Raw genomic sequence first — 72,089 nt, 5'->3', positions numbered from 1 at the left:
CAGTGATATATAAATTTAATTTAAAAAGTAAATTATATGGATAAATCTATATTTACTATTGCATTTTTACATTCTATATCGTATTAAAACTTATATTTTGTATTATTTAATGTTAAAAGTTATCTTGCCGCTATGAGCATTAATATTTTGAAAGATGTTTTTGAAGACCTGAGGAAAAATTCAAAAAAGATCCCTTCAAAAATCAAGTAAAAGGATATTAAAAACGATTATAATTCTGCTATTACATATACACAGTTCTACCCCATATTATATGTAACTTTATGTTTTTTTTTATTTTTAAAATTTCAAATTAAAAATGAAATTATCATATTTTAGCATAACATGGCTATCTCCTTCTAGAGGTTCTGGACATAAAAATGCCTAAATAAGTGCTAAAAGCCGCTTATAGCCCATATTTAGTTTTAAAATGCTCATCATGTTTTTGATTCAATCTTAAAGGAATAAAAATAAAGCATATTTTCTATATGATAAATGAATCACTTGAAAAATTATTATACTTATTGCAACTTATACATTGATTCTTTCTTAAAAAAATCGCATGTGATTCTGCTGATATTCTTTAAAAAAAAATTTACAGAATGATATAGTATGCATGATCTAATATGCAGCTTTACTTGTAAAAATATTTTTTAAAGCCAATATATTTTCAATAATATGCTAATTCAATAGATTTTAGATTTTGTTGCTGTAAAAATTAACACGTGTTGTTTAATGTTCCATAAATATGATCGATAAGATAAAATATGGTTTATTTGATGTAAAAGCTGTTTTGTATAAACATAATATTTTTTATAATTTAGTTTTATGCTAAATTGTAATCTAATCTTAATGATAAAATTAAAAAAAAAAAAATTTTAAATTCCACCCATTTTATCTCAAAATTTATTTCATTTTATTTTTACGTTTCAAAAAAGCCAAATATCTAGTTATATTGAATTATTTAGCAGCTGAATTTTTAAGGGCTGCATTATCATGAAATCATTTTTTTATTATAACATGATCAATAATTATACCCATGAAATAGAAGAAAATGTATATAATCCTCGTATATGTTCATAAAACACATATTTTTTTTGAAAAAAAAATTTCTGCACCAGTCTTATAGCTATTTATAATGCCTTATAAATTCATAAATTATAGTAATAAAAATTATATAGACGGATTAGCTTAGTAAACAAATCTAGTGTAAAACATTTTATGTGAATATATATTTGATTTTTATCATTTGAAAATACATATAGTATTAAAAATGTCATTTGGTTATTACCAATAACCTTAATTATATTTTTTTAATTTCTTCACATCCGATTATCCAACTTAATTCAACTGGTTTTTTTTGGAAATAATCATAATATATTTTTGTCAATTATGCAAAATAAAACAACTTCTTTGACGTAATTAAGGTTCAGTTCTAATATTTTTAATATTTATTTTTGCTATATTTTTTGTATTTTTGATCAATTTATTTTACCTCGCCTGGGGTATACATGAAATCGCAAATCTATGCCTTAAAAAAATTGTAATCAACAGTTTTAGTCAGAAATTTTTCAAGGCATGTTTATTTGCTTGATGAACCACAAAAATCTAGTTGTGAGTGAAAATTATCAATTATCATCATAAAAATGTAATTTTTTTCCCCGTGTAAATACATTTATTTTTTATTAGATCGTAATATTAAAAAATTTTTGCTTATATATAACAATTAATTTTAAGAAAAGAAAACTTTAAAATTATCTAAAGCTTATATTCGATGGTTTAAAATAATTATTATGTAAAAAACAAGTTACCATACTATTTTTTTTGGAAAATACGATGACAAAACATAGTTTTTTTTAATTTATCAGATGACAAAATTTTGATTATAATATTTTTTTTTAAATCATATATCTACAAACAAGTTGTTAATTATAACTATAAAATCAGATTTCACCGTATGTTTTAAAATTGAATACACACTATTTCGGATTTTATTTCGCAAGATTTTATGTTAATATCGCCTTTTTTGCATAATTTTGTGTAAGCTTCTCTGTGCTAAAATATTTATTTTTTTTATACATTTTGAGTTCTTATAAAAAAATAATTAATGATTATACGATGATTTGAGAGAAAAATTTCAAAAAAATGTGGATTTGTATTTTAAATTATATATATCACGTTTTTATTCTTTTTTCCTTGTTTTTATTGGTGTCACGACATGTTATTCCAAGTTTAGTTTTGTAGCTAAATGAACAGATTTAAGCCATATAATAATATAGATGCAAGTTTAATTAACAATTTCATTTCCGTTTTTTATGATTTTTTTAGAGATCGTTGTTTTTGCTTTACTATATTCTTAAAAATATATAGTTTTAGGCCTAGAAGTGGATATATTATACATATATATTGAGATGAGTTTATAAGATCATAAATATAATCATGTAAAAAAGATTAAATTGTGGCATAGTGTTTTTATTTTAACCATTTTTTAAATAATAAATAATAAGTGGCTTCAAGAATTTCTATAAAATGTAAATAATTATTTCATTATTAGTATTTCGAACACAATTTTATGCTATTTTTATGTGTAATCTGCTTTTTTATAACTTTAGATATAACATGCAGTCACATTAGGGTAACCTTAACCTTTGAGATCATAATTTTCTAGGGTTTTTTAAATGTTTTAAAGTATTACAGAGGAAATTTTTGATCTGTTCAACTTGAAATTGCATAATATTTTAATTCTAACATCATTTTCATGGGTATGATGGATAATTTTAACATATTTAAATGGCTCGAATGTATATAATATGTCTCTGAATACTTAGTTTTCAAACTTAATAATGTCCCTATATTATCAAAAAAAAATTGTTTGGTATTACCTATCTTAGACGATGCTACCATTAATTTTCAAATATAATTCAAGTATGACACTAATCATGGGGAAAAAAATGTTGATCGAATAGAAAAATTTGAACATGTATTAATGTTAGATAAAATGATCTAAATATTTTCTATTTCAAAGTGTAAGTTATTCAAAAAATAATATTAGATGCAAATTATTTAAATGATGGTATTTATAGACAGTTCTTAGGCTATAAACATCGATGGTTGCTATTATTATTAAACTTGTCAGAAATCAATAAATTGTATTTTATCAGTTCTTACTTCTAGTGCAATATTTTAAAGAAACTCATCGTCTTTTTATCTATTTTGATTTTTTAATTTATAAAAACTATATGCAGGTATTTTTTGCAAAAGAAAGCAATATACACAAATTCCTCCTTGTTGTTTATTCATGATGACCTCAAAAATAATGCTACCATAATACTTATTTTGACCTTTTTATAATTTGGCTTATCATGTTCATTTCTTAGCAATGGAAAGATTTAATCATTTACAGAACGATCTAATCAGGTTTGAATTTAAATTTTAGTTACATTAATGTAATGGCATCATTTAATGTGGCTTTCAGTGCATATCAAGTCTCAATACTTAAAAAATATCTAAATTATTTCCAAAATGCAGTAAAAATCATATTTTCATTTATGACATTAGTAGCTCTAATGGTTTGTAGATGCCTTAAAAGAATCAAAAAAAAATTCTAATAATATACGGAATTTCTCATGTATGAATATATTAAAATTATCGAGAAAAAAGATTGTGTTTTTTTTCTTGAGAAGGGGCATTGTTATATGGTTAGACTATGGCCTAAAATCTTCAATTTATATAAAAAAGGGTTTAATTTACATACAATCAATGGTATTTTTACATATAAAGCAAGTAATTTATTGTGTGTTACTTCAATTATTACAGAAAAAAATAGTTAGATTGACTCGGCGGATAAAATAAAGCTTTAATTTTTAACATACATTTATTTTATCCGCCGAATGTATTGATTTGATTTCAGAATTAGAATGAGAGTAATAAAATCATTATTGGCATCATATTCATTTTCCCCAGAACGACTAATCGATTCGCAGGGCCAAATTAACAACCGCATATCCTTTTTTTTGTTTCCAATAAATTTATCGTATAAAATTTTGGATTTTTTTACCATATGCCTTTCTTTTTTAAGAAGCTATGCAATTATTTTTGTTTTATTTTTGTCAGTATGTTATAAAGATTTTGTGATGATATTTGTAGCTTAAATAAAGGCATTATTATATATTACTTTTGTAAAACAACGTTTTTTTGGTATTTCTTATACTATAGTATTTTTATTGTTTATTCTTTAAATGTATTTGTATCGGATATTTGAACAGAAGAAAACTTTTGTATTATAATTGAAAATCTCGATGTATGCATTCACTGCCAAAAAAATATATATAATATAGTCTAACAATCTATATTATGAAAATTTTAAACTTATCTATATTATTTACTGTGTATTTTACGATGAGGTTAGAAGAACTCTTGTCGCTGTTGAACGTGCTAACGTAACCCATAGCAAAAACGTTAAATTTCATTCATATATTGATTTGAATATTATGATACGTATATAAATCCCAGAGAATCAGATTACAGCTCTGTTTTATTTTCTTTAAGTGTCTATTTTATTTCAAAATTTTTTTGCATCAAAATGAATGTATAACGTATGTTTCAATGATAAAGCCGTTTTTTAATCTTTTCTTTTAACTTTTATACGTTTATATTTTTATTTAAGTGTCTTTTTTTATCAAGCCTAATGTCTATGGGGATGTATTAATATAGAAAATATGAACAAAAAAAATATATAATTTATTATAAAAAGCAAATTTAAGTACATTTATTGTGAAGCTCTAACAATTTTCGTAGTTTAAGGGTTTACGCATGCAACTGACGCATAAGTAATCGCGCAAAAAAAATATGTTTGAGTAAAACACTGGAAAGGCAAAAAACATATGAAAGGTTTCTAAGATGAGTATAGATTGAAAGAGGTGATGTCTAAATCAGCCCTATATAATGAACTAAACTTTTGCATTAAGATAAAATCTAAAATCGTACTACCGAAATTAAGCATGAATTTATATACACTAAATTATAAAGTTCTAGAAATAATTATAGGAAGAAGTAAACTTATATAGTATTTTAATAATACAAATTTCTCTTACAAGATTTTTTAGAACCATGGTTGCCAAAGTGGGTTCATTTCACATAAATGCTCAGGATCTGTACTTTCATTTATGATATCGTTAAATCCAGTCATCATTCTTTCGAGTCTTTCGAATACAAGCGAAAAATTCTGGTCGGCAAGGGATCGTTCTTTAGTGAGACCGATTTCTTCACTTAGACATTCATAGAAAAGGTCTTTGAAATAATCGCATTCTTTTAAAGTTTCACATATCCTGTAGCTGGTTGAGCTGAAAACACCGTCGATGCCTTCCTGCCCTATAAATTTTTGTATATTAGGGGTGAGTCTTATTGAAACGTGTTCTTTTGATTTGTATCTGAATCTGTCATCGAGGTAGGGGAAAACATCATAATTGTATAGTGTTCCAGTATCTCTTCCGAATGCGAGTCTGCTTGGGCTGCGTGAGCTCACGGAGAATAGGTAGAGGAAAACTGATCTTGCAGCAAATGATTTTGTTGCCATTCTTCTGTAAAGATGGTATGTGTCGTTATCATTGTATATTGCTCTTAGATGTTCAGAAAGAAGGTTGTCCCCTATATTTTTTCGCATTTTGTTGAAGACCTCGAGTTTTATTTTTTTTGTGAAAGAGTAGTTGCTAGATTTTATTGAAATTTTTCTTCCCTGAAGATTTTTGATGCATTCCACTTCCCGGGCACTTTGATTCTTGTACCCTTTAAGATTTATTCTCATGAGCTCTCCGCCTAACTTATTGATAAAGAAATCAACTGGTTCGTTTTTATCAACAAGAACAATATCATCGACCCCTTCAGTTTTTACTTCTTCAACTTTCTGGTTATTTTTATCAAAATTTATTTTCTGTTGATCCTCGGTATTTTTTATTTCTTCGACATTAGTTTGAATGATCTTTTCTTCATGCACTTTCCCGGTTTTATAACTTTTCGAGTTTTTTTCGGATTTTGCATCTTCGCAGTATTTTAGATATTTAAATACAAGATCGCAGTAGCCTGAGCCCTTAGAAATTTCTTTTTCGTCTAATATTTCGTCGAGAAAAGTATAAATTTCACAAATTTCGATCAATCTGGAATTTCCACTGAGATTAACATATCCTTTAAGCCTAAAATCGAAATCAGATTCACTGTGTATAAATTCTGAAATCTGTATACACCTATCTTCTCTTCTATATACATTAGAGACAGGTTCACAGAAAGAGAACACATATTTTCTGCCGTCATTTCCGCGAATTTCGACTCTTTTAAAGCTATTTCCATTTTTCCACGTATTGAAAGCAGCAGGTTCGAATCCTTCGATTGTTACGAATCCCGAATGCCAACTTTTAATCTGTGTGTATTGTCCAAAAACATGTGCTTCGCCTGAATTATACGATCCGTAATCATTTACAGTGCGAATCATTCCTAGATTTATTACTACAGGTACACTTTTCAAGATATTCTCAAGAATCATTTTCCATTTCATTGCTTTTCTTGCGACTTCGAGGATTGAAAGACATGATTTAGTGTAGAAATCTTTTTTGAATTCTATTTTATATTTAGCACCTATTCTGATTGAATTGAGGCCGTTATTCATTCTGTCGATGAGGGAGGCGAGATCTTCTTCAGAGTATGGGGTTTCGTTAAAAATTTTGTTGATTGATTCTGTAAACATGGCTTCACTCATTTTATAGCAGTCTTCTTCAGCTGAAAAGCACATTCTGGTGATTAAATCCATTACTATCTTCTCGAGGTTGAAAAGTGTGCTGACGAGTGGTAGGGGGCATGGGCCGAAAAGGTCTGATATTCTTTGGTTTTCGTTTGAAAATATACTTTGGTGGTCTTTTGAAGGGATTTTCTGATTATTCTTACCCTTACGCTCTATTGCAGTTCTTAAGTTAAGAAAGACACTTTGAGGGTGTTTTTCAATCATTTTAAAAAGAATCATTTGTGCACATTTATAACTTTCGGTTTCTAGAAGGTCAATTAGTTTTGGGATGAAGAAGAAGTATTGTGACATGTCGAGATTTCCAAGATTTTCACTTAGTATTTTTTTGAGGTCTTGTGTTTCGTATTTAAAGTATTTGACGAGTTTTAAAAAACTTTTTCTTGATATTGATCCGTCTTTAGTTGCTGTAGCCTGTAAAAAAGCGGAAAAGGCATTCTTGAGGGTTGTATGATAATCTTCCATTATTTTTTTCGAACTGCCTGAACTAAAATTATTTACACTACCAATACCATTATTTTGATTATTGGTGATATCATTCACATGTGAAGCATAGTTTTTGTTTAAATTTATGTTGTGATCATTGGGAATATTATTAACTCCGCTAAGATTGATATTTTCGTTATTATTATGGCCCAAATCGACAGCGTTTCCTATCCTATCATCATTAGTAGTATTTCTATTGAAATTATTGTTATAATCCCTGCCATTCCCAAGAATCTCGATGCCAGTATTTAGGCTATTGTTAATGATATCTCGATTATTTCTTGCACTTTGATTATTTTCAAATACATTTTGGTCATTATTAATAATATTTTGGTTGCTATCGAATAAGTTTCGATTAGTATTATCAAAAACATTTTGACTCACATTAAAATTTTGGTTTTGATTTCGTATAGATTCAATTTCTTCCAAACACTTTTCAAATTTTTTATCAAGAAAAATTCCCCATGCGTACCAATTTGCGTAATTGTTTGGTTCGATCTGTAGTGAATTCAAGAAATACGTATTAGCAGATTCCCATTCGCCTTTTCTGTCATATACACGAGCCTTCCATGCGAACAAATCAGCCTTTCTATCATTTTCGAAGAAATTTAGATTAGCAGAGCAGGATATTTCAAGGGCATTATCGTATAATTCCATATCGTAATAAGTTTTTATTTCTGTGATTATTTTTTTATAGGCGTCTTCGATTTCAATGCTAGGAAGAATGAAAATTTTTTGGGTAGTGTACAGGGCTAGATTAAACAATTTTTCTTTTCGAAGTTTTTCTGCAAATTTATTGTACATTTTAGCCTTTTCATGGTAGTATTTTTTTACGCTATCGTTTTTTGAGAGGATGTCGAAGATATTGCATCTGAATGCGCAGAAAATATCCCATGTTTGGATGTTTTCGATCGACGGTATGGATTCGAATTCTCGTGGTGTTTTGAGCATTTCGTTTATCATTTTAAGGTATGTAATGTTTTCGTCTGTTTTTGCTATTGAGTAGGGAAATGAGTGGAGGTTGTTAATAAAATCTTTTTTAACTGATTTGATCTTGTCGAAAATATCAGTGGAAAATAGTTTCTTCATGTTATTCATCCCAAAACTGCCCGCTACACTATTGTAGTTATTTATATTAGAATTGATACTGCTTAAGGTGTTCATCTGATTTGTATTATTTAAAACATTAGGGTTAGTGTTAAGCAGTGGAGTGTTGTGTGGTACGGAAGAATTAACATTCGTTAAGTTGGATAATCCAGCATTGGGGTTAGGTGTATTCATGTATTGATTATTGTTGAGAAAAGGTGTATTAGGGTTAGTCGAATTATACTCACCCGAGTTAATATTGTTTGAAGGGTTTGGTGTATAAAAAGAATTGGCTTCATTAACTCTACTTCTCTTTACTCTGTTGTCGCCAGAATTTCCTCTATCATCATCTTTAGACTTGACATTATAATCGATATACTCAACAAAAACTTCCATAAATTTTCTATCAAGGGTGTTATTTCTTAGTTTCAACATTGACGCCACACTATTTCTTTCATTATCATTCAAAAAGCAGGTATTTCTCATTGCTGCTTCTGTTGTCAATGCAAGATCACCTGTCATATTTCCCAGGTCATATAAAATATCCCATTGCTGGAGAGCTTTAGCACATTCAATCCATTCCTTTTCGAGAATATGATATTCCGATGTTTCAATATAAATTTCTTCTTCTTGGGCCATAACCTGTAAATTTTCAAAGATATTTTGTGCTTCTTTGTATTTCCTTCTTTCTTTTAAAGTGAGGGCGTGCAAAGTTTCTGGATGTTTTGCTGATCCTTTTATTAGACCATGGTACAATTCGGATTCCTTTAGTTCATGATATATCTTCTTTTTCCCCTCTTTGTTGACTAGATCAAGAAGATTTAAATAGGAGTTCGATTTTCGTGCAATGTTCATAAAGTTGCATTCTGAAAAGACTGAAATTACAGTTTCCACTATTTCCTCATTTCTATCGGTGCTTGTTGTTAGTCTTGAAAATCCTTCAACAATACATTTTATGCCGTATTTATCGTTTATGTTTTGGATAAGTTTAAAGGTGTCTTTTATTATTAGAATAATTTCATTTTTTGTTAGTGTTTTGAGAATTTCGCAGAGGATATAAGGAAATAGTTCTAATAGAGTGTCATAGTCGTTAAATAGGAGATTCCCGAGTACGTTAGTAACATCTTTTCCTTTATACTTTTTGGTTTTTTCAATGAATGGGTATATATCGCTATGAAGAAATCCACGGAGTATCTGTTTTTTTGAACTATTTATGGTGATACCATCAACCATATCGTTATCATCAATACCGTTTTCTTTGGTGATATTTTGCATATTTTCTTTTTTCGTATTTTTGTTAATAATGTGTATGTCATCTTCTTCTGCAGGAACATTGATAAGATTACCTTTTAAAGACACCGAATTGTCTTTATCTTCAAAATCTTTTAATGTGTCGTTATTTTCATTCTTAGGATCATTATAAATGTTTTCAAAAAAAGAATCATCACCGAATACATAAATCTTAAAAGAGGATAAAAGCAGATCATCAAACATATACATGCACATTTTAAAAAATGGAAAGACCCACTTTTCGCCGTACATACTCCAATTGAAATTCATGAGATATTTAAGCCTTGAGAAGGTGTTTTTCGATATGCTAGAATCAAAGCATGCATATAATTCATCGCGAACGTTTAAATTTTCGGTGTGTAAAGCCATCAGGAAAGGTTTTTGGAGGCATGTTCTAAGCTTGTTATTTTCTTTTATAAATGGAATGATAAAGGAGAGATCTGGCTTTAGATGTTCTGTGTTTTTGAATGCATGGATGTACTTTATTTTATCAGAAATCGGTATCGTTAACTCTTCAAGAAGAACAGAACTATTTTTTAAAATTGTTTTTTTGTGAATAAAGGTGTTACTTTTTAAAGCTTCTTCACATAATTTTATAAGCTGTGGATAGTTATTTGTTATTTTTGCTGTTTTGAATAGAGTTTCGATGACATCAATTCCTTTTGAATCCAATATTAAGGCTGATTTGGAAACTATTTCGTAGAGAGTGTTATCGTTTATCATTGCTTTTGAAGGTTTTTTTGAAACAATACAGTAAAGATGATTGATCATCATTGAAGATGTTATTTGGTTTTCACCCGTTTCAATGAATTTTCGAATATAATCCATTATAAAGGGTATATCAAGATATTTTAGAAATACTTTCTTCATTGTAGCATCGTTTATACATGATTTTATATATGAGCCTAGAGTAGCAGCGACCCGATGATGGTACGGTGATTCTTGTGTTGTTTCTGTGATGAATGACTCGCTATAGACTACATGTATTTCATCATCGTGTGTCAAATTACCTTTTATAGTCTCTTGTGTTATTTGGTTAGTGTCCACAATGTTATTACCATGCATTATTAGACCCATATTCTTGATATTGGATGTGGTATTCGTGTTTAATATAACTTCATTTTTCGAATAGTATTTAAAAATATCTTCTTTTAAAAGTTCTCTTTCAAGACCATCTGAAATTATAGATAAATTTAAATTTTCATCTTTCAAGACCAGAAATTTAAAAATAAGCGGAAATTCAAAAAGATTGATTTTGCTTGCAAGTTTCTCATCTCTGGAGTGACAACAAGCATTAAACAGTAAAGTAAATCCCGTTGATATTCCTTCCCCAATACTTTTATATCTATTCGTACGATCTTGCCTTATGGCATCAATATATCTTTTTTGTACCTGTTCGAGAAGGCCTATGCCGTATTTTAGATGTTGGATGTGATGTGTTGAAAATAGGCGCCCAATAACGTCGATAAGTTCGTGGCATATTCTGTTAGTGATGAGAATGGGTCTTTTTATTATTAATGGGTATACGACGTAGAGATGGTTGCGATAAAATGATTGGTTCTTTAAGTTTTCTAGAATTATAGATTCAAAAATATGTGAATTTTCTTCCTTAATGGAGTAGTAACTACCATTGTTGGGAATGTTAACGTTATAGTTGTTTCCACTGAAATTGATACTGTAGTTGTTGAATGAATTTTCAGAGACAAAATGATCAACAACATGAGTTAATGAATTTATAATGACCTCGTGATACTCGTAATGGGCCGAAATGATATTTTCAAAATACTCTTTTTTCGGTTCATATAAACATGTGTACTGCATATTCCTGAATGTAGCAAAATCACAAAGAGGATCTGGTTTTCTAAGGGCCCTTAAAATTTTTTCTGATTTTATTTTTCGGGTGTAGAAAATATAGATTATATCTGATCTGAAGTCTCTGTCGATACCTGAGTCAAAAATGTTTTCTAGCTCTACTAGGAATATATCTCCGTTAATATTATTCTCAGCAACTACATAGTTTCTATTCATATTTTCAATTATATGTATACCTTGAACATTATTGGGCATGTTGTGAATATTATGATTTAACATGTTATTTCCCATACCTTGAGCAATATTGGGTAAATTTTGAATATTATGATTTAACATGTTATTTCCTATACTTTGTGCATTATTGGGTAAATTTTGAATATTATTATGGAAAATGTTGTTTCCACCATCTTGAGGATTTCGGATGCTTCCTATATTAAGAACATTGTTGTTACTCATATTGTTGATATTAACCGTCCCTTGAACATTCGCGGTATTGCTTTTATTTTGTGCATTTTTTTTAATATCCTCTAAATTAAGATTGTTAACATAATTTTCGACCAATTTTTTCTTGCTAGAATATGCGAGTCCCGGCAAAATAATCATTTCCTCCAAATTTTCATAAAATATAAACTCTTTATCAACCTCATAAATCATATTAACACATTCGGCGTTTAATTTGGATTTCCTAATATATGATTTGAGCATTCCAACTTCTCTTCCTCGTTGTAAATTTTCTCTATAAATAGATACGACGTGTTTCATCATACTTTTATCGATTTCAACACCTATTTTTTTGTGAAGCATAATAGCGTACATGGTATTTTCGATGTATATGTTTTCTTTGACGTAGTTCAAAATGATGTTGGAGTCTTTACATAGTTTCACAATGATTTTATATATACAGAAATCGTTTATTCTTCGCATGCACATTTTAACCATTTTATGATTTTTTTCTGCAATTTCTTTTATGATCATCTGTAGCTTTTTACTATTTTGGATTCTGTTTTTTTGTTCGAGAAAGTATATTACGTCAATAATTTCGTTGGTAAAGGTGTCACTGAATTGTGGAGGAAGGAGGGAAGTTATTTCCAATGCTTTTCCTAGAATTGATTCTTCGCGGGTTTTGAAAATTTCGCTGAGTCTATCGATAATTTCTTGCCTGTTAATGGAATTTATTACGTCGAGAATCATTATCATGGAGTTTAGGATGCTCATGTCGAGTTTTTCTTTTAAAAATACCCGCATTGTTGGGATAAAGTTTTTTATAATATATTCTTTGGCAAAGTCGCCGTGGACAAGAAGGGCATGTTTTAAACCTTTTGATGCAATTTCACCGATTTCGCCGCCTACAAAAATGCTTTTTATGAATAGTGCAAGGACAAGTTCGAGAAAATGTGGACGAGAAATAAGGCTCATGAAGGCAGAAAGGAAGCGAAGATAGCATGGAGCGTATTTAGTAAAGCTTGATATGTTTTTTTGTTCCTTTATAGTCTCGATTTTGTTGAGAACGAGTTCTGAAAGAGATATTAGATTTTTATCTAATGGTAATAATGGCGGGCGAAGAGATAGTAGATATGTTAGAGAGTCGATGTATGATGTCATTAGGAGTGAGTCGGATGCGTTGAGGGCGGCTTTAATGATTCGGGTGTATATTATTTCGCCGTACGGAGCAAGAAGTTCAGTTACGTCTGATGATTTCAGTTCTGCGAGATACTCAAGGCATGATTGCGATAGGGCCTTTGTTTTTTCGCATGTAGCAATGAGACCGAGGATGAGATGGTATATGATGTCGGGGTTAAGCGTGAAGAATCCCATTTTCATTTCTTTGAGGCTTTTGCTATCATATACGAAGTCATCTGGCATTAGATTTGCTATAGTTTCATTATTACCCGGGTTTCCTGTAATTTGCTTATAGTTAATAGTGTTTTCGTTGGTAAATTTATTACTGGTAGTATTTGTAAAATTATTATTGCAGTTAAAGTTATTATTGTTACTCGTATTATGATTGTTGCTGTTGATGTTACTCGCATTATTGCAATTAAAGTTATTATTGTTACCCGTATTATGATTGTTACTGTTAATGTTACTCGTATTTTGATTGTTGATTTCACTATTATACCCATTATTATTGATACTGCAGCCTTCATTGTTACTACTATAACTATTTATATTGTTATTGTTATAACTATCGATATTATTGTTGTTGTTCATATTGGAGTATCCGTTTAAATTGTTATTGCTGTTTATACTTTGAATGCTATTCTCAGCATAAGTATTTTTAAACTCGTAGTATTCATTAATGCTAACATCATTTTCCTGGTCATTACAAACATCATCATTCTTTTTCGCGGAATCAAAATCATTATTAGGCAAAGTAAATGTCTTTCTAAATATAAAGTAAAGTAGCTCTTTTACTTCGGAAACGTCTTTGGTTGCGCCGTTCCCTATATAAAAGAAAAGCGCTTTAATAATTTGGCATCTTTGCCTTGCAATAAACTCAGCACCAATATCAATATGTCTAATGATGTATGTTATTCCATTAATGCCCGCTTTTCTTTTCTTAACGTCTTTGAAGTAACAAAACAGTAAAAACTTCGATAAGATATCCTGAAAGAAGTATGTTTCCGCTAAAACCTTTTTTGAACCACACATATGTAGCATTTTTTCGTACATGTACTTTACGATTTCCTTTCCAGTATCAAGAACTTCGTTATCACAAAAAGATTCGAGGAGTGGGTCAACAAACGAGGAGTAATCGAAATGAACTTTTGTTTTTATACCCACTAACTTAAATCTCTCGATGACTTTGTATACTGATACTTCGAGAAATATTAGTTTCAGGACTTCGATGGCTTCTTCTCTGAACGGAAGGTTTGCACAGTAGAATAGAGCGAGAGCAGCGTCGTAGATATACTGTTTTGCTTGAATTACTTCGTTTATACTTACGTTTTTTATTCTGATAAAATGAGAAAACTTTACTGTGTCTGAAGTTGTTATCAGAATTGTGTTGCTGACAGTTGAAAATCCAGTTGTTTCTATATCGTAAAGATGTTGGCGAACTTTTCTAATTATTACATCTGTCTCGTACATTTCCCAACCGAGTGTTGTGTATATAAAATATGCAAGAAACCTAAACGCGCAGTATTCTACATCGTCGCACGATCCAGCATCTGTACTAGTCAATGGCAAAAAACCTTCTTCATTGTTATCTCTACTTTGACCCAAACCACGTTCTTCATTGATACTGTTGCCTAAATTTTTACGACCTCCCAAAATATTTTTATTTGAAGACTGTGAGTGAATGCTTGAAAAGCTTCCTTTCTTAGTGTTGTATACCTTTTTAAAATCCACGATGGATATGTTATTGGCAATCAGATCATAAAAATGCTCACTTATAAATTCACCTCGGATCATTTCAATGCACTTATATACAATTTTATTGACTGTGAATTTGACGTCCTTTCCTCCAATAATTACAGTATTTCTTATTGTCTGCTTCTTTATAGGAACCTTAAACTGGGTCAAAAAATTTTTACCACGAAATATATGCAAAATATGTAAAGCCTGATCACATAATTCTTCATCTTGAGTGCATCTAACAATCTCAACATTTATTTCGTGCCAAATATCTTCAAGATGTTCAATGATGACATCAGCTTTACAGTTCTTAATGAATACTTCTAAAAAGTCAAGGGCTATTTTTTTCAGCCTTTTGATTTTGAGTGCGCGTAACAAAGGATCGCCAAACACTTTAACACAGGCAAGAGCAAATTTGAAATTCAATGGCATAGTAAGAATCAGTTCGATAAAAATATCACGTTCGGGGTATTCCTTGTACAGTTTGCCAATGGTTTTGATCATTTGGTCTAGTTTTATTGTGATAAGAGAGTAAATTGACGTATAATTCATTTCGCAGTCTTTGAGGTATCCGAAAAGTATTTTCAATATATCATAAAAGAAAAACTTTTCGGTTTCTCCCATCAGCAACGTGTTAATAAGGGGCTCAAGACGCATGGCAAGGGCTTGGTCAAGTTCTTTTGGGAAAACAACAAGGGTCTTGAATATATGATCAAAGGCATTGATGTAGAACATCCCATCTTTAGATTCTGATGGTGTTAGACTGAAATATGTGATAAATAAATTTGAAAATGTGGGTGAAATTGCTTTGATTCCAAGGTAAAATCTCCATATAAGAAACATGTTTGGATTATTTTTTGATAGTTCAAAAAGAAGTGTAGAGTTTTTTGAAAGAATGTCGTGGAATGCTGATTCTTCAAGAAAAACAAAAATCGAGTATAGTTCGTCAAAAATGATTTTGTCTTCTTGGGTGAATATCGGTGAATTCAGAAGTCGGAGCGATACAGAAAAAAGATGGTCGAAACGGAAAATCTCTTCTTGAGAGAAGCATTTCAGGGAAAATGCAACCCCTGTTGTCGTTTCTTTCATTTGGGTAAAGTAGTGTACTATGTTTTTGAATACCCGCAGACACCCCTTCAGCAAATATTTAACTTCATTTGCTTTATTTAGATTACTATTGATCTTTATACCCTTATCTCTGTTTTCATTATTATTTCCATTGCTTAAATAATTTTTGACTGCTGTCATATTATTTTTGGCCCCTGAAACATTATTATTAGCGTTGGTATTATTGTTGCTACTACTAAACTTATTACCATCATCAGGGTTATTTTTATTCTTAATAAGGCTATCATTACTGCTAGAGTTTCTATTGCTGTTACTATTAAGGTTGTTACTATTAACTCCACCATTTACATTGCCCTCATTATTATCATTAGGATTGTTAAAGCTACTAGAATTATTATTACTACTATTAATATTACCATTAAGAGCATTATATTTACCTTCACTACTTACATTACCATCATTATTACTGTTAAGATTATTATTATTATTGCCTCCACCAATATTACTATCATCTTCATTATCGCAATTACTATTACAAGTATTCCCCTCGATATTATTACCACAACCATTTTCAACATAATTAGCGAGGCAAAGAAATACTTTTAATATCGAATTAAAACTTTTCATAAAAAAATGATGTTTCTCATTTAAAGGATACTTTTGTATGGAAAAAACATCATTTATCTTAATCATAGCTGTGACTAAAAACTTTAAGGAGTCATATACGCTCGCATTAAAGTCAAATCCATCTCTTTTGCCACCTTGTTCTCCAAAAACATTAGATACAGTATCATACAAGAAATCTGTATTCCCTAACTCCCGATCAATGAGCCCAACAACCTCTCCCATCATCACATGCAAAACATCTTTTGATACCACTCTATCCTTGTAGTGAATAACTACTTCACCACACAAATGTACCCCAAATACTCTAAGACTCCGTGTATTACGCACAAGAAGAAGATCTGGCGATAACATCACATCTATATTCGAATAGAAAATATCTTTATGTTGAATACAATATGTAGCAACACTCTGCATAACATCTCTCCGTAATATATCAGCTGTTATCGGACAGAAATTGAGAAGAAAGGCACATGTGTTGGGTATGCTGTTCCGTATCTCAACACTCTTGTTAGTTATCATGATATATTCTATAAAATACTTAAGTATTCTATGAACAACACTAACTACTTCAAGCCCAAGCGATTCTCGTAAACCCACTCTGTTCTGGATACCCGAATTCACCATCAAATGCGATGTAAAACTATGTAGTTCAACTGTTAACTTATCAAAAACATCAAGACTAGTTTTGTGTATCTTAACAAACTGTGTAAGATAAGTTATTATTTCGCCTAGCACAAACAACGAATATTGCACCAAATTATCACCCCCATGATAAAGAACCCTTCCCACATTTTCTAAAATCATGCTATAAGAAGATGCAAACTCTGATAACTGAAACTCATCAAGTCTATACTTGGAATTGTAAATTGTTATCACCTTAGCTGCAAGAACCACATTCGAAAAATGATCATGCTTCAATGTCTCTATCAACTTATTGAAAAGAAGTCGTATATTAGAACTCTCCTTATAAGAAAGCCTATAAAGTATCTTAAAAACTAAATGTCGACCACCACTAAGCACAAAATTATCAGGCTTAACCGTATCTAAAACTTCAATCGAAAAAAGTATAAAACGCTCCTGAAATAGTACATTCTTTGTTATATTGTAAAATGACTCTGAAGTCTTCAACCACGCATCAAGATTGCGAAGCCGCACATCTATTGTCTCGGAATTGTCAAAAAATGTATTCATCTGAGGGTTCATAATTTAATCTTTAAATATGAAAAAAAAATTAATTTAGTAGTTTAAAATTCGGAAATTTGACATCAAGAAGAAATTTTTAAATAAAAATTATAATTCTGAAAATTAATAAATGGTTCTTATATGGTGCTGATTTTCATGTTTACCATGAAAATCGTAGCTTTTATAATCTGAATTTGGTGGATGTTTCTTTTGAAGTTATGTATTTAAAAAATAATTGTATACCATGAAAATTTTATTATTATTTTATTATAAATAATGGGATTAACACCATATCCTATTTATATAAATCACAAATTTAAAATTATAACTAAAAAACAATTAGCTATTTCATTATTTGAATAGGTCATAGTTTATTTAATGCTTTAATCTGATCTACTTCATTTATTTTGAAAATTCATAATAAATTCCATTTGAAAAATTTGATGAACTTCAATTGTTTATTGTTGTTAATTAATAGACAATTATTAAAGAAGTCAAATACCAGAATTTGATGGCCAACACCTCTTCAGAAAAAAATATACTAATTAATGTTTGATATATTCATAATTTTATCTAAAGCGTAATTATAACTTCTTTTATATCGAGTATTACGTTAAAGAATTGTTATTTAATTTAAGTGCGCTCTACGGGTTTGAACTTAGATATAAAAACTATAAATCATAATTCACGCTATTGGGCTACAAAAATAAATTTAGGCATGAAAATAGAAAAATTATTTTTAGATTATATAAAACAAAATTATATAAAAAAGAATCAGGCCCCGATATTATATAAGGAAAGAATCCTTTGATCTCGAAAATCACTATTATAACTTCAATATAAATACTAAAATATAATAAAAAATGAACATCAATAATATAATATACAAAATATCCTCTTGAACACTGTTATTTATATTATAGCTTCAATCTAAATACTAAAATGTAATTAAAAAATAAACATCGATGATATAATATGCAAAATATCAACTTGAACATGGTTATTTATATTATAACTTCAATCTAAATGCTAAAATGTTATAAAAAATAGACATACACAATATAATATACAAAATATTCCTTGATTAATTAAAATTTCATTCTGGATTTTTAAAAATAGTTTTTGGATTTTTTAATATGTTGCATATTTTTAATGCGCGAAAATTACTTAGGATCTAAAATTATCCACAAACAATTCCATTGAAAATTAATCTTTATATAATTTACGTAAATTTTGATAAAAATGATTAAAAACTTTAAATATTAATTTATCTTTACATCTGTAAATATGTAAAATTCTATTTTGAGCCTAAATAAGAAGGTAAAAAACTAAAATTTCTTAAATTATACATTTTATATATTTTTATTTTATTTTTCCGGAAACCAATTTATAGCTATTTTTTGTATTGTTTATTTTCTAACAAAATAATAATGTACAAATTTTAGGTAAAAAATACTATGTGTTATTTTTTAATGCATTTCAAAATATTCGCCATAAATCTTCTTTATCAAGTTTTCAAAAATATTATATGTTGTAAAAATCCTTTTAAAATCTTCTTATTTCGATTTTGTACTAATATCCCCATTTTTAGCCCGTTATTTTAGTTTCTAATGTTTGTATTAACACCAATAGCTAAGACCATGAAATTTTACAATATTAAAAAAATTTATGTTAAAACTTAAACTTAATTCGTATTTTCATTATGGCTTCCAAAGATCAATATAAGTATTTGAACAATGTTTATATATAATAGAATATCATCGAGCGCAATACAAAAGCTTAAATAAGCTCTGTAGTTTTTAAACGAACATTATAGAGCATCTCCTTGGACTTCAGAAGGTATAATCTTGCAGGTAACGAAATCCGGATGGTAAGAGTTGATGAAACAATTGATAAAATATACAAAGAACGTGAAAAGGCTGAAGTTGTCGTCCTTAACGAAGAAAAACAATATAAAGTGTAGAAAAGAATCACCTTAATTAATTAATAAACATTGTAGAATATCATATTTATACTCTCGTTTTCTCTTTTCTAAACATCAATTGCTCATAATTTATTACCATCTGTCTTTCTATAACTAAAATCACATATATGCCTTCAACTCGATGTCCCCGATGTATTTTATTTCGCCCATTTTAGTTTCATCAACTTCAAGTAGCATGCATGCTGCCTAAATAACATTTTTCTCTCGTTTTGGTTTTCTAACGCACATTCTTCGCATTCTCTTAGTCTATTTAAAATAGTATATGAATTAAATTCAAACCAACTCATAATTCCTGTAACTGTCATCTTTAAAATATATGTTCAAATTATTAAAAGAAACCTATAATTTTTTAGCGCATCTTTCTATGATCATAAAACTTCTTATTACAGTGCATGGCCTGCTGTTAGCTATTTTACACCTAAATTGCTTGTTTTTTTTCATTTAATACAGGTTTAAACTGGAATTTAATATATTTATTAATTCTGAAATTATACAATTACTTTTTAGATATATAAATTGTTTTGTTGCATTCTTTCATGATTTCTTTAATATGATATGTCACATTTTATAGAGGTTTATTTAATTATTTCATATATTTTATCTAATTTATATAATGACCAAAAGATTTTACAGATATTTGGATTTTATTTATATATTTTAAGTAAAAATTCAACATAAATTTTGATTTGAGCTCGAATTAATAGTTTAAGCTGTAAATACTGTCTAATCACTAGAATCAGGGCCCTTGTTTTCATTAGAGCCCCGATTTAAAGACACCCCCATAATTAAGAGGTTCAATAAAATACCTTTACAAACATAAAATAAATAAAACGAAAATTCCTTATTTATTATAAGAATCGATAATTCTTTCTTGTGCAGATTTTTCGTCTTTTCCTCAGGTAGTACTGCAATCATTTTATTTATTCTAAGATATTTTTCTTAATTCGAAAGGCTGAGTTCAAACAATTCTATGAATTTTTTTTTATTGCGTTCTTATATATTCATGTATAAATTTATCGGAATATATCATAAGATTCTTCAGAAAAATCAGGTTAATTTTTCTTAAAATATTTTTCACAATAAAATCCTCAGATTTCCATTTTTATTGCAATTTTGCGCATATTTTTCTAATTTTTGATAAAAACTTTCAATTTCATCATGCCTTTTTCTTCGTGACTTTTTGATTCTATTTCCTAAAAAGAAAAATATATTCTGTGCTTTGTAGATACCATATTTGTATAACCAGTTAAAAAAAATATTTTTAATGCATAAATCTATTATTCCCTTTTTTAACTAACCACTAGGCAGACCTAATCCAAAATACTAATTGTGCTTAAATCTATTCTTTCACATTAATTATAAAAACCTACAATATCTTGCCTTGAACAGTCTACTTACTCGCATATCATATGTCTGTAAGACTCGTCTAGTTTTTTTAAAATAATGATTAATTCTATGTCAAAAAATTGATGTCTTATGATTTAAATATTTTGAATACCCAGCCGCTAGAAAATAAATATTCCTACTATTTTTATTCTTTTATATAAAAACTTAATTTCCTATAAATTTTCGTTTTAAATTATCATAAATTCTTAATTTTATTTTTAAGTATGGGAAACGTTCCCCAAATAACTACAAATTGAAACCATAATAATCTATCTTTCTAATATTTATAGTTCAAACCACTTCATTATTAATAAAAAGGTTTTTTCTGCAAAAGCTGTTTATATAATGCAATTTCATACATATTCAATTATATTTATTATCAAATACCGCTGATATTTATTTTTAGTTTCAAAAAAAAATATTAGTTGATCTAAAGTCCGCTAAAAGGTTAAACATTTAATTTTCCAAATAATATTCAATTCTTTGCTTCTAAAAGATTTAATTAGCCCCTGCTCGCTTATAAATCTTTTATATGAAGTCATACATAAAATATATGAGTTTTTATTTTTAATGCTGGGCCATAAATCATACTTCTTTTTATCCTTTTGATAGAAAAAAAAGAAAATAAATCACAATTTTAATCGGTACATGTATTTTAGGAATTATTTGGATTAACCCTAGATATCAAAATGGTAAATTTTTATTATATATCTGTGAATTTTTTCAAATTATTTAGTGTGTTCTTACTGAAACATAAGATATAATGCTTCTATACATTGGATCTTTCCCTATAAAGAATTTAAGACCTTAAAATTGTTACTTAAAATTTTTCTGTAAATGTGGTATTAAAAAATGAAGTGAAAAGTAGAAAGGCTTAAGATCTTAAAATAAGATCCTCTCAATTGACACATATGAAAATCGATTCAAAAAAATAAAATTACAATAATTTCATTGTAAAATCGCAAATTGCGCTTAAAAAATCTTAAAAAGTATCCTGTTGAATACAAACTATGATTTTTTTACGAAAACATATTTTTATAGATATTTCAAATTTAAAAAAGAATAAATGAACATTTCAAAGCCTCCATTCATAAATATTATCTATTTTATGAATTTTATAATATGCTGCATTTATATGTGTTTTTATTAATATTTCACATTAATTTTTATAATATTATGTGTTTTAAAACTATCTTTTATAATTAATAATGTTTTTAAATAAATTATCTTATACAATCAATTTTGTTGCTTACTTTAAACATTAATAGATTTTGTTGATTGGTTATACTATTCATATATTAATTTTAAGTAAATCTATTGTGAAATATTTGACGTGTTCTATAAGATTATTAGATATTTTTTCTATAATTTTTAAATCCAATTTTCAAATTAAGTTTTCATTTTCTTTATTTAATATTTTAAGCTAATTTAATTCAACGTTTTTCGTGTAAAAAATCCTATAAAGGGAAGCATTATTGCCTAATACCTTTATTTATTTATTTTTAATTGAAACAAAATCTTTTAGCTCATAATAAATATATGATAAAAATCTAAAAGGTAAAATTAAATCGTATAAATGCCTAATTAACTACAAACAGATGAGAAACTCGAGATATAAAATTACAGCTATCATAATTTATGCGATTTGTTGCGATGAAAATATTTTTTATTTATAGATTAACATTTCTTTTTATCAATTCCATCTATTGAGACGTAGTCAGCCCATTGGGAATATTTCACAACTCCTTGATACATATTTTAACACTTTCCCCTGATCTAATTTCATAAAATACTCTTCTTCTCTCAAATATGATGAGTTCAAGTGTCTTGTGAGATTTGTTGTAAAAATACTTTCTTTACAAAATATGCGTGGATTCAAAATATTCTAAGATGTTTATAAATAGCTATTCACAAAAATATTTTTTCAAATATCAAATAGCAGGAATAGGCATAGATCGTTGAAGTATGTCTAAAGTGACTTAATTCTTGTGCTACTTTTTTTAATACTTTTTAAAAATCTTTGTAAGAATACAAACCAGCGATGAAAAAATAATGAGGATATACGACGATATAGTAGAAAAGAATGCGCAGGATTTTTATCAAAAATTTTTGCTGCAAAAAAGGATTGGTAAAAAAGAAAAAGCAAATTTCTCTGCTCGAAATAAAGCGTGCTGATCGACACAAAAACCATTTAAAATTATAACACCTAGAGATAGATGAAACTTGAATATCAACAATTAGTTGGCAAGAATATACGAACAAGGCAGTTAAATAGCTAACTGGCATATCATAATCAACCCTTTCATCGTATCAGGAAAACTTTAAATCGAAATAAAAGAAATATTTAGGGGGAAAACGAAAAATGTGCTGTATATCCAAATTAGTTGAGTTAGATGAATCCGAATTCGAAAAAGGAAGCAAAAGATCTAAAAAGTAATTCTAAAACTATGTATTCTTGGGGTTACTGATTGTTAAAGCACAAGAAAAATATATGTCATTTTAAATACATGCTCTGTGTGCCACATTATAATGGTTCGAAACTAAAATATGCAATAAATTTGAAAGTATTGGTTATGTACATGATACAGTTAACCATCCCCATAATTTTTTCGATCTAGTTACGCATCAGCGCACCAACAATTTTGAAGGGAACTGTTCAGCGTTGAAATATGATGTTCCTAAGCGAAAAAAGGTAATAAAATTGATTTATCTCTATTAAACATTTTCGATGATAAGAATGTATTTTAACTGTGAACCTTTTGACTTATTCATAAAAATTAAATAAACATAAACTATTACATTTTTGTTGATCCAAAGCGTTTATATAATAAATATGAATTTATTAAGTCAAGCTCTTGTCTCCACGTGCACATAAAAACTGGGGTAATAAAAAAAATTGTCCCAAAATTAGATCACATCAAACAAACCAGCTCCAAATATAAATTCATTGAAAATCTAAATATAGTAAAGCCTTTTACTCTAATTTTTTTGTGTTTATTTTAATTATGGGGTTGTTTTTTTTAATTTATATTGCGTAACGTGCCTTTAATATTCAGTATATAAATTGTAAAATCAGTGTGAAACAAAATAAATATGTACCCATAAAACAGACAAGTAAAAAAAACCTTTTAATTATTTTTCTGGTAATAAAAATAGATATTTAAAGTAAATACTAATAAAATATTAATTCGTTTTATAAAACACAAAGTAAAATCTATTAAACAGCTTTGAATCAGATTCATGTAGATAAAATCTTATAGTTTTTAAAATACACTTACTATTTAGATGTTTTGATCTTCATTATATAAAATCTTTTATCATCTATTTTATAAAGTTGGTATTTATCTCTAAAGAGTACAAATCTGTATATATCTGCCAATATCATAATTTTAGTCGGACTTCGACTATAATCACATAAATAGATATTTTAAGTATCCTGACAAATTTATTATGATTTTTATATTGCCATCGATAGAAAAGAAGATTTAATGTCCGTGATAATATGATGTGTTTTTTTTAATAATTTAGCTTATGTCTAGGAAATAATGGTATTTTATCTTAAAACAGTTGAACGAAGTGTAATAAAAACCTTTAAAGGGTACTTAAACTTATATTCTATAACCATATTATATTTATTGTTTTTGGATTTTTAAGCTGCGCCCCATCTGTAATGTTCAATTCATAAATTTATTCTTTAATTTTAGGTCATACAGAAAATAATAATAAAAACACCGATATCGAAGATTGAACGGGTTTTAGAAATCTAAGTGCATTTTATTTCAAAAATAAATATATTTGTATATTTTTTTTTACTATTACCTAGATTATCTATATTTTACATCAAATATTTTTTAAGATATTATTCTTCCGTGCTATATATTTTATATAAATTTTAAGCTTAGAAAATATATGTCTATATTTTAATAGCACCAATAAAATAATATAAAATCCGTATATTTTAAATTACAAACACTAATTTATGGTCATATACTGTATAAAGCCACAATATTAGTATTTTGATCTTCGTGCAGAATTTAAATTGGTGGAAATTTGAAGGGAGAATCGCAGCAATAGAAAGTATGTTGGATTCAAAGTAAAAAATGACGCTGTCTTCAATATTATAAAACGGGTAAATATTTTCGTTTTTTATTTTTTTAAGAAAAATATTTTAACTTAATGTGCGTGATTTTTAAAATAAAAAAGGTAATAAAGTAATACACTCAGTTTCAAATTATTTTTATAAGAGAAATAGCATAAAAATAATATTTATATTATTTAATATCCTTTCTAGCTTTTTCGAATCTAGATATTCAGCAAAATATTAAAAAACTCAGCCAGATCGGGACATCTCTATAATAGCATTTGGGTGGAATAAAACAACTTACTTTGTAGTTTTGAATGTCGAGTCTACCCTTTTTTGTATTTTTATAAATTTATCGAAGTTTATAAAATTTTAAATTTCATTCATATATAAAGCATTTTTGTTTATCATCAAATCAAAAAAACACGTGAATAAAAGTCTAAAGGTGGTTTATCATATAAAAATAAAATAATGCCTGTTAATTTATGATCTTATATTGCTTTGTTTTATTTTTTTGCATCAAATGTATGTTCGATGAATATTGGTGATGTTATTCATCACATACTAATAACAAAAGCAAATTATGCGCATATAATTTCTTAATAAAATGCTACATAAAAAAATTGTATTTTATTATATAATCTTTATTGGGTCGATAAATGTATTTTTAATAAGAGCCCATAGTGGTAATGGTCTTGTTACAGGTCTTGATACTTATTAATTCGAATGTATCACAATAAATTTACATCTAAAACACATTTATATGCTTTTTGGATTGATAAAAAAATAAAAATTATTTTTGCTAATGCTTTCCACCTAAATGACCCCAAATCCTTATGATAAAATTGGCATGTAAATGGGTCTTTTATGAGAAACTCAAAAGAGCACGAAGAAATATTTAGAAATTTTTAAACCCTAATTGAAACGAAAGAACAAAATGTTTTTTTAAAAAAATATGCCCGAAAACTCCCCAGATCGATTTTTCTATCGGGGCAACAATTTAGATCATACATTCAAGAAAATGTGGTTTTCCAAAATTTATTTTTCCATTTTTTATACGTTTTGTGTTTAACTTAAAAAAAATAATTGACATTTTATAATTTTATAGCTCTATTCAACTTTATTTTAGACTTTATGATAAAAATTTATATAAGCCTACCCACCGAAAATAAAATGTCCAAATGATTGGTATTTTATCTTTAATTGATTTAGATTTGAAATCATGTCGCCAAAGTGCATTGTGTCGATAGATGAGAGAATACATAACTATAATTGAAAATTATGCAAAGGACATCTTATAAGAGAATGAATGCGCTGCGACTAGTAGAATGCAATTGATACGGAGAAATCACGCGAATGTAGTCGAAATAATTAAAAATCCAAGAAGAGATAATTTATTGCCTGAAATCTTACAAGGGTTGAAAATAGCACAGTATTTATATGAATGAGTATATGTGTTAATTAGCATATGAATCAACGTTATATATTACAAATTCTATCACAAATAAATTTTTGTTGACAGATCACCGTGGGTCGAAAAAAAAATCATTAAGATATTCAATGATGAATTAAGATGATGATTAAATTAATAAGCGACGCATAAACTGAGATAATGGTATATTTTTAGTGTGCTCTTATGTAAAAGCGATTTTAAGATTTCAGATTGATAATATTTTGAATTAAATTAAATTTTTTTCTGGGTCTGAAATTTTTACCGAATAATTTGTCTCCTCAGATAAAAACTCTATATTTAGGGTATTTTTTTATATAGACAGATTTAAAACGGCTATTGGACAAGAACATTAAAGTTAGTGAAAATTTAATTAATAATGATTTTTTATGAATCATATCTAGAACATTCATAGGTAAGATCTATATATATTAATCATAATATTTAGAAAGGCCATTGATTCTGTCCCTGATCATTATTCCATTGCCCTTGATTTTGAGTATTATTTTTATGATTAAGGCGATTAGAGAGATCAGCCTGTGCTCTTTTTCTTTTACCACTTGGTTGTTGTTTTTCGGAACTTTCCATATTATTTTGCGTGTCAAAAACTGATCTCCGCACGTTACTTATATCTGAGGGATGGTTAGTATCGAAATTGTTTTGATTTCCGAATGATTCCCATGAGATACGAGATTGGAATGGGTTGGTGATATGTGTATTATTTTTTTGAAAGCTATTGTTTTCTGTTTCGTTGTATTTTGTATCGTTTTTAATTAGATCTTTTGGTGTTATTAGTTGGAATACGAAGGGGTCTTTCGGTTGTGGTTGTTGTGGTGAAAATAGCTGCTGGTTGTATTGGTATGGTTTGTTATTGGCTTGTTCTTGGTTAAATTGATATGGATAGTTTTGGTTGTTCCATTGTTGAGTATTTTGGTTTTGAATAAATGGATTGTTTGTTTGCATATTTTTAGGGTTACTTATCTTATTAGCTTTGTTGTCTATAATATTCATCTTGAAAGCGTTATTTTCAGAATTATTCATATTGATAGCATTATTATCCTTATTGTTAATATTTGAGGCATTATTGTCAGAAATATTCATATTAAATTCGTTTTTATCTGGAGTATTCATCTTGAAAATGTTGTTATTAGAAAAAGCTTTATTATCTGGAGCATTCATCTTGAAAATATTGTTATCAGAAAAGGCGTTTTTATCAGGAGTATTCATCTTAAAAATGTTGTTATCAGAATTATTCATCTTGGAAGCATTACTATCTTGATTATTCACCTTAAAAGCGTTGTTTTCTGGATTATTCATGAAAATATTTTTATTTTGATTAAAATCTGTTAATGTTGATTGTTGGGGATTCGTACCCAATGAAAATACATTGGTGGAAGTATTATCGTGATTGATGTTATTGAATGGGAATACAAAATTATTTGGAGTTTGAGAAATATCAGTGGTATTTACGCTTTTCAAATTATTATTAGATTCGCCAGTGGTTTCAAATGTGTTTTTGAGTTGGAGCTCTTCTTCTTTTTGATCCATTTTTTTCGGTCGAATATCTATATCGTCGAATTTAGTTACGTTTGGGTTTACGAATGGCGATACAGAGTAAAAATAGTCGTCATTGTCTTCTAGTAGGGCTTCAATATTTTCGTTTTCATTTTTATTATTTTCGATTTTATATGTTTCTGCAATAGGGTCTTTGAATATAACTCTTTTGCTTTCATCCTGGTTTTCTTTGTTTAATTTATCATCAATCAAGATTTTATTTTCGCTGTTACTATTTAATTCCTTTTGTGATTTTTGGTCGTCATTTTTTTGTTCATTCCCTTCGTTTTCATTTTCTTCTTCTTTAAGTTTATTTGTTTGTATATCATTTATTTCATTCTTACACCCTTCATTGATATTCTCTTGATTGTTATTTTTAATTAAAACATCAGCAATATTGTTTGATAATAATTCATTAAGTTTGTTTTGGCCTTTATCAATATTCTCATGATTGTTATTTGCAACTAATGCATGCGAAACATTGTTTATTAATGATCGGTTGAGATGCGTTTCCATATTTTGGGATGAATCACAGATACCCGTTTTATTATCATCTTTAAATTCTTCATTATTAACTACACTTTTAGTATTTTCTTGTCCATCATTTTTACATGTATTATTGAAATTGAGAAGATTTGAATTACTTGAAGGATCAATTAAAGTAAAATCCGCATTCTTAATATCACCGTAAGACGAATTTTCAATTTTATTACTAGATATTTCGTTCTTTTTGTGATCATTAGAAGAGCACTCTATTTTATTATCATATACAACAACATCAGACAAGTTTTTTTCCTTTATAATTAGGTCTAATTGTTTTTCTTCCTCGAGCCGTTGTCTTTTAATTTGATCCGAAGTAACCATGGATCTTTTCCTTCTATATTCCTTCAATTTTTCTCTCTCTTCTTTTTCCTTTAATATTTTGGCCCTCCTTTGATAATCATCTTCATCATAAAAGGTGTAGTAATTTGGTGGTCTTTCGTTTAACCTACTCAAATTTTGTATGGGATGTGTTTCAGTCCAGAGTTTATATTTTCTATTCTGTTCTGCCACCCATTTTATGTCAGCTGGGCCATAGCAATTTTCATTCCATGGCTGATTGCAAGAGGAAGACTGTCTTTCCAGTCTTTCTCTTTGTGCTTTTTCAGCTCTTTCTTTACATTCATTTTCATAATTTATTTTTTTTTCTCTCTTGGCCTCAAGATGTGCAATAACCTTCTTTATATTTGAAGGTGAATAATACTTTTCTTCTAAATGCGCTGGAACATCCGAAGTTTTGGAGTATGTGATACCTTCTACACATGGAAATAGAAATTTACGCAATAAACTTTCCTCCTTTGTGGGAAATGGTTTCACCTCATGCATATTTTCAGGGACATCAGCGAATATAAGATCGTTGTCGAAGAATATCATTTCTTCTTCGCAACTAAAGAATTCTGTGCTGTCCTCCTGAATCTTTTTCCTTTGCTTCCTTTTGCTACCTTTGTCCATTGATTTCCTTATTTTAGATAATCTTAGCTCATCATGTCTTTGCTTTTCGGCAGAACAAAGACCTATGTTTCGTCTTTTTATATCTTGTGAATTGGGAAGGTCTTTTACATTCCTTTTTAGTTTGCTAAAATATTTTTTGTTTTTTTTGTTTATCGTATCTCCCGTTTGCTTAATTTTGTTATCGCTAGATAGTTCTAAATGATTTTTAACTTCACTTATAGCCTTGGAATCCAGACCATCATCAGCAATTAAGCTAGTATCTATATTATCTACCTTATATTTATGCCCATCATTTCTATTATCTACAGTTAAATCATCACCTACACAATTCGTATTCTCTGCCACTATTTTCAGTTCATCATTTATATTATCTACAATTATATCATTACTAATATTATCCACTTCTATCTTCAGTCCTTCATTTATATTATCTATATTCGGACCACCATTTATATTATCGGCAATCAAATTATTTAAAATGCCTTTTTTATGCTTATCTCGAAGTCTATTCTTGATTCTATTTATATATTCGTCATCAATCACCATTAATTTCCCTTTCTCAATACCATCGCTATAAATTTCTTTATCATTATCTATAATTTCAGAATCTCTAATCGCTCGACATATATAAGCACTAACATCTTTATTAGTACTATTATCATGTATGTTACCAAAAACAGGAACCGCAAAATTATCCCGTTTTTTTAAATAATCAGACTTAACAAGTTTCATAAAATTTCTTTTAAAATCCTTTTTCACCTTTCGAAAATAATTTTTATCCTCAACAATATTATCCAAGATATTTCTTATTTTATCGGCTCTTATATTTTTGTGCGGGTCCAATAGATTCACTAGCTTATTAATCTTACTGTTCAATCTTGTCTGTTTCTGATGTGTTTCTTTCTTCTCATCATTGTTTTTTGCAAAGTTTTCTTTTATTCTGCTGTATATGCTTTTTATTTGGTTTATCATTCGACTAAACATTTTATTATGGGTATGGTTTAAGTCTTGTTTTATAGATTTTTTTTAATTTCGATTTATGGTACTATTCATTTTTTTTATGAAGTATGCATGAAATTTATTGGAAGTAAATATTTTATGTTTCTAATAATATTTAATTTATTGCAAAGTTTGAGAAAAAGAATACTCTAAATGACACAGAATTTTAACACAATGTTATATATTTTATTAATAATGAATCGAATTTGTATTTTAGTAATTTTCTTTGATCATCCTGAAACTTTTAGGATCTTTTGATGAATAATGTAATGTATTTTCAATACAATTTATGGAGGTAAAAATATGAATCAAATATTAATGCTTAAATATTATTTCTAGAAAACACATGATTTAAGTGGTAAAGTATTTGGATGCAAAGATGTGGAATATTCTGGATTCATGTTGAAACAAATTATATAAATAAGGCGGTATATAATTTTGATATTGCTAAAAAAAATTTCTATATCTTATATTTTGTTTTAGTGGTATCGAAACACGTATAATTAATCATTTTGATTTTTGTTTTGATATTTCTTAAAAGTGTTTGAATATGGCGAAGTCTTTTAAAATTACGTAAATAAATTAAGTCAATAAAAAAGCATATCATTTCAACATTGCGAAATTTTTTTTGATAAAGGGTACTGTATTTAGATATTATTAGAATATATTTAAAATGCAATAAAATATTTATATGAAATTTAATATCATTGAGAAAACTACATTGATATATATCAAACAAGATGAGTAAAAGATATAAATGATTTTTTTTGTGTATATTTATGTGTCTCGAATATATAAACCAATAAAATTAAATATGTCTCTTTAAATAAATACATATAAATGGTAAATTTATTTTTTAATTAATCACAAAATTATAAAATCGTTTTAAATATAAAAATTGTTTCTTAGAATGTGTTAAAGGTTTTTATTATGCTATCTTATGTACAGTATCATTAGAATTTTTTTACATGATTTTTTATGTTCCAAGAACATCAAAAACCTTTTTATATATACACATTTAGAAAATAAATTTTGTTCAAATTTTTGTTTTTGAATTAATGGTCTTTTATTTTTTCATTTAGTTCTAAATATTATCAATAAATTTTTAATTCGATAAATATAAATTTGCAGTGAAAATATCCAAATAAAATACGTATACTATTCTTATGAAATAATTACTATATTCAAAATAATTGTATCAACAGAAAAAAGCCTATATAATAAATATAGAAAGAAGATTTGAAAATTACTGACATACATTTTTTTAATTCTTGTCCATAAATTGATCAATTAAAAAAAATAGAAAATCACAGATACTGATTCTTTTTCATAAATAATCATGAAAATCATCTCCGCATGTAAATGTTTTAAAATATAACACAAAGATTGACGATTCCGAAAATTATCATGACAATACATATAAACTTTTTAATTTTTTTTGTAGTTTTATGTTATTATACAATATTATAATATTCTTTGAAGAATGTTTTCAATTTTTTTGCTTATAGATTATCAGGTTACATGGTAGGAATTTTTCAGATAAAGTTTTATTCTGTTTTGTTCAAATAAAGTAAAAAAATCTAATTGTATGGTTTTTCGTATAAAAAAATTTCTATATTGGTTTATACAAAACAAATAATTATATTTATCTGTTTTTACATGCTATAGCTTTCTTAAATTATTTTTTTTTGTCTTTCTGGTCATATAATGATTTTATAAACATATTTTTTTGTATTCTTTACGTATATATGTGCGTATTTATTTTGCTAAAACCTATAAAATTACTTTTTTTATTTTTTATACTTTGTGAAATAGCATACTTGCATAAAAAAATATACTTCATAATTTATGTATTATTATTCGTTGGATATTTATTTTCAATAGAATCTAAAATTTTGTTTTTTTTCACCTTAAATCATAACAAGTACAAATTATCATCTTTTTATGTAATTCTAACTTAAAAGGTACCCTTTGTATTCTAATAATTTTACGATCATGTTTTGTTTGTTCATTAAAAATAACATTAAACTTATTAAAATTTTAATTGTTATGTAATTTTATACATTATTTGGTCAAAGTTTTTGCAAAAATACATCTAATACCATTAGATTATCGCTTGTTTGGATTTTTATTACTATAAATTTCATAATTTTTGAATTATATTCTGAGTTGTATGCATTTTTTTAATTATTTATTGCTTATATAACGAATATGTTTTTAAATTGGTCAATGAAATAGGCACTAAACATTAAAAATTTTTATTTAATATTAAAAAGTATAAAAAAAATTGTATAATAATTTTGTGGTTTATTTCTATCCACAATCAAACTTTTTGCTGTGGATTTTTTGAAAAACATAAAAACCCTGTAAATTTATATCCTTTTGGCTAATTTTATCTAAAACTATCATTATTGGCCATTGATTTTTTTTAAAAACCTTTTTTATTTTTTATGAATATTAATATTAAAAACAAATTACTTTGACAGCGACTATATAAAATAGACCGAAAATTTTATTTTTTATAATTTTGACGTGTTCGGTGTTTTTCTAAAAAAAATATTTTTTTTATGTTCACAACCTTAAAAAATAACAAAAATCTAAAATTCATTATTTCTGTCAATGTAACAAATAATAAGTTTTGTATAATCGTACTGAATTTTACCTAGCTATACATAAATGAAAAAAAAATCAAACTTTCTAATGATGTTATTTACAAGAACTAAGGGATTAAAATTTTAGAAAGCAAATTTTGTTATAAAATGTGATTATTAATCAATAAAAAACTATAATTTTTTATTATAATTTTCTACTGAATTTAGAAAATTCATTGTTAACTTCTAATTATCGGCCTTGTCAAATAAAAAAAAATCATTTATGTTTGCCCTCTAAACTACAATAACAGATATCATTTTTCCATCTAGGATTTATTTATATACATAAATACAAACTAAATTTATATTTTATGTGCATATAATAAAAAAGGATTTTATTGAGACAAATATACATCGAAAAGGGCGTAAAACATGAAATCAATAAAAAAGTCACAATTCTAGATTTTATTATCATATAAATATAAAGTATTAGTTGATAGATGGTCTTTTTACAAATAAATATATGTATTTTTTATTAAAATATATGTTTTGTAAGCCCATTCCTGCATATTGGTTTTTAGTATGTTGTTAAATATGCAAATTTAGAAAAAACCAGGCGATTATATATTTAATATACATACCCAAATTAAATTTAGTGTTCTAATCAGTTTGTTTTCATTTTAAGATTTACTAAAATCATAAGATTTTTTTATTTCAGATTCCAGAATTGATATTTTGGAAATTATTCGGGGTATATTTAAGGAACAAATCCTGTTTAATATGTTTGACTTGTTTTATTTATATGTCTAAACAAAAAAAGTTAAAATCGAAAATGATCGCCATAAAAATGTGTATAAGATTTGTTTCAAGTACCTAAAAAAATATAGTTTTAATGTTTATCTTGTTGCTTCACCACTTACTGTAATATATATTTTAATACAAAATAATGATTCCGTTTTATATAATATTGTTTGTACTGAAATGTTGACAAAATGGTTCCATGTACGTAAATTGATATAGTATTATTCTATTTAATAAATAATATTATTTTTCATCGTTAATAATAGTCTTTAATACAAAATCATGTAAATCCTGTTATACCAATATTTTAGAAGATGCCAACTTGGTTCTTTCCATAAAATTTTCTTTGTATGATCTCAAAAATTTTATATTATATTTGCCTATAATAATATATTTTCCATATAATATCTTAATATCATATAGAAACGTGAAATTTTTAGCTATAAAAGCGGAGAAAACATGTCTTTATCCCTTTAAATTGGTATAAATTAGATCTAAAAAAAATTCCTTATTTTTATCATTTATTGATTTTTATTTATATATATTTAGCGGATTTTTACACTAAAATTTATATATCAGGTTAAAAATAAAAAATATTACTTAAATCTTCAGAGGTAATATTAGAAATTCAAATTCTATGACAAAATCTGTAATTTGTAAGGCTTTATTTTTAAAAATTGTAATCGGAAAAAAAATGTGTTTCGTGTTCTTTTTATAGTAATCGAAGCTGAATGTATTATGAGAATGAATCCAGTGTGCTATAGAAAAGAAATTTTCGTATATAGCGGCTTTTTTCGCATCCCGCTGACCTCTAGGGTCCTTATATCCTTTAATATGATGGCTTTAGAGCATTATTTTTATTTTTTATGTGATCTTAAATATGCAAAAAATTATAGGATACACGTACTTAAGAAATTAGAATAAAGGGTGAAAATTACATCTAAAAAATTTGATTAGAGTATCTTTAGTTTTTTGCTAAATTTGGGCTTTGACAATCCTTAAATAACCGTAATATTTTTAAAAAATCATGTTATGTATAGTTTTAAATTCTTTAAAAAGATATCCTCCAAATTTTAATATAATTTATTAAATAATAAAAATAAAAATTTTACAGAAAAAACTTCTGTTAGTTTTGCTGTTTCTTAAAATTTTTTTGTCTTCTTAAATTATATAAAAAATTTATATCAGTATAATTCATATAAAATAAAACTTGCAAATAAAAAATACAAAAAGATTTGTTAAAATAAACAACGAAGAATTTCATATGCTGTGCCAAAGTTTCGTATAGATCACGAAGCAAATAATAATAATACTGTTTCGAAACCCAAGACTCGTATTTAAGTTTTTTCTTGTCATATAAAATACTGGCGTATAAACTATATTCTTCTTTTAGATCCAATAGTTTTAGACATCCCCCATAAAACACTGGTTTATAATTATTCATGTCGCCATATTTAGTCTGAGTAAAAGCTTATTTTACTATTTAAGGGAATGTTTTTTAATATAGTAAAACTACATAAACATGTAAAGTATAGTTTTATTTATAAAAATAAATTTATATATATCATGCATGTAAATAAATCTTATTTTCGCACTTTAGACACACAATATCGTGTTTTAATTTATATTTAAATTCATAGTTTTCAATTTATATAGTTTTGAAGTTCTGAATTTTACTTAATTAAATAAACCTTTATTCACACAAGAACCATACACTGGGGGTATCGCACGGTTTATCTAAAGCAAGAAAGGTTTTTATAGATAAAGAGTGAACATAGAGCATAATTTATTGATAATTTTTTTACAATATGAAAGTCTTAAAAGAAATTAAATCTTCTACGGGGTATCAACTAGATCAAAAACCATTGATTTATAAATGAGAATTAATTAATCTGTTTTATGCTATAAATATTCGATTTTTTGTTTTGTATTATTATTATCAAAAAAAACATTTATTTTAAAATCTAATACTCAAAAAATGTATTCTTTATATTTCAGCATGAATTTTTTTTTATTCATTTAGGATGTTAATCAGAATGATTCAATAAAAAAAGAAATTTGTTTTATAACTTTAAAAATTCAAAAAATATATACTTAGTTTTAAAAATTGATAAAATTATAAAAAATAGATTCAATAGCACAAGAAAGTTTTTTTTGAATTTAATTCTTCATTCGATTTTTAATATAAATTAAGGGAATTAGAAAGTTGATTTCCCCACACAAAGATTTAAATGGAATATAAAAAATTTTTAAATAAAATTTCAAAACCTTTGAAACAACGCAAGAGATTTTTTTATTTGATTTTGTTAATTATTTATGGTAAATTCTAGATCCCTATTGTCAAAATTAATAATATTCATTTTAATATACTTTGAATACATTATAAATTTTTAAAGCTTATCTTCGTAAAATTTATGTAAGCAGCATATATAATAAAGAAAAATATTTTTTTAAAATATGCTAGCACTATATATATAATCAATTAAAACTAATCCAAGGTGGATCTTTTATTTTTTTAAATAGTATAATTTCTACTTTAAAGTGAAATAGTATAAAGAATTTTTTTTATTCTCTAATCCAGTGCTTAAATCCAGTATTTTATATATCTTCAAATCACCTGGGATTTTAACATACCCCTTTGTTTTTTTTACACAAAATAAAAACTATTCTAGAAGATTTATACGATTTTAAATATCCTATTGGCATTTATTTACAAAATTAGCGGTAAATTATAATAGAAAATAAAGTATTCCTTTAAACCCCATCGACAGCAGATAATTAGTCTGTATAAAATTTCAGTATTTAAGATCCCCTTTTTTGGTTATAAAATAATTACAATATTCTATAAGTGGGTAGTAATTCTTTTATAATCATTTTAATAATTATATTAGGTAAATTGAAGTTTCCACAATAGTCATGACCACTGCACTTTTTATTTTGTTTACTTTCCAATTAATTTTAATGATTTTTGCGAATTCATCTGTTTTTATTCATCTTTGTTATTCGAGTTTTGTTAAATTTATTTACTTTTCAGGCAATAAATGTATGTATATGCGAATTTTTCGCCTCTGAGATCTCTTATATTCAGGATTTTATTCAAATTATATCATTTCAAATGACATTAATTATTTTTTTGCTGTTCACATTTTCGAACATCTAAATTTCGAAGTTTTTTGATTTACCTTTAAGATGCTATAGGTACATAAGTGCGAATTTACTGTTTTTATTCATTTTTTTGTTCAATTCCATAAAATTGTGCATAATGTAAGTATATTTTTGCAGAGTATCCCGTCTTCAGATCTCTTCATTCATGTTTGTTTAATTTTAACCCTTTAGAGGGATCTAAGTGCATTTTTATTCATCTTTTTTTATACAGAAGTTCGTTGAATTTATCTCTTTTTAATGATTTAAGTATTTATTTGCGAATTTATAGTTTTATCATTTTTTTTATACCGTAATACATGGAGAAATTTTTGTAAAAGGCTTTTTTTAAACATGCGTGAAATAAAAAAGGAAGAAAATCAAAAATTATGAGCCCACTTCTTATCTATAAAAAAAAAGAAACCACAGTAATAATAAAACCGAAACCACCTATTTATATTTTAAAGTAATAAAAATTGCAACTTTACACTAAAATATTTATTCCCATCTTCTCTTCTTTACCAATTTATTTTATGAAAAAAACATAAGTGGAAGTCAAGGTATAAAAAAGGTTAGTTATATTGTAACTCTACTACAATCTAATTAACGAAAAAGTAATTTATGAACAGCATTAAAAATCTATTGCCACTAAATAGAAACAAAATTATATCATACGTGATAAGAGGAATGTATAGTCAAAAAATATCATAAGTCGCATATTAAAAAGTTTGGAATACCAAAATAAGTGAATTCATGAGCGCTAACGATTTTTATGAGAAAGCCTCTGAATATGTAAGATTTAAAGAAGAAAATATATAGTTTAAGATTTTGAAGCGCGATGAGATTCTAAGAATATAAATATGGCCTTCTTAAAATCTATCTAAAACTTTGCTGCGTTCAAAAATTGGTAAAGTCAATATAATTAAGCCAGGTCTAAAATAAAGTTAACTATTTTGCGTTGCAATAAAAGTATTTTTTTGTAGTTGTTATATCCTTAAAAAGTCGTTCATTGTAAATTCGATATAATCTAATATTTGTAAAATTACAGCATTTAATTAGTTTCCAAATTTATATTTATTGTTTTTGATTTTATATATCAAAAATGAATGCTATTACGGTCTTTTTATGGGTGATAAAAGCTCTTCTCGCTTATAATTTTCCGTGAGATGGCTACTTCATATAAGACAAAAAAAAGCTATAATAGATATGTAGTATCACTTACCAACAATCAAACTAGCCGAAAAAAAAATTATTTTGAAGATATCGCTAGTTTAAGATATTAAATGATCTTCTAACACACCAAAGATATTTATGTGTTAATTTGGGTTATTATCATAAATTTTGTTTCCAAAAAACTTTAGTTTGCTTTATAAAGCAAATTTGCTGGCACTTATTTCAAACTTACATCTATATAACCTTCCATTACACATCTTCTCCTTTTAAAACTTATCAATTCAAGTTTTTTTGAAAATAATTTGGATATTGAAAAATAAACCACGCTATTTTCTAAAGTTCGCATAACAGTTTAATTAATACTTAGTGATTGAAGTAAGTCATAAAAAACAAGTAAAGGACATTAAGATGCCATAACAATTCAGACCAACCAAAGAAAACCCCATAAATATTATAATGTCGCTTTAATGAGAAATTAAAATTATGAAAGTTATATATTTCTAGCTCATTAGATTAAGAAACATAATGCGAATATTTATTTTATATAACGTAACCCATGGTTTTATTTTTAGCACAAAAAACCTTTTTTTTTCATTCTTCTTTCACATTTCGAGTATATTAATGTTTCCTACTAAAATTTTTGAACCATAAAATATAATATATACCAGGTTCATGAAGTTTAAAATAACTATTATTGATAAAAATAAGAAAATATAACTATTTTAATGTCTTAAACAAAGCTTATTAGTAAGGCACTTGCAGCAATTTTCTGATATGCAAATAAAAATCATGTTAATATGAATGCCTCGATTTTTAAAACATGTTAAATTCTTGTTTGTAATGTAATTAAATTTATATTTCTAGGCTTGGATGTTTTATATTTATACAGTTTGATTGTAATTATTATAAGGCTCTCATCGGGTACATTTACCCTAAATTTATTCAAATATGCAAATAAATCATTTTAAGATTAGTTGCAAGATATAGGTTCTATTAATATAGGTTACATATGTATACTACTGCCAATTTAGGACATAAACATCCCGTAAAGTTCGAATTAACTGATAAATATAACACCCCATTATATTTTTTGTTGTTAACTGTGTTTTATTTATAATTTAACAAGGTTTTCTTTGGAATTCTAGAACACGAAAATGGATAATTGGTATAGAAAAATTCGTAATAATAGTTAAAAAAACATGAAATGAATAGAATAGAAGAGATTTTCAGTGAAGTTATTCTATTTTTAGGCTTAATAAATAATTTAAATCAAGAAGTGTAGGCACAGTATATAAATTTGAATAACATGATTGTGTTTATAAAATTTATCGATGTAGGTGTTTTTTCTTCTAAGAAATAAATCTAAAGTTTTATTAAATCATTGATGCCGGAATTCTATTACTCAATATTTTTTTGGTTTTAAAGATAAAGCACGATAAATTGTGATGCATAAGCACAAATAGGTTTTATTGGTCAAGATACGACCAAATCTTTTCGCTTAAGCCGGCTTCCTTTTCATTTAGAGTGTAGGCATTTTCGGATCCCTTAACAGTAAAAACACAATCTTTTTCAAAATGTACACAATCAACACCCAATCCACGAACAACTTCGATAAACAACTTATCCTGTGATGGATAATTAACATATTTCTCTATCATTCTTGATTTTTCAACAACACTCTCTATTTCAGAAATCTTACGCTGAAGAGTCTCAAGATTTGATTCTGCCACAATGAGATCTTTTGATAATTTAAGAGATTCTTGTGAATATGAAGCAAAATTATTGGAAAGAGAACTTCGAGAAATTTCTGCTATTTTAGCTTCATTTATAATTTGTTCATTCATTCGATTTAGAATTACTAATGATTCTTTTATATCAGCAAGCTCCTTTTTTAATTCTTGTATTTTAGAAGTATAGGCAGATGAAATTTCCGATAAGGATTTTGGTGTTACGGTAAACATATTGGTCAGCTTTTCGAGGATTTGACATACGTCTTTCATTCAAAATTTTTTATGGGTACATGAACATATATAATTTATTGATATATAAATTATGATCATAAAAATATGGGTCTATAATAAATTTTTAAAATTAAGCTATAAATTTGTAATCACAACTAAAAATTTATTCTGAATCTCTGAAATTAGAGAAGAAAAAGTTGCAAATTTAGTTGAAATATCATTTTTTTTTGATTGCAGTATATTTTCATCAAAAAAACCTTTTTAAAGAGAAATATTATTTTATTTATGTTGAGTATATTTTTATCCAAGGTTTATTTTATTCTTACGGATGAAAAAAAAAAATTTTATATATTCTTTGTCTTTATTTAAATACAGTACACGATAATTTTAGATCATAAAAAATTTATTAATTAATATTTCATCTCAAATTTTTTGTAAAGCTAGGCCCAGTGAGGTGACAATAAAATTTAACTTTCAGAAAAAGTACCAAGGCTGAACACGTTTTCTATAACATAACAAATTATCTTGTAAAATGGTTATTTTCATATTTAGCCGAATAGTCTTATGTTAATGGTATCTATATCTTCGAAATCTTTATTTCTGGAAATTCTTGATGTCCTATAAAAATAATAAAATTTAAATTCTACGATTTTATTTTTCATTTTCATCCATTAAATAACCACTTCAATCCCTAGCACAATAATAAAAAATGTTTTTGCAAGAAAATATATATTAAAAGCCGTTATAAGTTTCAGACCTTATATAAACTATTCCTGAACTAGTTTTTTATGGTAATACAAGTAATTGAATTTCTAAGTTACCAAAAAATACGTTTAGTCTTGGTAAATATATTTTGTGTTCAAGATACAACTATAAAAAGATATCTTATAAAGGCTGCACAAAGAACATAATTACATGTTTTTAAACATAAATTGACAAAAAAGAACATTTTTATGATAAACCTCGAGTTCTTAGATTTATATTGAATTTAATTCGCCGTTTATAGAAATCTACTCAAGAAGAAGAAATTATTGTCTATAATTAAATAAAAATTACACATAAAAATGTATTCGTGAGCTTATAATAACAGTCATAGTAGTTCAAGAATTGTTTTTTATAGCCTTAAAACTGACACTAAAACCTTTTTTTTTGTTAATTTTTTTGGATTAAAATAAGCTGGTTCTTTCCGAAATAGTGTGATTATTCATGGTCCATTAAGTGTTTTGGTTTTTTAATTGTTAAAAGTTAAAACTTAAAATCCTATTGAACTATGCAATGCAATTCCCCATATAGATGCTGTAAATAAAGGATTAGATAAATTATAGAAAACATATAATTTATACTTTAGATATGCAGAGTTTTGTATATAATGAGGTTTTGTAAAAATATATTCAAGAATATTATCGGATTAATATTTGGAGCTATTTCAAGTTAAATTTTTTCAAGGTAAATAAATTTAGTATTTAATAGTCTTGAACATTTTTTTCTAATACAAACAACTTTTGGATCTTTTTAGTAATATATATTTTAATGCATTATAAAAATATTGTAGATCGAATAATGGAAATATTCAAAAATTATCGTATTTATGTCCATCTATATAAATACTAATATGTAATTACCCCCATATCGGAAATGGATCTAACAAGCACCGACAAAATATAAATAATGATTTACTAAGCTGTAAGTAATTTTTTTTGTATTCCAAATATATATTTCCGAAAACGAAGCTTAAATTAATCTCCAGTCTCCTTAATCACAGAGAAAAACATTATATTAATAAATATGTGATTTTAAATTATTTTTACAAGGCTGAAGATAGTCTTTCGATGTTTAAATAGGAAAAACCTATAAATTTTTTATTATTTTTCATCTTCCATTTCACATACTTCTGATTATAAAAAAGCCATGAATATTATTATTGTTTGTATAGGAAATACAATTGACATATATTTAAATGAATAAAATGTAGGTATTTTTTTCTATTAATAAATAACTATAAAAAAATTTGAATATTGACTTCAAAGGCATGAAAAGCAATTTATACCCATAAATATAAAAAAATTTTAATTTATTTTTTTGCTGATCAAAAGCTGAATCTGTGATTTATTATATCAAAAGTTGGATTTACAATTTTAAAAGAGCGATTTCTTTGTCAAATTTCGTCAATTATGGCTAAAATTACTTATTTCTTTTGTAAAAAATTTATTGATTATCCATAGATCCTGTAAATACATAAAATATACAATCTGATTCCTATAGAAAACTGTATAATGGATATGAATATATAATAATTATAATATCGTTTTATAGACTTATAGAAGTATTTGAATTATGATTTTAATATGCTTATAAACCACTAATTGACGTTATAAAATTAATTTAAACCACGTTTGAACTTAAAATACACAGAAAAAAAGCTTATTTGCACAGAAAAATCTTATCTAAATTCCTGTTTAAAAAATAAACAATAAATGTAAATACCATAAATTTTTTACTTTGATGCTGATAATTATAGGTTCTGCATTTTTTATTGTATCTTTCAAATTTAATTACTAATTCGGGTATAATATATGGAAAAGAAACCCCATTACCTTTATTTCATATGGTTCTGATTTTATGAAAAAAAATAAAAAAATATTCTCGTTGCAACATATATCCATTTGAGTAAAAATTATTATGGTAAATACACATAAAAATAATTCTTTTAGTAGTATAAGAATGGTGAACAGAATAAAATACATTTTATTAGCGCAAATAATCAATATTTACTCAATTAAAATAGATTAAAAATGTTTTTATCTAAAAATATGTCCTAATCTACATCGATTATATATATAACAGACGGGTTAAATACTACACATGTATTTAGAAAATTTACGCGAAAAGTATGCCTCAACTTAGATTTATTTTCGTGAACCGAATAAATTGATTCATTATGGAATGACTATCGTGCATAAACACCAAAAAATTATATTTTTAATTAGAAAACTTTATATAAATTGACGATTTATTTATATTTCTATCTTCTACTTTTTAAATTTTTCAACTATTCAATAGGAACCGCCTTTTAAGCAACAGAAATTTCCAGCATAGCTTACTAAATAAATTTTACACTTAAATACTCTTGATTAATATCTTTCATACGATGTTGCTGAACATAATTATTATGCAATTCTTATCTAATTTTTATTCCTTGATAATAAACTAAAATTCCATTCTCTATTAAGCCCTGCCTTGAATAATAATGTAGAAAACCTTTCAATCCAGTTGACACAGTTTCAAGAATGTCTCAAAAAAAAGCCATAATTTCGGATTTTTATATTTTTTTATGTCCTTAACCGCTGCTTTTTTGGTAATTATTTTTAGATAAATTTCAAACTAAAGGGAGAGCGAGCTAATGAAGCCATGTTCAGTTGTACAATCACACAACTAGATGTTTCTTTAATAAGAATAAATGTGATTTATTATAAATTCTCAACATAAAACACCGTATATAACTAGAAAACAATAATTAGAGAATCTATAATACGATTATTTCCACTAAAAGGTGTTAGACTATCATTTTAACACGATTGTGATTTGAAAAAATATTCGATACCTGTATATAGTTAACATAAAAGCATTAGTATCATTTTAATAAAATAGAGATAAAAATGAAAATTTCAGAGTTCATTAAAAATTTATGATAGGAAAAAACATAATTTTTGTTATTTTTTAAACTCTTTTGAAGATATTTCTGTCAATAAAATTAGAAAAATTTAGCAAATAGATTATTCGATTTTAATAATTTGTAATCCAAAAATAGTGACAGGTTAATGTATTTTTATATTTAATCTATTATTGATATAAAACGTAATTTTTAAAAGGGAATAGAAACTGAACCTAGAAGTTGATGCTATAAAAAGGTATATTAGCTTCTACATTTAAAATTATATTACCAATAATGTTTTTCTTATACACTTTATATAATTTTTTGGTATCTTTTAAAGTATATTTTATGATCCACCTCAAAAAATATTGTATTGTGTATTTTTATATCCATCAATGGCTTATGAATTTTATAAATAGACATATTTTATTTTAGTAATCATCATGTTATACACTTTAATATGAATCAATTCAAACAAAAATAGCTTTAATTGGTCTTTTTTTATTGAACTCCTAATTAAAGAATATTGAATTTTATATACTTTCATTGAGTAACATAAGAGGAGTTTCAACGAAATATCATAGTTGGTATTTGATCATCACGAAGTCGCAAACCAAGTCGAGGCATATAAAAACTATAGTATTAAGGAAATCCCTGAAGTAATAGGCCTTTAAAAAAGGAGATGTATCGAAGAAGATGTAAGAGAAATGAATATAGCCAAAAGATTAGATATGATGAGCCCATGGGAAATCAATAACTTAAGCTTGAAGAAAAAATGTATAATAAAAATTCCAAAATTAATTTATAAAAAAAAATATACTTTCAGTTTTTAAATATAATATACATACCTTTATCAAAATTTTATTATTTTATGCAATAAATTTACAAAATTTTCTTTGTTTAGTCTTTAAATTCACTACAAATCAGCGGTTATTTCTTTACTGTTGCATATATTTAATATTTTTTTATGATTTAAGTTTTTTAAAATTCCAATCGGCTAAAATTTTTCATAAAACGCTTAATTTTTACGTGTCAGACAGGTCTTGTATTTTAATTTTATTATTCGAAATAAAACTGACTTATACATTTTAATATGTGGTCATAGACTTATCTGTTTAGGTGTCCCAAAATTATTTATTGTCAATATTAATGTGACAAATTTTCTAATCAAGCCAATTTAGCAACAAATTATATTATTTTATGCTATGATTATTTCTTTACTGCCCAAAGTAAACTTGAACTTCAAGTTTTCATTGGAAAGGCAAATTTCAATTCTTTTATAATTTCGCGCGAAGATTCTGACTTAAAATAAAATAAAACGTTTGAATTATGTTAAAAACTTATTATACATATACTTTTATGTCCATATGTTGTTTAAATTTTCAAGAATTTACAATTAAACATTAAAGTGGGTCAAATTTATTAAAAAGAACGATCGAAATGATCTTACAGTTTCTTCTTATACTCAAAATCTTTATATTTGATATTTAAAAATAGAAAGAATATATTTAAAAACGAACATCCAGATTTTCAGACCTCCTTAACCTAGGAAATCATATATTAAGGCTGTCTGTAAGCTTAGGCACGATTTATAAAAGAAGTTAATTTATTAGAGAGAAAAGTAATAAATCTGGAATGATTACTGTGATGTAAATTTAATTGAATGTGTTAAATATTTAAGCCCCTTAAATATATAAAGTATAATATCTCTTATTTTTCTTCATATGTTTGATTATATCCTGAGAGCCCGTCATATAAGCCCGCTGCATTTAGAGAGAACACCATAATTATAATTTCTCATTTAAAAAATTATGAATTTAAAAGGTTTTTTTTATTGTTTTTTTTAAGTTGTGCAAATATTTGTCATAAAAACACAAATTTATGTGTACGAAACGTCGAATTGACCACACAAGGGATTTTTTAAATTAAAAAAAAGTTAAATAAGCAACCTAACTGAAAGCTATACATAAATTACTGGTAGGCTGCACCAAGAAAAAATAAAGTTTTCTATTTAAAATACACTTTCCTGGGGCTGAAACAACTTGGATTGATTGCAAAATATAAATGAAAGTAATAAAAGACATCTTTGGAATGTAATCGGAAACATTGATCCCATTGAAGAATAAAACCATATACCTTTTTATAATATAGTAATCTAAGTTTTTTTTATTTAAATGCACATGTATTTTTAGCTACCTTGCATCCTTATTATTTTAAAATCCTTTAAAATCAAGTTATTTTATTTTAAGAAGGGTCTCCAACAGATAAATTTTGATCTTATTAGCTCTTAATAAAAGGATCCTTCAAAAATACCAATTTTGAAATTAATTATGAAGCGGAAAAATGTTTCATCTCATAACATCTTATGTAAATTTGTATTGCTATAAATTAGCCCCTGTTTATCAAGGTACGTTTGATCGATATATAATAAAAAGAATATATCGTCAGATTGTCACCTGTGAGATGCTTATATCAATGTAAAATAGGATCGCTTATCCCAAAATTTGTTATAATATATTGAAAATAATTTTTATTCTAATATCAGACGAAGTGTTTTTTTGTTGTTTAAAAATCCTCAGGTCTAGGCATTGTTTTTATTGATTTGAAAATATTTTTGAGAATTTTAATCAATCTAAACCTGGGGTGTTTTTATGTTTTAAAAAAGATCCCATGCCTAAACATTGATTTGAAAATGTTAAAAGTATTTTCTTTCAATTATCACACGAGCTGTGTTTTTGTGTTTTAAAAGATCCCATGCCTAAACATTGATTTTATTGATTTAAAAATGTTAAAAGGATATTTTTCCAATTATGAAGCGAGGGGTGTTTTTAAGTTTTAAAAAAGGCCTTTTTATTTGAATATTGTAATTAATTTGCAAACAAGAAAAAAAGATCGTCTTCCGATAGCCTTCCGAGGGCTGTTTTATCGTTATCTATCGCACTATCGAAAAGAGCTTTCTTCTTTTCTTGTAGCTTTAAAATTCTGCTTTCAATGCTATCCTGAATAATTATTCTATTGATTGTAATTGGTCTATATTGCCCTATCCGATGTATTCTATCCATGGCTTGTTCCTCAACGGCTGGATTCCACCAAAGATCCATCAAGAAAACACTACTGGCTTCAGTTAGATTTAAAGCCACCCCTCCTGCTTTTAATGAAATTAAAAAAACAGTTATTCGTTCATCAGTGTTGAACTTTTCTATCGCAGCCTTTCTTTGTGTTATTGACATTGATCCATAAATAGTCACACATCTGAATCCCGCTCTTTCCAATCTCCATCTTAAAAGTTCAAGAAAATTCACGAACTGTGAAAATACAATACTTTTTATACATTCTGTATCTGATTTTAAATTTGTTAGCTCTTCCAAAAGAAATTCGATCTTTGTCGAACTAGTCCAGTTTTCTGTGTAAATCTTACTACTTTTTACAGTAAAATCTGCTTCTTGATTCAAATCGATCGTCATTTTAACTTTACAAACGGGACAAATATTACTTGATCCTAAAAATTCACGTGCTTCTTCTCGACAGAAAATGTGTTTACATTTCGATATGACTGGATCATCTGCTTCTTCGTTACAAAATCCACAAATCGGAATACCTTCATTCACATCTTTTAAAGCGAGAAATGGATGGTTCACTGCAAGCCTCATCTTTTGAAGTAACTCAAAAATGTGCATATAATGTGTATTTACTTGACCCGAAACCGCATATGACATAAATTTTGTTTGTGTTCTTGTATATAGACTAGTGTAGAAATCTTTTTCTTGTTCAGAAAAATATTGGCGATGTAGAATTACTATTTTTGGGGGAAGTCCTAATTCGTCTTCAAGATCATTTTTTGTTCTTCTAAGAATAATATGGGATGTTATCTTGCTCAATCTCGAAAATACAGCGTCACCATGTTCTGTATAACCATAATTTTTTATTTGTGTTGATATTCGCCTATTCCACCAGCTAAAATGAAGTGCGCCGAAATGTCCACAAGTACAAAATCCTCTTCTAATCGGTTCACTATTTGCAGAAACCGCCCTATTTTTATCATAATTAAGCCATTTTATCGATTTGCAAGGACATTTTTTACAAAAGTAATATGAATGGGGATCAAGTCTAAGATATTTAACGAGAGAAAATAGATCACCTATTCGATTTTGAACTGGGGTTCCTGTGAGACCCCATCTCATTTTTGCTTTTATAGACGATACAGCCGTGCATGTCGAAGAAGCTGAATCCTTTATTGTATGAGCCTCGTCTATTATAATTCGATAATACTCATTATTGCACAAAAATCCCCCTTTTCTTCTATAATCGCTTTCTAATGTTCCATATGTAGTCAGAATGACTAGAAATTTATTAGAATTAGATAACCTAGCTTCTTTTATCTTTTTATTGAAAAAATCAATGTCGATTTTTTTTCTTCCATGATGTGAAACTATGTCAAATGCACCCGGTGCATGTTTTTCGATTTCCGATATCCACTGATTCAATGATATTGCTGGTGTCACAATCAAAGTAGTTTCTTCATGGTTTTGGCTTGAAAGAATAAGACCGAGTGCCTGTAAAGTTTTTCCCATTCCCATTTCATCAGCTAATATGCCCCCACGTACGATTGAATTTTCACGACTGATCATCCACGAAACTCCATATAATTGAAAATCCATCAATTTTGTGATCAATTTTTTTGATTGTCCATATATTGTAAATGTCTTTGGAAGCGCATCCAGAAAAATTTCCTCTTGTTCTTTTAAATCTCTATGTACCGAAAGAATAGTCTTTTCTTCTTTATCGTGTCTCTTTATTTTTCTAAAATCTTCTACATTAAGCTCTCTCATCTTAATAATATCATAATTTTTTTTTGTCCTTGAATCATCATCTCTAACATCAATAAAATCTCTAATTATCGAATAATTTATCTCTTCGTTTGTTTTTTCAGCATCAGAATGATTTTTTGTAAATTTGACTTCATTGCGAATTTCAATTCTTTCTTCTCCTATGAAATAATCTTTATCAAGATTTTTTTCTTGTTGTTCAAGAATTTCATATCTTTCTTCAATTGAGTCTTCATTATTCGGCTTCGATACATGCACTTTTGATTGTTTTCTTATTTTTGCTTTTTTAGATGATGATTTAATCGTGTTACAAGAAATATTAGAATTGCAAACTATTATTGGATCACAATGCTCATTATTTTTAGAATCAGCAATATTATCATTTTTTGGTTCATTAACAATTATTTTATCGGAAACAGATTCAGCTTTACTTAATCTCACCGGTTTCAATTTCGTTGCGATTTTTTTCGAAACAGTAATCTTTTTTTTATCATCCACAATTTTAATTTGTACTTTTTTATTATTTGATCTAGCGTTTTTTGATTTTTTCATTATAGAGGGTTAAGATCGTATTTTGAACATATAATATTCTTAATTTAAAGTGATAATTTCTTTAAAAATTTTAAACGCTAAAAATAGACATTTGGTTAAAAATTTAAATAATAACCATTTCTTTGATTCAAAAATTTCACGAAAGAGGCTAAAAAATACTGATAAGTATATATACTTTGATTTATGCTTCAAACACTCCAATATATATGTCATACAAATAAATTTCTTTTATATGTTGTAGTATGAATGACGTTTCTTTCTTTTCTGGTGTAATTTTTCTTTTTATGTATAAATGTTCATTATATAAGTTATCACTTACAATTTATTTTTTGATTCCATTTTTCTCGTATAAATATCCATGATAAATTTTTATCTTAAATTGCATGCACAGATTATTTCTTTTTATAAAATATTGAAAGAAAAGAACTTGTTCATTTAAGCCAAATAGAAATCTTGCATACGCAGATTTTTTTTATTTATTATATTGAAAATCCAGTACTATTTCATTTAGTTAAATAGTAATCTTTCATATGCAAATTTTTACACGCAGATAATTTCTTTTGATAAATTACATCAAGGCTAGTACTTTTCACTTAGTTAAATAGCAATCTTTACACACAGATTTCAATTTTTTGATCTAAAATCCTTGCCTTTTCAGTCAAAATCACCAATAATTAGTCATTTATTCGTATATGAAGTGAATAACCATAAAAAAATAGAAAAATACAGCTATATTCTTGTTTTTATGCTAATATGAAAAAATGCATATAATCATAATAACAGAGTTTTTATTATATTAAGAGTGTATTTTTGTAATAAGTAGGAATATATAAAATATCCGAATAAATTTATATCCTCAGTTAAAAAATTATATGCTTTCAGTGCATATAAAAAGACGATCTTTTTTAATATTATTGAAATTTTATTAGACTAAATCTATCTTTATAAATACTTTGAAAGTGATATTTAACCATGTTTTATTTAAATCCTTTTTATTGACCAATATATACATTATTTGAATTTTTATATCAGAAATTATTATAGTTTTTTCAAACAGAACTTCAATTTTTTACTCATAAAAAAATAAAAAAGTAATTCACCCTTTAAGATTATAGCAAGTTAGAATAAATAATAATTTTTATATTACCTATAATTAAATTTATTTATTTTAGCACTAATTATTCGTTATAATTTTAGTTTTTGCCCTCAAACACAACTTGCTTGATCTCTCGTGCGCACAGCTAATAGTACCTTTAGGTATTTTCTCTTCTCTGAGTCATCTTCAATGCCTCTACTCCGTTCAACACTTATTAATTCAAGGGCTTTTCTCAATCCTAAAATTTGTATATATGCCTCAATGTGGTCAGTTATTTTTAGTTCTTTCAGATACCTTTTATGATATTGTGTTCCACACCGTCCCAAGTTACCTATAATTATAATAAATAACAAAATAAGGGACTAAAGTATTTAATTAATGATTTCAAAAAAAAATTTGATAATAATGTTCGAGAAAAATAGATAGGTATTTTAAATTATTGATAAAAGTGTATGACTATAGAGTTATTTACGAAAATAAATTGTAAGTTTATGCCTTGAAGATTAATAAAGGTTTATGTAAAAATAAAAAATTTTGAAAATCAAGTATGAATCCTGCATCAAAAACGATAATTTCCTTATTCATACAAAATTTTAAAGTAAGCTATATTCATCCTTTAAAAAATATAATTAATTTTAAAAAACTTACCAATTAAAAAAAGTAAATTGAACATCATAATCAAATAACAGCAGGGGGAAAGTATAAAAGCTCTAAATCTGTTTAGTTTTTATGAATAGAAAAAAAAACTTCAACATCCTAAATTTTTTTTATTTTCATTTATAAAGTATTCACACGTATTCTCTAAGCTTTTAATTGTATCTATAAAAAAAAATATTTACTAAATATGTATTGAATTTATTTTTATTTGATTTATGTTCTTTTTTAGTGTTCTGGTGTGTAAGTAAGTTTACTATAAAGATTTAAAAAAATAATACGATAAAACTCCATCGGCTACAAAGTTTTAATTATAACAATAATTTCAAGGCAATGATATTTTTTTATCAACAATATAGATTTTTAGCTGTAATCATTAAAATTTTTAGAACAAAATTCTTTTAAGAGCAAAAAACGTGGAAATGAGTTTTTGGACTACAATAAAAAATACTATAAATCAAATAATGTATAATTTAAATAGTTTGACCGACTTTTTGACCATATTAATATATATTCAGCTCTTAAGAATTTTTATTGTTAAATGGCCATAAAACAAAAAAATGTTTTAAATCTCTAGAACAAATGAAAAAATCATATTTAAATTTATGGTTATATATAGGTGTCATTAACTTTAAAGGTAAAGGAATATGTCATACAACCAAAGAGCTATCAATATAGGTAAATATTTTAAGCGTGCTAATAATGTTTCTATTTGTGCAAAGTTAAAATTTGGGGGTCAATAATGAAAAAAAAAACAAAAATTTACTGTTGTATCTTACAAAAATATCAAAGATAATGCACATATTTAGCAAATAACATAATTATATACATGGTGGGAAGTATTTTATTGCTAGTAATGAAATTGAATAAATTTAAATCAACAGTTTTAAATTTGATTTAACATATCAATTATTTAGAATAGAATAGCATTTTCTTATAAAAAAAATACAAATTACGCTTTAAAATATATAAACCAAACCTATTTTTTTTCTATAAACTTTTAAATGTGGGAATATAATAGAAAATGATGATATAATAGGGAAAATATGAATTAAAAGAAGCTTAAAAGAATTAAAAACCATTTTATTTTGGGCATATAATTTTTTATGTTTTTTTTACTTTGCTTTAAAGCATCATTAAATTGAAAAAAAAAATTATATTAAACGAAACCGATACTCTTTTGGCCTATATTGAAAATTATGATCACTTATGTTATATATTTATTTGTGTTGGGTAAGTTAATAAAATTTCTCTTCGATACATAGTTTTGTTTTTTTTAAATAGCCTGGTTTTATGAAATAGACCAATAATTATTGATTTATAATAGATAGAAAAATGGAATAATTTAGCTTTGAAAATTTCAATTTTTAAACCTTTTACAGGGAGAATACGCACATATTAGTATTTTTAAAATACGTGCCCCTTTAGAACAACCATATTTGTATAGAAAAAAATAAAAGCACGATATTTTATAATATTATTTTTTCTCTTTGTTTTTCCCGCTAATTATTAATATACTTAAAAATACACAGTGATAGTGCCTCATTGTTATATTAAAGCCTTTTCGGAAATAAAATTAAACAATTAAAACACATAATTATGCTATATACAAAAAATAATATGTTTTGACGGATATATTTACTATGAAAGAATAAAAATCATCTATTATTTTTTTTTATTTTTTTGACAGTTGTCATAATAAGCTTTAAGCTCGATCAAAACAGAATAACTTTCGTTCTTGAATTGATAAATGACCAAGAAATATGGAAAACACACATTTATCTGATATATATATGAAATTCTAGATATTATGCTCTAATATGCTAGATTTATTATTTTAATATATTGAGCTTTGACCTAGAAAAAATGTTGAAATACTATATTTTAGAAATTAATCGTATTCGATCAATTCATAAAAATTTCTGATGACAGAAGTTTACGCCTTACTATATAGTGAATGAAAATACATAAAAGATATTTAATTAAATTTATAAAAACTTAAATTCATCCAATACAATAATTCGAAATCATATTATAAATTCAGCTAGAATTCGCATGCGCATTTGAAAATTTATCTAAGTTAAAAAAATATTATTCATTTAATAACTTAATTATGCACAATTTAAGAAAATACCTTTGCCTTTTTTATATTTATTTAATTATTTTATATAATTTTGAATTGGTTTTTAATAATGAATTATTAAGCGATTTATTTTTTATCAGTCAAACAAAACCTTCGAATGCTTTATAGGGCATATTTGTTTGGTGCCTCTTTCAATATATTTGCTTCATAATCATCCTTAATAAATTATTCCTCTCTAGAGCCCTTAATTTAAGTTGTTTTCTTATCTTATGTTCGTGTGTATGCTTAAATTGGATAGCCAACTCCTTAAGATACGCATTGAGAATATAAACATAAGATTAATAAATTTCGAGTACATCAAATCTTATGCTTCTACTTAATGTAAATACACGAACCCTTTAATATACAATTTATAGACAATAAAAAAAAATGATTAGTTATTTTTGGATTCAAGAATCATACACATTAAAATAGTTTTTTAATATTTTTGATTAGCTAATCATAAAACAAAATTTATGATGCTATTTTTATATATTTTCGGACCTTTGGATAAATAAATTCGATACTTTATTTGAATATTTATTTAAATACAAAACTCTATATTGGGATATTCGGAAAGACACTTGAACTCATCTCATTTGAGAGAAGAAGAGGAGTTGATGAAGATAGATAGGGGGAAGTTGTCAAAACATGTATCAAGGTGTTCTGTAATGTTCCCAATGGGCTTACTAGGTCACAATAGATAGAATTGATAAAAAGAAACTTTACCCATAAATAAAAAATACCGATTAGGAGATTTAGGGTTACTGAAATTGGAACCAGATTATTTTAAAAAATTGGATGATGACACATGAATTTATTTATTAAAAACAACATAATTCACTAATTATCAGATAAGATAGATTGGATTTCAAAATAATGTATTTGGACGTGAATTAGAAAACATAGAGTTGGAATCCAAAGAATCTGCTGTAGCTTAAAAAATTCATGATCACTATTAGATTTAAGATCACCTAGAAAATCTGGTATATAGAAAATTGAAAATGAAAAAGCGGTACAGTTAGCCTTGATCAACGAGTATTTTAAGCCAAAATACACCCTTAAAAAGTGGATATTATCATACTATGTCAAAAAAAAAAAGAGTGTTTGTTGTATAATATGAAATCAAAAATGAGCACTAATAAGAATTTAACGCTAATTATTGAAAGCTATTCAAAGTGACAGCAGTATGGGAATATGATACGATCGCAGGTTGCCAGATATCTGCTTTATTACAGTTAGTGTCATATTTTTTTAGGAAAAAATCATTTTTCGCACACTGTAGTGAATCTTTTAAAATAGTTGGTCACCTGGCAAATAGATATATAAAACTTTATTGCACAATCACACAAGAAGGCACAATGTGATAGCTAGATGCCTTTTCTTGATGCTACCAAGAAAATACAGCTTTAAAAAAGCAAAGAAAATCCCTGTCACACAGTATAAGAGATTACGGAAAATGAATATGCTGAGATAAAGGTAGATACGAGAATTAATACTGTCATTAAATTTCTTGTGACATGCTTGATTATTTGTATAAGTCAAAAAAAAATGTTTTACCATGATAGAAATAGTTTTTACAAGTATAGATAATATAAACATTGTCGAAAACGAGAAACTAAGAAAATATGATTTACTAGCATCAGAATTGTCATTAATTTACAAGTATAAGACAAAAATTTTCTATTATATCGTAACATGGGATAGAGTGGTAACACAATATCATAAAAGGTATTTGAAAGGGCGCAAAGTCACAAACAAATCGAGGTACATATTCAAACTATAGGATTGAGGAAAGCCCCAAAACCAAAAATCTTTAGAAGAGAATAGGTATTGAAGAAGATATAAAAGAAGAAGGAATGGCCCATAGTATAGATGTGATGCGCCCATGGGAAATCAATCACGCTATGCTTGAAAAAAAAACAAAAATTATAATAACAGAATTTAAGCATAAATAAAGCTATTTTTTGGTATCTGCATATAAATTACCAAGTATAGGATTTTTCTGCTGTCGAAGCTGTTGATCAGCAACATACAGAAATAATTGGGCTATTCCTCAAATTGAGAACCAATAAAATTTAAATTGTCAAAGTTTATTGTTTTGACAAAGTTGCAGTCAAATTTTTATTTCTTGGTTTAAATTGTATCACTTTTATATCTAATATTTGAAAATAAAATTACATTGTGGTTGGAACAAAGATTTTCTTGCTATAATAAGTAAATGGATAATAAAAAAATCCATTTATATTAAATCAATACACTTACAATTTTTAAAATGGCATAAATTTTAAAGAAAGATAAAACGAATAATGTATAAATACAAATTGTTCTGATCTAATTAAAGACAAGGATGGTTGAATTTATTGATTAGCAAATAATAGTATGCAGGAATTTTGTGTATACACAATAAATTAATATTTTTATTTATTCATGGGTTAATTTTTTTATTATCAATTTTATCTATTTAGACGTGGTCAGCATATTGAAATATTGCAAACTCCTTGATGCATCTTTTGACAACGACCTCTGATCTATCTTCATCAACTGCTCTTCTTCTCTTAAATGAGATGAGTTTAAGTGTCTTGCGGAGTGTGAGTGCTTCCATGTATACTTCTACTTCATATGGGATTTATAACTCCTTAACAATAGATTAATATATTTAGAAATTGATATATACTGTTAAATAGAAATTAGTTCAATAAAAACTAGATCATCTCATATAAAATTTTTTTAATAAGTATTCCAAGTATAGAATTCCAATTTATTGATTATAAAATTTTAAAAATTTTTTCATCAACCATAACCATGTCAGTTAATTTAAAAAATAATAATGTAAATATTAGCTTTTTACTCAAAAATCGAATTTAAAAAATTATTTTCAAGTATTTTTTTTAATTAGTAGATGAATTCACAATGTTTCAAATAGTTTTTTAACCACCTCGACAAAAAATTTAGCATCTTGATAGACTTCGGATTCCTCAACGTTATATTCCATAGCGTTTCTAAATATAGTATTGAGATCATTTCTCACGTTATTTATCCGATAATTATTATTGTTCAGTTTCTTTTTTATGCAATTAATAGATATAGGGTGTTTAATAGAAGCGTAGTAGTCAGGGTAATGATTCTTGGGGGGTAAATCCATGAATATCTTGATTCGTTGTCTTTTACCATCCTTTAAATCCATCAAATATTGGATAATATATTCTTTTTTCGCTTTAATTTCAGCGGTGTTTGACATTTTTAATTTTTTTGGGGTGTCTACTAGAGGACATATTTTATTTTTTATGTTTTCAGCGAATACTTCGTTAATTCTGAAATCATTTTCCAAGTCTAGACTGTCGAAAGATTCTTTGTGTTGGTTTTCTTTGTCTATTTTTCTAAAAAAATTTAGTTCTTTTTTTGTTCTTGCCAGAATTATGTTTATTTCATCGTTCTCGTTAGCCTCGATGCTTGTTATTTGATTTGGATAAATTTTGTTAATTTGATCTTCTTTATCCTCGAAATCGTTTTCAAGATTTAGTGTTTTAACTTCTTCTTGTACTTCAATTTGATTTTTAATTTTGTCTTTTAATTCAATGTCATCTTCTCTACACTCATTTTCACTATTTGATTTTAATGATATTAGTTCCTTTTCGTCTTTATAATCATATTTTTTATCTGATTTTCCCACCTGAATAATTTTGGTATCTTGGTCAAGTTTCATCAGCGTCTTTCTCATCATATACTCTTCAATAGAGTTAGACGCAACCAGTCGTAAAATCCTAACCTCTTTTTTTTGGCTGATCCTTAGAACTCTATCTTGAGCTTGGAGATCAGCATGTGGATTCCAATCGGTATCAAAGATAATAACGGTATCTGCTGAATTCATGTCTATTCCAATGGCACCTGCGCGTGTTGACAAAAGAAAAATAAAGTAATCGCATTCCTGGTTAAATATTTCGACCAGTTCGTTTCTTTCTTCGGCTCTTTTATTTGAATCGAGTCTGAGATACTTGTAGTCTTGCATTGTTAAAAAGTCTTCCATTATGTTCATGATTTCAGTCATTTCGAAAAAAATAAGTATTCTGTGACTTGTTGCTTTTAGTTTCGGGAGTATTCTGTTTAGAAGCTCAAATTTTCCGCTTAATGTGTACAATAAAATGTTGTTTATACCTTGTGGGTTTATTTTTTGCTCCATTTGTTCGAATATGAAGGGATGGTTGCATGCTTTTCGGAGTTGCATTACACCGTTTACAACTTCAGAAACATTTAAATTCTCTTCGGATATAGGTCTTTTCTTACCTTTATCATAGCTTGTTGAGATAGCAGTTTGTTTATTTGATTTATTAACTTTTGGATCTTCTTTCATGTGCTCATTTTGTGCCATAGAACTTGGCCTAGCTTTTCGCTTTATTTCATCGTATATTAGTCTTTGAACTTTACTCATTTTAACTTTGATAACTCTTTCAATTTTTTCTGGTAATTCGGATGCCACATCTTTTTTAAGCCTTCTGAGCAAAAAAGGGCGCAAAATGGCATCTAGTTTTTGAATAATCAAGAGTTTTTCGCTCTCATCCAATTCAATTTTCTCATTTCCCAAACCAAGCGGGCCATTAAACCAATCCTCAAACGACCCAAGCGAATTAAAAACATGTGGCACAATAAAATTAAGGATAGACCACAACTCAGACAGAGAATTTTGTACCGGGGTGGATGTTAAAACAAGTCTATACCTAGTTTTATACTTCGAATTAAATATTAAGCCAAGCTTTGATTCCCTACTTTTTAGTTGAGAGCCTTCATTGACAATCAAGTATGTCCATTCGATTTTTTGTAGGAATCCTTTGTCTTTAATGATATATTCATAGGTCGTTATAACTATATTTGGATTTGTATCTTTGATTAAGCCATGTAAGATTTTTCTTGCATCAGGAGTGCCTCTGTATTCGATAAAAGTTAAATTTGGATTCCATTTGGCCAGTTCTGCAGTCCAACCAGAAAGTGTTATAAGTGGGACTACTACAAGGTATGGTCCTTTAAAACCCTTTGATTCTTGTAAATATGAAAGGAAACCTATTATTTGTATTGATTTTCCCAAACCCATTTCATCGGCTAATATTCCATTTAGTTTGTTGTTGTGGAGGTTTATTAACCATTCCACCCCCTTTCTTTGGTAATCCTTTAATGGTAATTGTAGATTGGAAGGCTGATGGTGCATTCTTTCATACTCCCCAACAAAAAAGCATTGATCATTTAAATTATTATTATTGATTTTAGCACTACTACTGCCAATATCCATGCCATTAATCTTTACCTCAATATTATCATTAGTGTTATTTAAGGTATTATTATTCCTTATAGCATCAACATTATCACAATTGTAATCATTGTGTATTTGAATACGCCTAGATATTTCTTTAACACATTCCTCCGACTTCTTAAAAATAAGCTGCATTCTATTCTCTTTGACCTCCCTAACATATTTCAAGTACCCCTGTTCATCGGTACTTTTCAATAGACGTATCTTATCCCTTACAATCTTCTCCTTCCTTTTGGCTTCTTCCCTCTCCAAACCCAAATTGAATCCAGAAACACTTCGGTACAAAGTATCCATCCTTTCATTAAACAAAACATCCAAATTAACAAAAAGATTCTTATGGGTACTAACCACTTCCTTACAGAAATCAAGCCTTACCTGTCTTGTCTTGCGCATCTGCTCAACAACAAACGATTTCTCCATCTCTTCTATCAACATAATATCTTCAAGACTCGTAAGTGGCTCTGTTACATATTCAGCCGAATTGAAATACTGATCAACCATCAAACTATCTTGTAAAGCTAAAACTACTCTTTCTCTCATTATTTTTTGCTTCTCGTATAAGTACATCTTTTTTAAAACTAATAAATCATCCAACAATGTCGTGTTCTCGTAATTATTTTCTTCAAGTACACGTGTCAATATATTTATTCGACTCTTTATCGTAAAATCACTCGATGTGGCCATCTGCGTTTGCAATATATCGGCATATTTATTTAGTATTTGTTCTGCTTTGTTGTCACGTATCATGTTTAAAATTCGGTATTGATCATGTGCAAATATATTGTTGTCGGTTCTGTCGGGTAAATATTTAGAAAATAATTTTGGTTTTGATGATTGCTGTGGAATTGTTCCGAAATTATCTTGTGTCATAAAGGGGTGATTCTTTTTTTTTGAATTTATCATAATCTCTTAAAATCTATAAAAAGAATTTTTTTTCATTTTAAAAAAAGAGGAAAGAAATTGCATCTAATTATTAAAATTAGTGGATGAAATCGCCTCTAATATTTAAAGAGAGGGAAAGAAATTTCCAATAATATATCCAAGTAGAAATAATAAATTGTCGATAATCTATAAAGAGAGTATTTTTTTTTATTTCTAAAAGGAGAGGAAAGAAATTTATCTAACATATAAAAAGCGTGGAAAGAAATTGCCTCAAATTTTTAAAAAGTGAAAGGAAAAATTGCTTCTAATATATAAAAGGTAAGAAAGTAATTTCCTCATATCTATTAAAGGAGAGGAAAGAAACTGCCTCTAAATATTAAAATTAGTGGAACGAAATCGCTTTAATTATTAAAATTAATAAAAGGAAATCGCCTCTAATATAAAAAGGGTGAAAAGAAATCAACAATACTATATATGAAGAGAATAAAAAAAAGCCTCACTTATATAAAAAGTGAGAAAGAAATTATCTCTAAATATTAATAAGTGAAGAAATAAATTGATCCAATGCATAAAAAGGGTAAAAAGAAATCACCAATACATATATTAAGAGAATAAAAAAGCCACTCTTATATAAAAAGTGAGAAAGAAATTATCCCTAAATTATAATAAGTGAAAAAAGAAATTGATCCAATGCATAAAAAGGGTGAAAAGAAATCACCAATACCATATATTAAGAGAATAAAAAAGCCTCTCTTATATAAAAAGCGAGAAAGAAATTATCTCTAAATTATAAAAGGGTGAAAAGAAATATTGATCCAATGCATAAAAAAGGAGAGATAAGAAAGGCCTCTAATACATTAACGGGTAAATATATTTCTCGTAACTAAATTAGCATCAAAAGATTAAAATTTATTTTTAACCAATAAAAGGTTAGAATAAATTTTCCATCGGATTTGAACAAAAATTAGAACACACGCTCAAATTTATCTTAAATTATCTGTAAATCTAATCTTTTCGTTGATTTTTTAATATGATAAAAAAAATCTCTTTATTTTAAACAATAAAAAAAATATTGGAAACAGTGCTAAAATTAAATTAGTCAAAGTGTATAATTTGTAAATTTAAAGAATTATCCAATATGGTATTTTTCATTTATTGCATTTTTGAAACAAAGGTTTTGGGCACTTTAGTTACTTACATTCGATTCTATGATAATATTTATTAAATTACGGGCATTTTATATATATAACTCAAACATTTATTTCACAAAATTAAATTCTTATTTCAAAATAATTTTTTTGGCTTTTATATCCATATATTTTAGTTTATTTCGATCTTTAAAAAAAAATCTTTTTCTGTGCCTGTAACCCTTTATTCTTGCGATAATTTTTGTATTTCAAAATATTACGGTTTCTAAGTTTATTGCAGGGCTTTTGCAGACATCAGAGCTATATCTATTAAGTCTTTTAAAAAATATTTTCCTGATATTTCTATTGTATTAATCTCTAAAAATATGTAATTTTATACGTTTAAAATATTTGATTTGTTTTTTTCTTATCAATGCATGCATTATATACATACATTTAATAAAAACAGATGTTTTGACGAATTCTCACTTATTATGATATGGTATCTACTCACAAAAAAATGTGATATATATATATTCAATATAGATATTCGTATAATTATACAGATTTAATTACTATATATATCATTTTAAAACACTAAAAACACTTCATTCATATTGTTTGCGACTACATATAGGGTTTTAAGAAATTTGCATTTAAAATAAAAAAATAGTCATCGTATTATAGGCAGAATTAGAACATAAAATGCTTAATATAAAACACTTAGAGACATAATTTAAATTATTAAAAGAAATTATTTTCCCTAGATGCAAAGTGAAAATAAGCACATACTAAATAAAGTCGTAAAGCATGGTCTGAAGTAAAACGACAGAACTAGCAAATTTAAAGATTTGGTTATCTGATTATTGCCTAGTAACTATAACTGAGGATCTTATTGGCTCGGAGTTCGTTATTAAACCTAGTAGAGGACTTAAATTTATTTTATAAAATCGGAGTTCTTGATTAAACATAGTGGAGAACTTAAAGTTATTTTGTAAAAATAAGTTCTTTTTATTTGATCTATTGTATAAAATTGGCATGTTTATTTCTCTTAAATAGATTTAAAAAATGAAAATCATGGGTAAAATCTTAGTATTTATAAAATTTAGCGCTTATAATCCGTGCCGTTGAAAAATATACACCAAGCGAACCTAATGAATTTGATTTAGAAAACATTCTAAGTATGTAAAACACCAATAAAGTTACTGTTTTACATTTTTCTGAGATGCCAGTAGAAAAAAATAGATTATGACGTGATCATAAATGTTAGACAACAAATCAGTTCAATGTTTGCAAAAAAAAGCATTTAAACAAGTTGCAACTTATTAGAGTCACAAAAATAGTGATTATATACTTTTTAAAGAATTATGCATTGTAACATTCATTCAAATTTACTATATGTTTTTAACAAATAAACCAGCTGTTTATGTGATAAAAAAGGTTATGCCCTTACATGTGAATTACACACCTATTAGTCTGCATTTATATTCGTTTAAAAGAATTATTGATATAAATTTGTATGTATGGAGAGGGTATAAATCACAAACATTGAACGTCTTTATTACAAAAGCAGCTATAGCAAGTTCATTTAAAATATTAGATCATCTGTTAAATTACATGTTATATTGGGTGAACAGAATCGGGAATACTGCATAATTGTTGCATGCCGATAAAGATTTATAAAAATTACTATGAATAATGGCCATCCATGTTAAAAAAAGATAAGAAAACTCAGTTCTATAATTAAAAACCAAGATAATCAATATACTTTAATAATTATTTTTATCTTAAACCTCCTGCATTGAAAATATATCAAAGAAATATAGTATAAATAGACCAAATTTTCATCTTTAGCATAAGAAAATTCAAGATTTACCTGTATTGAAATGTAAAACTGTTAGTATTTTCTGATATATTTTTTGTTTTGGGATCTGCATGCAATTCTAAAATCTTTATGATAGATTTTAAAACCAAGACTCAGATTCGAAAAAATTTAAAAAGAAAAATTATTTCTTCATAAAAAATTTTATGTAAAGCTGAGTTCTATAGAAATTATATGCACAGTAACTATATTCAAAACATAGGTACATCGCATTACGAATACGATTTTCCTTAAAAACCTGAATATCATCATTTAAATAAATTATGCAAACAGGAGTCTTTAGAAATTATTAAAAGAGTAGCTATATTTTTAAAACAAAATAACATCACATTACGAATACGATTACTCTTAAAAAACTTGAAAATCATCATGATAAAGCTAATTTTTTTTAAGTATTCATCGAGCAGTAAATATAATTTTAGAATATCATCGAATAAATTTATAAATAATAATAATTTTATGTTTTTTTTTAAAAAAATTTACACACCATTTAGAACGAACAAGATAATGATATTGAGCAATCAGCATATCGATTTATTTATTTAATGCTAAATTATTGGATATAATTTTAGTTTTTGTTCTCAAGCACAACTGTCATGATCTCTCGTGCGCAAAGCGTATTATTACTTTTGGCTATTTTCTCCTCTCTGAAGTATTCTTCAATACCCCTCACTCGTTCAAGACATATATATTCAAGGGTTTTATTTAATCCCAAGGTTTGTGTATATAACTACAAAATTCTATAAGAGTTATTTATTATTGGCATTGATAAATTCATACCATCAATCAGACCACAATTTTTTTCAGCAAATTCCTTTCAATTATATTACTATTGAATTTAAAAATTTTCATTGTTTACAGTATATTTTTTTTCAAATATATTAAATGCGAATTATATTAAAATTGTATTCAAGACATAGATCACAATAATTTTTTTTGAATATCTTAAAGCAATTAATTTATGATATACATGAAAATGTGAACTATATAAATTTTAAACTTATAATTTTAGATAATTATATAAACTCTCCCATATTGTATTTATAATCTATTGATAAGACTTTATTTATTTATGGGTTAATTTTCTTACATCGATTTTATCTCTTTAGACGCGGTCAGCCCATTGGGAATATTGCACAACTCCTTGATGCATCTTTTGACACCTTCACCTGATCTATCTTCATCAATTGCTCTTCTTTTCTCAAATTAGACGAGTTCGAGTGTCTTGCGGAGTTTGAGAGCTTGCATGTATGCTTCTATTTCTTTCGGGATTTTTAACTCCTTAACATATTTTTTATGATATTTTGTGACCAGCCCATCACAAATCATCACATATGGTATTATTTATTGGTAAGAAATTCAATAATTATATATAAAAATTTAGACAATTGTTTTCGAAGCGTTAAAATTTAAACTATATCAGCACTAGTAATACGACTACAAATTATCCTTCAATAATTCGTCTTTTAACTCTCGATAGCTCAGTTGGTAGAGCATATGACTGTAGATCGTGTTGTCGGCGGTTCGAATCCGTCTCGAGAGATAACTTTTAGTTCAATTAAAAGTCATGATTATCGGTAATTTAGAAGATACCAACTCAGTAATTGAAGGTTTGAAGTTTTTGTAACCAACTAGTTTATATAGAAAATGTTACAATCAATAATTTGTTCAACTTACACCAACCCCTGAAAAGCGATAGAAAATTAAAATATATTTTTTTATTGGGACATGAAAAGGATTTTCGGGTAATAGATGTAGAGAAAATTTAAAAAATAGAACCAATATTTCAATAATTACGCTTGGTGAATGAATATTATCACAGCTACATTTATTCACAATATATTAGAAACCCTATCTTATATTATCAATAAATTTGATCTTATAGCTATTTGTAACAAAATGATACCATATTGATAAAATAAATAAATTTGTGTTAATATTTCTTAAGATGCTTTTTCTAGCTTTAAAATAATATTTGTCAGATAAAATTAAAAACTATGACCGTAATTAATTAGATATATGATTTAATTTGTTACAATGTTAAATAATGTCAGAAACGTCTCGAATCAGAATTATATTTGGTTTTAATTTTTTTAAATAGCTCTATATCATTTTTTCTTGAATTTTAAACTGATTGGTTTCGCATGTACATATATTATATACACCTTTAGCTATCTCTTATATACTTACATCTTTTACTACGCCTATCCCCTTTTTAAAACCAGTATCAAAATAAAATCTGTTTAATAAATATTTTTTTTTCTTTAAAATGTAATAATAATTCAATAAAAAAATGTTTAGAATAAAAAACATCAAAATCACCAGTCTTTTATTTAAAATTCTTTAATTCTTCAAAGTTTAATTTGCTGATTTCATGGGAAATACAATGGGAAAATCTAGGGCAATTTTTATTATAAAATTAAATGAATTAAAAGTGCTTTAAAAAATATGAAATATGAATTTAAATATATTTTATTCAAGATTCACATCAAATTAAAAATTTATTTGTTATATTTCATTAAAGATTGTTTTTAGGTAATTTAAGTAATTAATAAGTATTGGTGCAACACAAATACATTACTAATAAAAGTATCGAATGCCAAATATAAATCTTGAGATCATTTATTATGAAGCAAAAAAATATTTTTAAAATAAAATGCTTGTATTGTTTAATGACTACCCAAACAGTAAATATATATTTTAAAACTACCGTAAAATCTTTTTTTTATGGTCTGAGGGAAATCATTATATTTTTTTATTACGGAAGCATAAAATGGAAATAAATTTATTTTTCGGGCTTGAATTGAATATTTTTAACTATATAAGAATGCAATAGATTCTAAAAATGTCGGAAAAATTATACCCGATATGTTATAGATGTTAAAACAACCTTCTGAATGCGTTCTTGTATATATACCTTGAAAAAAAAGTCAAAATCTTTTATTTTTTTTCATTCGTGGCATAAGAAATATTTTTAGTATTTATTTTATCTTAAAGTTTTTAATATAATATAAAATATAAAAATGCAAATTTCCTTTTAAAAGCCATTTAATAAGAATTTATTTTTGATTCTGTATTTATAGATATGGTTTTGTTAGTGTTAATTTTTTTTAATTTTGTAGATCTTTGGCTCCATTGCCCTTTCTAAAAGTAGCCTTCTTATACAATAACATCTATTCGGGTCATATTAAACCAGATTGTAAGTTTCTAATATTTATTAAGTTTTAAATGGACACATAAGGCTAGATGTGAAAAAAAATTAAATCCTAATTACACATATTTTTTTAGATAATTATATAAATACATATATAATTCCCCTATTTATACTATCTTTTAGTTTTTGTTCCAAAAATATTTATATCTGGAAAGTGGAGGAAGACCGAGACATAATTTGGTATTTGTTTCAAATAAAACCCGCAACAAATCACCATTTTTTACATGGTCAACCTTTTGTTGTAATTTAATTTTTATATTTTATATTCATGTTAAGAACAAATAGACATCTCACGAAGTAGAAATACAATTTTCATATGTATATTAGAACAACATAAAATATAAACTCTCATCGTTTTTGATCATACTTTTGCTGTAAATTGTTTTTTAATTATTATATATGAATTATTACTTTTTTTTCATAGATAGTTTATCCAGTGAAAACCCCTGATTTTATTTTTAGTTTCAAGCAACATTTTGATCAAATAACTAAATTGTATTTACAGTTGCGGTTATGTTTCGGATGACTTTAAACACAATGAATTCTTTTTAAATAGTATCATGACTCAAATGATACTATCCAATAATACCATAAGTAACATTTTGATTAAGTAACTGAATTGTATTTACAGTTGCGGTTATGTTTCGGATAAATTTAAACACTATGAATTCTTTTTAAATAGTATCATGACTCAAATGATACTATCCAATAATACCATAAGTAACATTTTGATTAAGTAACTGAATTGTATTTACAGTAGTGGTTATGTTTCGGATAAATTTAAACACCATGAATTCTTTTTAGATGGTATCATACCTCAAATCATACTGTTTAATAATCTCATAAGATGGAATTCGACGTGTAAAAAATGATCGAAAACATATAAGTCTGGTACTTATTGAATCCCCCAAAATCAGATCATTTATAGGCTATATATGAGGGGGGAAACTCACATATATAACCTTCATGAACCCAAAAAAATGAAATTTTACAAAAATCTGCTTCTTATAATATTAAAAATCAATTGTAGACAAATGAATAAGCCGAAAATAGTTGCGAGAACGTTAATTATTCCGATTATATGAAATGGCTTGCTCTAAAATAATTTAAATAAAAAATATACACCAAATTACTTCCAAATTAAATCATATGAAACAGAACAGCCAAAATAGTCTTGATAATTTAATAAATCTATTCTAGTAACTAGGATATATAAATGATCACATATTTTAAATCAAGAATGCTATTGTTTTTATTGTGTATAAAAGAATCTTTAATAATGTTTTTTCTTGCAATAAGAGAATGCAAGGAATCAGAAGATGAGGAATACTTTATTTTGATGGATAATAACGAAATAAAAAGGGTAAAGGATTTAAGGCATCCAAATAAGCAGACTAAAGAGATTCTTATTAGAGATGAGGAAATGAAAAATGCATGGGATCGTCATCAACAATATAATCACTTCTATTTACGACCATAAATAAAATAAAGCTTGTATTATTTTTTGAATTCTAATTTATTATAAATAAGCTGGTATTTTTAGTTATCCAGCAATAGAAACAAAATGAGCTTCAAATCAGAAATTTAAAAAATACTTATATTTATTTTTGATTTATTTAAGGGTTATTTTAAAACTTCCGGATGCATTAATATTGATTTAAATATTATTTTTTTGATTTAATCGAAGCTATTCAAAGAATGTAGTACGAAAAAATCACCTACTTTTATTGATAATCATGTCATTTTTATTATATTTAAAGAGATGTATATTTTGAATATAATATGAGTTGTATAAAATAGACGCAAAAATACGCACTGAGGAAATTTAATTTTGTAAGAAATATATTTGGGAAATCGGCTGATCAATTCCAAAAAATCGTCAATAATTTAAAAACAAAACTCTTTTTAAATATGCGATCAATATTTTCTTACATTACGGGCAAAAAAGGTTTAAACAATTTATTTACCTCAAATGTAGATTCTAGGTTATGTATTATAGAGCAAAAAATAATATAATATACCCTTAATTTACCAATAATATATTATTAAAAAAAATATTGAGTGCCAATCATGAAATTTATGATCATATTAAAACACCAATAAAATTCTTTTAAAAGATGTAAAATCAACAATTACTTTGCATAATTTTTTTATAGAACTCGTGTAAATTTTTTTTATCGTATAGATAATTTATATTTAAACTTCGTAAAAATTATCAAAAAGAAGGAAATAAACGAGATTTTATGTTTTAAAATGTCGAGAAATTTCATAAAATTACCTTAGTTATTTGTTTTGAAGTCTTTCAAAAATTATTCAGGAGCGCTAAAATATACTCATATTCATATGGTTAATAATTTTAAATTTCTTTCGATACGTATTTTATCTGGGTAGTCTAATTTTTTTTAGCTGTTCTTCTTCAAAATGATTTTTTTTTTGTTAGCTTTATTGCGCAAAAGTGAAAAATACTAAAAGTAGCATTCGTAAAAAAAATTAAATTCAGATACTAACTTAGATTAGATAAATTACGTATTATCAAAAATTTTTGGTGATATTAAATATATTTAAAATCTCTCGAAATGTAGGCTAAATGAAGACAAGAAAACCGATTGATGTCCTGATTCTTCTATTAAATCTATTCCAGTATTTCTTTATGTATCGATGTACTATACTATACTAAATTTAATTATATGATATATATTACCCGACTTAATGCTTTAAATTTTATTGGGGAAGCCTTTTAACTTTTTTTGATCGAACGCAAATTTCTCTATCTATGATCGATATTATTTTTACACAGCGCGATCATATCAAGATATTAAAATATTGAGCTTTAAAATTAATATTAGAGTATACTATAAGAAACTCTGCCTTTTTTTGTGTCGAAGACATGCTGATTATAAAATTATTCAAGAAAAGTATGTCACCATTATCAAAAAAATCCGAAAGAAAAAATTTGCAATTTAGAGAACTGAAATCCTTTTAATAAATATTATATGTGTTATATCAAATAGTTTATCATCTGGATTCACAGACACTGATATTCGATGACCCACATGTCTTAGTGAATAAACATACTGATATTTATTAGATATGAGTCGGATTGTTTCTGAAGATATTTTTCAACCCTTAACCGTTTTCAGGAATTTCTACAACTTCACCATATTTCTATGTAAGTTAATATTCGAAGAGATAATTTCTGGAGCTATTACCAGCAGATCAACTATTATATAGTTATCAACTCTTTATATCTACCTTAATTATTTTTTTTAAATTATTTTTCTGTTATTGAATTATTTATATCAGATATATTACCGTAAAATTTCATAGATGTAGTAAATTTTATGGATAAAAATAAGTATAAAAAGAATTAAATTAAGTTTTGAACTGTTTAAATGAAAAACCCATATCGTGCAGTTTTATTGTTCTTTTAATTTCGAAAATCCTTTAAACTAAAGTTTGGTGGGATTGTGAGGTTAAGACAGTAGAAAATAGCTAAAACTCGAATTTTAATGATTCGTATTCGTTTTTATTTCGTATTTCAGTTTAACTTAGCTTAAAAAAAAATTTATAATATTTTTTATATGAAAAAATTTAATTCGTTGGAACACTAAGAGATATGTAAATAAAGCTAACTCAAAACGATTTAAACTTGCTTACAAAAAGTTATTGATAAATTAATGTAAGTAAGTACGTCTTATATTCTAAAAAAGAAGACGTAAACTAATTAATAGACAATATAATGGAAATTAATGTAATAACCGTTGTGAGTCATAGGCAGAATAATATAATATATTATAAAAATTAGAATATCGTTATTTTCTTCTAAATCCCTGGTTGGCTGCAGGTAGAAGACTTTATTGTATCGTGCAAATTATAAACACATAATTTCTTCTAAAATCTAATTAATACCTTATAATTACAAATTATTCATAATGAGCCTATCAGTTTGATCTAAATGGCCTTAATAATATCATTATTTATAATATAGAAGTAAAAAGAGCAAACAGCTCAATTATAGACATAAATACAGAATAAAATCAATGTTTTTATTATGAATTTCTAGAAACAATACAAGTAAAAATTACCACAAAAATCTAGTGGTCTTGAAACAAAAAAGCCGCAGAAAAATTGACAAAAAGCTATGAAATTTTTTAACCGATGATAATAATGTTATATTATATCTATTCCGGTAAGTACTTTTGTTTCTTTAGCTAAAATTCTTTAATATAAATTATTATACTGACCATAGATCTACGTAGATATATAAAAAGTAAAAATCATTTAATAACATCAATCTAGATATTAAGATGTATGTATCTCAATATAATTATAGCAAAAATTAAATATTACAAGAAATACTACAGGCAAAATATATAAAATAAGATATTAGTGAATCAAAACATCAAAACAATTGAATAAGGATTAAAATAGCGCAACAAAACTTTCAGATGTGCTTTTTTGCTTATAATGGTATTATACGGCTTTTATATTTCATATGTTTCCATAAAGGATTATTATCAAAAAAAAATACAGATTTACGCCGTTGAATAAATATTTAAGATATATGGGCGATTTTTTTATATCACCAACAAATCAAACACACATTTGCACAAATAAATTGTTATTTATATATTACTTAATGAACTCTACATAAAGTAAGTAAATACCAAGGCATAAATTTTAAAAGGAACGAAATCAATGTGGTGTATACGACATATATGTAGTAGAATAGTGCATTTGCCTGTGTATTTTTTTGGTTTTTTGTTCCTTAGTTTATTCTTGTAGTTGCTAAGCTTGTGTCTTAAACCTTTACGATGATAGAATTATTTTATTGAGCATATTCAGCATAATAATTTTATGTGTGACTATTTAATGATATAAGTCTTTAAAAAAATCTATTTAAATTTATTTATTGAGATATGATCTCATAGTTAGGTATCGGGAAAATTTTTCATATGTTTTATTTTTATTTTTTGATTATTGCTTCATTTTTCTTATTTTTTAAAAGAAAAAATTAAGCGTTTCAATACATAAAAACCTTTGTTATCGTTAAATATATTTATACATGTCTTGTGTATATATTATTATTTGGGCTATATTAGGGTAAGATGTGCAATAGATTAGCTAAATGAAAAATAAATTTAAGTGAAATTTTAATTTTGTATTGGTTGATGCTAAAATAAAAAAATTGGCACATTAGGTATTATAAAAGACACTTGATTTTATAGTTTTTGAAAATCTATTGATAGCGTCTTTTTTGAAGATAATTAAAAAAAAATAGGAACCTGGTGGAATCGTTGAAAAAGATACGGCATTTTATTTAAAAAACGAAAAAATAAAATATATGACAGATTTGTAGATAAAAATCAAGGCTGCATAAGAAATAGTTGAGAAAAATCCTAACCCACTTTAGACTTTTATTGGGGATTGAATCCTTAATAGTCTATCTAAATAAAGTATATATTTCAATTTTTTATGTGAAATAATATGGTTTCTTTTGTGTCTTCACTCTTCCCATTCTACGTAAATAAAACAGTTTTGTGATATTTCAAGAATATATTATATTTGAAATGCGATAAACATGATGAAAAAACCATTTTAAATTTTATTTATTTACTGTTTGTGTGATTCATTTCACGAAATTTCGATGATATTCAGTCATTTTTATTTTACTAACCATTGAATATTGATTAGTATAATAAACCCACATTAAAAATTAAGCCATTTTTGTGGGCTTAACATTCTTTCAAGATATAAAGAAGGGATCATGGTTTCAAAAGCTAGACAATAAAAAGCGATCATCCATTTAAAAAAATAAAGTTACCATTATATACAACGAAAATAGTTACGAAAAAGGCATAAAGCACAGTGATACGATCGTATTATTAGTTTTTATTAAAATACAACATTATTCTAAAATAATGCAAAAAACGCGGGAAATTTTCTCTGATTAACTAGATATTCAGCGAGTATAAATTTTTAACAAGGGTTTTATATTTGGATCATTATATGTGATATGATAGTAAGTGTGTGAGTAGAAGTATATTGGACATAAGATATTAATTAATATAAATGATTTGCGCCACAACGCAATAAAACCATATTAATTTTTTTAGCGCAGAATACAAAGAATTATCAGAAAGTTTCATAATAACAGCCATGAATAATTATTTTTATAATATATAGTTATGCCCATCGTATTTCCGAGAATAATATTTTAATTATCTAGTTTCATCCCTGCAATTTTCGATGTATTTAAATAAATTTTCCATGACAAATTTTTCAAATTTTTGGTAGTTAAAATCGCAGTCAACAAGGACGGCACCACAAATACTTTCGAGAACGTCCCCAAAGGCTTTATTGACGGTGCTTCCATCAACAGCCAAAGATTCCCTAACCTTTTTCATGTGTTCGAGGTTAAAACCAATATGCAGATACTGATCAAGTTTCATTTCAAAAAGAATTCTAGCGAGACT

The 72,089-nt window shown here is 26.3% G+C and overlaps 1 protein-coding gene and 1 non-coding gene across 2 annotated transcripts; one reads left to right on the top strand and one right to left on the bottom strand.

Annotated features, from left to right (window-relative positions):
* Nucleotides 1–46,823: 46,823 nt before the first annotated feature.
* LOC147063138 (uncharacterized) lies at nucleotides 46,824–47,606 on the bottom strand. The gene has a single exon (XM_085960151.1). The coding sequence runs from the start codon at nucleotides 47,604–47,606 to the stop codon at nucleotides 46,824–46,826; it is 783 nt and encodes a 260-aa protein (XP_085816277.1).
* A 16,263-nt stretch (nucleotides 47,607–63,869) lies between these two features.
* On the top strand, nucleotides 63,870–63,942 carry TRNAY-GUA (transfer RNA tyrosine (anticodon GUA)). Its single transcript has one exon. It is a non-coding gene; the product is annotated as a tRNA-Tyr (tRNA).
* Nucleotides 63,943–72,089: the final 8,147 nt, after the last annotated feature.

This window comes from Rhyacophila brunnea, unplaced genomic scaffold (assembly GCF_057557595.1).
Source record: "Rhyacophila brunnea isolate RB1 unplaced genomic scaffold, BYU_Rbru_1.0 scaffold_92, whole genome shotgun sequence".
In the NCBI taxonomy this organism is placed as follows: Eukaryota; Metazoa; Arthropoda; class Insecta; order Trichoptera; family Rhyacophilidae; genus Rhyacophila; species Rhyacophila brunnea.
Note: the sequence above shows the minus strand (reverse complement) of the source record. Positions and strands in the feature narration are given on the sequence as shown.

Excerpts from the sequence above, each read along its gene's own strand:
- LOC147063138 (XM_085960151.1), bottom strand. The coding sequence starts at position 47,606 with ATGAGGCTTGCAGTGAACCATCCATTTCTCGCTTTAAAAGATGTGAAT.